The sequence below is a fragment of the Pituophis catenifer genome, unplaced genomic scaffold, assembly GCF_029215685.1.
Source record: "Pituophis catenifer annectens isolate HBS135680 unplaced genomic scaffold, rPitCat1.0.hap2 SCAF_5, whole genome shotgun sequence".
NCBI lineage: Eukaryota > Metazoa > Chordata > Lepidosauria > Squamata > Colubridae > Pituophis > Pituophis catenifer.
In genome coordinates, this window is record NW_027256885.1 from 16,494,354 (window position 1) to 16,555,624 (window position 61,271).

At 48.2% G+C, this 61,271-nt stretch overlaps 2 protein-coding genes and 1 pseudogene across 2 annotated transcripts; 1 reads left to right on the forward strand and 2 right to left on the reverse strand.

Annotated features, from left to right (window-relative positions):
• Positions 1-16,264: 16,264 nt before the first annotated feature.
• On the reverse strand, positions 16,265-22,753 carry LOC139317581 (zinc finger protein 777-like). The gene is made up of 5 exons (XM_070944675.1): positions 22,427-22,753; positions 21,415-21,541; positions 20,606-20,722; positions 19,937-20,050; positions 16,265-17,139 (listed from the first exon to the last, which is right to left on the reverse strand). Exons 1-5 carry the CDS (start codon positions 22,751-22,753, stop codon positions 16,265-16,267), a joined length of 1,560 nt encoding a protein of 519 aa, XP_070800776.1.
• Positions 22,754-34,016: 11,263 nt separating this feature from the next.
• Positions 34,017-37,879, forward strand: LOC139317469 (tigger transposable element-derived protein 3-like). The gene is given in 3 exon segments (XM_070944536.1): positions 34,017-34,068; positions 35,905-36,036; positions 36,039-37,879. Coding segments are annotated over 3 exon segments (2,025 nt in total).
• A 6,066-nt stretch (positions 37,880-43,945) lies between these two features.
• On the reverse strand, positions 43,946-45,069 carry LOC139317582 (gastrula zinc finger protein XlCGF26.1-like; annotated as a pseudogene).
• Positions 45,070-61,271: the final 16,202 nt, after the last annotated feature.

Sequence of the window (61,271 nt, forward strand, 5' to 3'; positions counted from 1 at the left end):
ATTTATTTATTATTTATTTATTTATTTATTTATTTATTTATTTATTTATTTATTTATTTATTTATTTATCAAATTTCTATACCGCCCTACTCCCGAAGGACTCAGGGCGGTGAACAGCCAAGATAAAATACAGATAATACAAATATTAAAAAATCCCTTAAAATTATTAAATATTTCGGCCGAAACACAGATTTCCCTCAACACTTCTCTAACGTTACATTATTTAATGTCTAGATGTTTACTTCTATTCCTAATGCGATCTCCTGTCGCCATTGTTATACATGCAGCATTGTCCTCAAAGACTGGAACAGCATCTTTTACATTTACATTCACATCATCCAATAATTGCACATACATAAATTTCATTTCCTCAGCCATAGCATCCTTCCCTTTATTTTGTTCTACTTTGGGCAATAACATTTCATGGTTAACTTTGAAGTTCATATCTAACACTGTATGCCCTGACTTCACTTGCAGTAAACCTTTCAGGAGGTACACCTTTGTTACTCCTCTCTGATGTCCCTGGCATTATGTGTTCCTGTGTTACTGTTTCAGGCCTCTCCTCTTCTATATCTCTTTCATCTGTGCTTTCCCTTTTTATCATAGATCTATCCTCTTCTACATCTTTATCTGACTCGGTCTAAGCTTCCGATAGATTAGAACTCTGTATTGGCATGAACATCTCATGATTAGCGTGTATCTTGTTCCAGTTCTGCTCTGCAAAACTAGCAGACCTTGAGATTACAACTCGTTTAGTACCATCTGTAAATCTGTACCCCTTCGTTCCTGCCTCATACCCAACAAATAGAAGCTTTCTGGCCTTTGTCTGACCTTTTCTCCTAGTAGCTTTCGGAATATGCACCCAGGCATAACTACCGAATGTTCTTACATGACTTAAAGACGGTTTCCTACCATGCATCAGAAAATATGGTTTTTCCTGTATTGCCTCGCTCCATAACCTATTAACGATATAATTCGCTGTTAATATGGCTTCTCCCCAGAATATCTTACTGATGCCTGCATCAGCAAGCAAAGCATCTTTCATTGTCTGTACCACACCGTTTCTTCTCTCAGCCACACCTTCAGAAGGTGAATATGGGTTTGTTTTTCTATGCCTTATGCCTAGACTGCTTAACCACCTTTGAAACTTCTCAGACATAAACTCTGTCCCGTTTGAAACTGACATACATTACAGCCATGCTGTCGTTCTACAAATGTTACCCATTTCCTGAACTGTTGCAATACCTCAGTCTTATTTTTCAGTAAATAACAATATCCGTATCTACTGTAACCAACTATGACTAATGCACATCTCGCACCTCCTAAAGAGGGTGTCATAGGACCAATCAGATCAGCATGAACTAATTGTAATACCCTGTTTGTAGTTCTAGCACTTTTCTTACTTACAGGATACATTTTAGCTTTTGATTCTTTACATACAGAACAATCCAAATATGCATTACATTTCTTTAATTTCAGCCCCTCAGCTATGTCCGGCATTTTCCTCAACACGTTAAAAGTTGCATGCCCTAATCTTCTATGTAACAGGTGTATACAGTTGTCATGTGTAGAAACATTTTTAAGTACACGTGCACAATCATGCAGACCATCCTTTTTAACACCTTGTGCACATACCTGTCCATTCTTCTTAATTGTATATAGTCCCCCAGCAAATATTTCATACCCCTGCCTGTCTAACATGGATACACTTAATAAATTATGCTCTAAAGCAGGTACATATAACACGTTGTACAATGTAGCATCTATTTCTGGTACATACACATTACCTTCTCCTTTTACAGCAGCTTTCTGTCCATCAGCTATATTAACCCACGTTTTCCTTGCTGGTTTCAAACCAGAAAACACAAGTGGATCATTAACAATATATTGGCTTGCCCCACTGTCCAACAACCACATATTCCTGTTGTGTTCAGTTGTTGACGCTGCCAGGGAAAGCGATGCTGGAGAACCGCTCCACGTTTGCTGATTAATTCTACTCCCTTGTCTCACTGCCCCTCTGTTCCTCCTCCCAGGACAGCGTCTCTGGAGATGTTCAGTAGAACCGCACATGTAGCATCTCTTCGCAAAGTTAACTCTTTCAGCTGCTCTGCCGGCATCCTGGACTGTTGCAGATGCTGGTTTGTGCTGAACCCTCTCTCCTCCTTTTCCAGGTCTCCTCTCCAGCCGTTTCTGCTCCTCCTCCAACAACCGACCAGTCAAGTACGCCATCGTCCTGTTCTTGCATGGACTCAAGACTGTTCACAAGAACATCCCATGAACTGTTCAAGGAACTAAGCACTACATACACCTTGTGTGCCTCCGTATATTTCATTCCCTTTTCTTCCAACTCGAGGAACGTCCGTCTCATGTTCTGCAAATGTGTGGACACACACTCTCCCAGCTTCAGCTGTGCCTTATACAGCCTCCTAGTCAGCAACACTTTACTGCCCGCAGTCTCTCTCACATACACGCTGTGCAACGCCTCCCAGCACTCTTTCGCAGACTGGAGACCCCTCACGTGTATTAGCTGACTATTGTCCAGGGCAAGAATTATGCTGGCTAATGCCTTTTCGTTTTTCCTCTGATCCCCATCATCCAGGACTGCTGGAGAATTAGTAACAATCGTCCACAACTCCTCCAGTGGTGTGTTGCCCCTGGTTCACACTGGTTCTATAGAACCGGTAGTACAACCGGCGGGAGGCTCCACCCATGAACCCCGACATCAAAATGCTTCTGCGCAGAAGAGTGCACACGGCCCCGTTGTGAACCGGTAGTAAAGGTAAGTAGAACCCCTGAACTCCTCCCTCCGCAGGTACATCTCCATCTTCACATTCCAGGAGAGGTAATTAGTCTCATTCAGACACCAGGAAACCTCCTCCCATTACACAGACGGAGGACATGCTGACTGCTAACCACAATTTAAACCATCTACTCTGGTGCAAGCTCACACTGGGATTCTCTTCTCTCTAGGCTCTCTAGTTACTCTGGCCTTCTCTCTGGACTGGGCCCATAACCTGTCAGTGTTTTGCAGTGTGACTAGTATTATGAGATAAACCCAGGAGCAAAACACAGCACACAGAGCCTTTAGATAATTAACAGTGGTTTATATACAACTAAATATATACAGACATATACGTGGTAGATACCTTATCATAAAGTTACAGACACAAGGAGAGCAATGAGATACACGAGAGAGAGAGAGATGCACCCTCTAATGGTCACCTATATATTGACACCTCTTAAAAGGGTAGCAGTCTTGTGTGGACCCCACCAGAGTCTTAACCTGGCGATGCCAGATGCTGCATCATTCCCATTGCATCAGCTTTCAGTTGCCTCAGCTTACAACCTTCCATCAGTTTACAGCTATTAAATCTACATTCCCTGACATTTTTTCTGCTTCTGGTTTCTGGCAAAAAAAGGAGTTCGCTTAATGACCGCTGCGTTCGCTTAACCACCGCTGCCTTTGCTGAAAGACCAACACACAAAAAAAGGTAAAATTCGATCTGCCGGCTGAGGGCCTTGAGTTATGACCGTCAAGACACACGTTGGAAATTCTGGAGGCCATTCCCATTGTTAAGGCGAGGATTACCTGTATTCAAATGGCTTCTTATATGCAGAACATATTAGATTGTTCTCTCGCTCAGGCCAACCTGCACCACAAGGTTGTTGTGATGGTAAAAAACAAACATAGAAAACAATTGTGAAAACCATTTTGAGTTCCTGCACAAAGAAATGGGACTTAAATCAGATAAATCAATATTTTAAAAAGCTGGTTTGCTTTAAGAGGGGTGGGCTTCAACTCCCAGAATCCCCCATCTGGCATGCTTTAAGAGGGGAGGACTTTGACTCCCAGAATTTCCCAGCCAGTGTGCTACATACGGAATTCTGGGAGCTGAAGTCCTTGTATGCTAGCTGGGGAATTCTGGGACTTGAAGTCCACTCATCTTAAAGTTGCCAAGTTAAGAGACATTGATCTAACAAGGCCAGTTGTATACAAGTATCGCAATGCTACATTCACACATTGTATTAACACAATAAGAACACAATTCAGATGTTCTGGCTTCAATCGAGGACTGGGTTTGAAAACCTCCTCACCCCCAACCGTCCCTCCCCCCGATACCCTGATCTGCCCCTGCCCCCAACCCTGCCTAACCTAGTCTGTTTCATTGCCCAAGCCAGGATCAAACCACTATTACGGGTACCGCTAGATGTCTCCATCCCATCCTTCTGACCTGTGGCGTTTCCCCTCCGGCACCTGGCGGGACATTCAGCACCCAGATGTTCTGGTTCTTCAACAGCTCCTCCATCTTCTCCATCCACCAGTGCAGCTGCCCGTAGGCCTGGACCATCATCCCCAGCGCATCCAGATGGGGCATGAAGTCAGTCACCACTTTCTCCATCACGGAGAGCTTGTGCTCCGCCAGATCAGCCCACTGTCGCAGCGTCTGGAGCTGTCCTGTGTGAAAGTCCACCTTCCTCTCCACCGCCTGCATGGCTGCCAGCAACGTCCAGGAGATTTCAGTCGTTTGGCAGTAGACCGCCAGTTTGCATCCCTGCTTCGGGGGCGTCCAGAAAAACCCTGGCGGCGGCGGCAGGACAGCTCCGTTCCACTAAGGGCGGAAATGATCAATAAAGACCACCCAAACCCTCATCCCCTGCTCTCCGAACATGAGCCTCTACAGCAAATCCTAAGAAATATTTGCTTTGCGGCCGTTCGGCACTGAAAAGAGGGAGTCCTCACACTTACGATCATCATGTCTTCCAAATCGGGGTACAGGGAGTCTTTGATGTACAACCGCAACAAGGCCCCCAATTTCCGTTGCTAAGTAAAGAAAGTCGTGAAGTGAGCATTTGCCCATTTTACGACTGTTCCTCCACCGTTGTTCAGCGAATCCCGACGGTTGTAAAGTTGGCAACATGGATATCAATGAAATACAGCTTCCCCCATGACAGTTAAACAAAGCTGTCTGGTTCTTTGCGAATCTGGTGGTCGTTAAGTGAATCTGGCTTGTCCCTTTGACATGGTTTGTCGGAAAGTTGCAAAACAGGGATGGCGTGACCCCGGGACGCTGTGACCGTTATAAACCGGAGTTGGTTGCCAAGCGTCTGAGTTTCGATCACGTGACTGTGGGCTGTGAAAAAGTCATGAGACACTTTTGGTAACTTCAAATGGTCACTAAATGAACTGTTGTAAACTGAGGACATGTATTAGGCAGCCAGCATGAACTTAGACAGTTTCGGCGTCCCGGGGTCACATGATCCTCTTCTGCGACTTTCCGACAAGCAACGTGAAAGAGGCAAGCCAAATTCACTTAACGACCGCTGGATTCGCTTAACTGCACTGATTTGCTTAACAACTGTGCCTTGCTTAGCCACCAAAAGTCTGTTCCCAATTGCGGGGGTACAACCGCCAATGAGCCCAAAATTTACATTGCTAAATGAAACAAACACTTGTTAAGGGAGTTTGCCCTGTTTTATGACTTTTCTTGCCACCGTTGTTAAGTGAATCATTGCAGTTGTTCAGTGGGTGACACGGTCATGAAGTGAATCCAAATTTTCCCATTGACTTTCCTCGTCAGAAGGTCGCAAAAGGGGATTGTGTGACTCCGGGGACCCTGCGACTGTCATAAATACGAACTGGTTGCCAAGTGTCTGAATTTTTATTTATTTATTTATTTATTTGTTTAAATTTCTATACCGCCCTTCTCCAATGTAGGACTCAGGGCGGTGAACAGCCAAAGTAAAAACAAGGCATACATACAAAACATACAAAATCTAAAAAACTGTTTAAAATAATTAAATAATTTTGGCCGTAATTAAAACATTCCAATTTAAAATCCGTTTAAAATTTGACTCAAGCCAGCCCAGCTAGTTGAAATAAATGGGTTTTCAGGGCCCGACGAAAAATCCGGAGGTCTGTTATTGTACGTAGCTCTGGGGGGAGGTTGTTCCAGAGGGCGGGCGCCGCCACAGGGAAGGCTCTCCCCCTGGGGGTCGCCAGCCGACATTGTCTGGCGGACGGCACCCTGAGGAGGCCCACTCTGTGGGAGCGTACTGGCCGGTGGGAGGCTATTGGTGGCAGAAGGCGGTCTCGTAAGTACCCCGGCCCTAAGCCATGGAGCGCTTTAAAGGTGGTCACCAACACCTTGAAGCGCACCCGGAAGACCACCGGGAGCCAGTGCAGCTCGCGCAGGAGAGGTGTCACGTGGGAGCGCCTCGTCGCCCCCAAAATCCCCCGCGCGGCCACGTTCTGGACCAGCTGGAGCCTCCGGGTGCACCCCAGGGGGAGCCCCATGTAGAGAGCGTTGCAGTAGTCCAGGCGGGAAGTGACGAGTGCCTGAGTGACTGTGCGTAGGGAGTCCCGATCTAGAAAGGGGCGCAACTGGCGTATCAGGCGGACCTGATAAAAAGCCCCCCTGGCCACGGCCGCCAAATGATCTTCTAACGACAGCCGTGCGTCCAGGAGGACGCCCAAGTTACGAGCCCTCTCCGTGGGGGCGAGTGATTCGCCCCCAATAGACAGCGATGGCGTCAGCTGGCTATATCGGGACGCCGGAAACCACAGCCACTCGGTCTTGGAGGGGTTGAGTTGGAGCCTGTTTCTCCCCATCCAGGCCCGCACGGCCTCCAGGCACTGGGACATCACTTTAAGGGCATCATTGGGGTGGCTTGGGGTGGAGATGTACAGCTGGGTGTCATCAGCGTACTGATGGAACTCCACCCCGAAGCCACGGATGATCTCACCCAGCGGCTTTACATAAATGTTGAACAGAAGGGGCGAGAGGACCGACCCTTGTGGCACCCCACAAGCAAGGTGCCTCGGGGTCGACCGCTGCCCCCCTGTCAACACAGATTGCGACCGGTCAGAGAGGTAGGAGGAGAACCACCGCAAAACGGTGCCTCCCACCCCCAACCCCGCCAACCGGTGCAACATGATACCATGGTCGATGGTATCAAAAGCCGCTGAGAGGTCTAACAGGACCAGGATAGAGGAGCAACCCCTATCCCGGGCCCTCCAGAGATCATCCACCAATGCGACCAATGCCGTTTCCGTGCTGTGCCCAGGCCGGAAGCCGGACTGGAGCGGGTCTAGATAGACAGCTTCATCCAGGTACCGGGGAAGCTGTTGCGCCACCACACTCTCAACAACCTTCGCAATGAAGCGAAGGTTGGAGACTGGACGATAGTTAGCCAAAACAGCCGGATCCAGAGGCGGCTTCTTGAGGAGGGGCCTCACCACCGCTTCTTTCAAAGCGGCCGGCAGGACCCCCTCACCCAAAGAAGCGTTAACAATCTTCTGGAGCCAGCCTCGTGTCACCTCCCGGGAAGCCAGTACCAACCAGGAGGGACACGGGTCCAATAAACATGTGGTCGCGTTCAGCCGTCCCAGGACCCTGTCCATGTCCTCGGGAGCCACAGGATCGAACTCCCCCCAGATAACACTCTCAAGACCTGTCTCAGTCATCCCGTCTGGACATACCCAGTCAGAGGCCAGCCCTTCCCGAATCTGAGCGATTTTGTCATACAGATACTGCACAAAATCCTCAGCTCGACCCTGCAAGGGGTCATCCCGCACTTCCAGATGGAGGAGGGAGCGGGTCACCCTAAACAGGGCGGCTGGGCGATTATCTGATGACACGATAAGAGCGGCAAAATAGCTAGTTTTCGCCGCTTTTATCGCCACTAGGTAGGTCTTAATATGAGACCTCACCAGTGTTCGGTCAGGTTCGGAGCGGCTGGTCCTCCAACTACTCTCCAGGCGTCTTTTCCGGCGCTTCATCTCCCTAAGCTCCTCGGAAAACCAAGGAGCTAGGTGAGTTCGGTGCCAGGTCAGAGGCCGCAAAGGCACGACTCGGTCCAAGGCCCCGGCAGCCGCACTATCCCAGGCGGCCACCAGGTCTTCAGCCGAGTCATGAGCCAGAATCTCAGGAAATGGCCCAAGCTCCATCTGGAACCTATCAGGGTCCATCAGGCGCCTGGGGCAGAACCACCTGGTCGGTCCCGCCTCCCTGCGGCAGGGTGCAGCGGTTAGAAAGTCCAGTCGAAGGAGCGAGTGGTCAGACCATGACAAGGGTTCGATGGCTATATCCCCTATATCAAGGCCACTCAACCACTGACCAGAGACAAAAACTAAGTCCAGAGTGTGTCCTCCTGTGTGAGTGGGGTCATGAATTAACTGAGTAAGGTCCATGGCCGTCATGGAAGCCATGAACTCTCGAGCCACCTCAGACGTTTCACCGATAGATGGCAGGTTGAAATCCCCCATGATGGCAAGTCTGGGGGTGTCCACCGCCACCTCGGCTATAACGTTAAGGAGCTCGGGCAGGGCCGTTGCCACGTGGCAGGGAGCCAGGTACGTGAATTTTGATGACCACGGGGAGGCGGCAACGATCGTAAGTGTGAAACACAGTCGTCTCTTTTTTCAATGCCATTGTAACATTGAACAGTCGTTAAATGAACTGTTGTAAGTCTTCCACTTACAAACCACGATTCCTGGTTTAGCAGGGGGAAACAGTGATCCCCAAAGTCCCCACCCTGAAACTGTGACAAACCCCACTTCCACTTACAAACCACGATTCCTGGTTTAGCACGGGCTGCAAACTCAAAGTTAAAAAAAACTCGCTTCCCCGGGTTGGGAAAGTTAACAAACCGGAGTTTGTTTAAACAACTCCCCCAAATGTCAAAGTTACTAAGTAGCAAATCCCAAAATCGGACTTATCGGACTTTCCCGTTGACTGCCAGCAGGAGAAAGGGGGGGGAGCTCTTTCTGTTTGCCCCTCCGCCCTCCCAATTTTCCGGGGGGGGGAGTCTTTTCTCTTTGGGAGGGGCAAGAGGGGCGTCCCAGCGAGCCTCTGAGCGTACGCAGGGCGCCCCAAGAGCTTCGGAGGGTGGGCTCACCCTGGAGAGAGAGTGTTGCTGGAGGAACCCGGTCTCTCCGGATCGGGACGAGAACAAGAGATGGTGCGCTCCGGAGCGCGAAATACCTGAAAATTCGGTTCCCACGGTGTTTCCATGTCTTTTCCCGGACTGGGCGGTGGGCTAGGACGAAGCTGGGCCTGCGAAAGGGCGGTGGCGGGGAGTGGGGGCTCCGAAGGAAGAGGAGGAGCCGCGCACCCGCAGCAGCAACCGGGCGTCCCCCCACCTCCATCCCGGCTGCCCGCGGATCGCACCTGGCCGGCGTCTTCAGCCGCACCTGGGAGCGCATTTAAGAGGGGGGGGGATGTCCCCGCTATTAGGGTGGGTGGGCTTGACTAGGATAGATTGGCCGGGTGGGAGGGGGGTCCCTCCCGAGAGCCTGGCGGGGGCGGGAACACGCGTGGAAAGGGGGGCTCGAACGCGAAGCGAGGCGGAGGCGATTCCCGGGTTGGGTTAAGAGCCCCCCCCCGAAGATCAGGAGCCCTGAGGACCCTCCGCTCTACCCCGATGCGCTGGGGGCGGGGCAGGGGGGGGAGTTTCTTGCAGACGTTTCGTGACCCGACTAGCGAACGTCATCAGTGCTGAGAGGGAGGGAGGGTTGCTCTTATGTTTTTTATAAACTGGTGGTGTTCCCTAGTTGGGTCATGAAACGTCTGCAAGAAAACCAAGCTCAGAGAGCACCAAGGACCCCCGCTATCCTCTTTCCCTCCCTCCCTCTTTTTTCTTTTTTCCCTTCTCCTCCACTCCAGAAACCTCCCTCCCTTCTAGCACTGATGATGTTCCCTAGTTGGGTCACAAAACGTCCACAAGAAAAACCCCCAGCTCAGAGACCCTCAAGGACCCTTCATTTTTCAACCCCGAGCTCCAAATATTCTCCTTTATTGGCTCTGCCCCTTTGGGCCCTTCAGGGCCACTGGTTGACACAGGAGGGGGACAATGGGGTGTCCATTCAAAGAAGGGCTATCAAAATTTGTGGTGGGGGGAGTAACCCCCCGAAGGCCAGCAAGAGCTCAAGGAAGCGAGCTCCGAAGTGACATTGGAAGGGATTTGACACCCTCAATGGACACCCCCTGGTGGAAGAGACCGAGGCTTGCAGCAAGCAGGGGCTGGACTAGGTGGTCTCTGGTGTCCCCATTTCAATGTCGATCAACCTCCATTCAGGCTCAGCAGGGGATGCTCCAGGCAGATGACCTGGCCTTTTCAGCCTCCCAAAAGGCCTTTTTTTGAGGTCCGTGGTGGAGGAGGAGAAGCGAGAAAAATCATGGGCCTGAATTCGAATCCCAACCAAGCAAGCTTTGCCAAAGCCACCAGCTCCACTCTTTCAGGCTGCAAATGGCACGTCCTTGCCAAATTGGGGTTGCACGAGAGGGGATGCATTCCCATGAGCCCCTTTCATCCCGAAGCCCAGCCTCATGGATCATGGGGTCCCCAAGCTACTTCAGTTCCCCCCTCCCCAAATGTAGCTGTCTTGGTGAGGCTTCCACACATTTCCCCCCCACCCATGTCCATATTACTTCTGGCTTGGACCCACAGATGATTTATTGGGGTGGGGGGCTCATGGGGAGGGGGGCTTTAAGTGGTTGTCTGGGGGAATCAAATCAAAGATTGAGCCCCTACCTGGAATATAGGTAGTCCTCGACTTACAACCACAATGGAGCCATTGCAAAGACCCTTGTGAGTTTTGTCCCATTTTACGACCAGTCTCGCCACGGTCGTTCAGTGAATCCCAGCCCTGGTTAAGTTCTTAAGTGAGTCGCTGCGATTGTTATGTTACTCGCCATGGTCGTTAAGTGAACCTCGGCCGTTGTTAGGTTAGAAATACTGTTCTTAAGTGAGTCGCTGCGATTGTTAATGTTACTTGCACGGTCGTTAAGTGAATCCGGCTCCCCCCCCAGTGAAGGTTGCAAAAGGGGATTACTTGACCCCAGGACCGTCGTAAAGATGAGTCGTTTCCCAAACCTTTGAATTTTGAACATGTGACCATGGGGATGTGCAACTGTCGCTCAGTGTGAAAACGGTCATAAGTTCCTTTTTTCCAGTGCTGTCATAACTTTGAATGGTCGCAAAGAGAACTTTTGTAAATTGAGACCTATAAATTTATTATTTATTTATTTATTTATCTATCTATTTTATTATACTTATATGCCGCCCTTCTCCCAAAGGACTTGGGGCGGCTCACAGAATTAAACGATAAAAACAATAAAAATAAACTACTAAAAACAATCAATTTAAAATCTCCCAATTAAGAATCACCCATCAGATCAGCAAATTTGTTGGAAAAGCCATGTCTTCAGGTCACGGCGGAAAGAGCGGAGGTTGGGGGCCGTCCGGAGCCCCGTGGGTAACCCATTCCAGAGGGTCGGTGCGCCCACAGAGAACATCCTCATCCTGGGCACCACCAGCCAACATTGTCTGGCCAATGGCACCCGGAGGAGGGCAGTCCTATGTGAGCGCACAGGGCGGTGGGAGGCAGGCAGAAGGTGGTCCTGCAGGTACCCCGGGCCCATGCCATGTAGGGCTTTATAGGTAAGTACCAGCACCTTGAAGCGGATCCAAAGGACCACCGGTAACCAGTGCAGCTCACGCAGGAGAGGTGTAACACGGGAGTAACGGGAAGCTCCCGTAACAACCCGCGTGGCCGCATTCTGGACCAGCTGGAGCCTCCGGGTACACCCCAAGGGCAGCCCCATGTAGAGGGCATTGCAGTAGTCCAAATGAGAGATAACGAGAGCTTGGGTGACTGTACGGAGGGCATCCCTGTCTAGGAAAGGGCGTAACTGGCACACCAGGCGAACCTATGCAAAAGCCCCCCTGGTCACGGCTGTCAGATGGTCCACTAAGGACAGCCGCGAATCCAGGAGGACGCCTAGATTGCGAGCCCTTTCAGAGGGGGTAAGCAACTCCCCTCCCATCAAGAGTGATGGGGCCACTAGACCATGAGATGCCGGCAACCACAGCCACTCCATCTTGGAGGGGTTGAGTCTGAGCCTGTTCCTACCCATCCAGACCCGTACCGCCTCCAGGCACTCAGACATCACGGAAAGGGCATCTCTGGGTTGGTCCGGGGTGGAGATGTACAACTGGGTATCATCAGCATACTGATGATACCTCACACCAAAACTACGAATGATCTCACCCAGCGGCTTCATATAGATGTTAAAGAGCAAGGGGGAGAGAACCGACCCGAGGCACCCCACAAGTGAGGGGCTTCGGGGAGGATCTCTGCCCCCCCGCCCAGACAAACTGCGTGCGACCCGAGAGGTAGGAGAACCACTGCAAAACAGTGCCCCCCACCCACAGCCCCGCCCGAGTCGTCGCAGTAGGATACCATGGTCGATGGTATCGAAAGCCGCTGAGAGGTCAAGTAGGACCAGGATGGAGGAATAACCCCCATCCCGGGCCCGCCAGAGATCATTCACCAGAGCGACCAATGCCGTTTCCGTGCTGTGTCCGCGCCTGAAGCCCGATTGGTACAGGTCTGGATAATCCGTTTCCTCCAGGAATTGTGGAAGTTGGTGTGCCACCACGGGCTCAACAACCTTCGCTATAAAGCGAAGGTTGGAGACGGGACGAAAGTTGTTCACGGAGGCCGGATCCAGGGCAGGCTTCTTGAGAAGGGGTCAAACCACTGCCTCCTTAAGGGTGACGGGGAAGACCCCATCCCTCAGCGAAGCGTTGACAATCGCCTGGATCCAGTCTCTGGTCACCTCTCTGGTTGCCGCAACAAGCCAGGAGGGACACGGGTCCAACAAACACGTGGAGGCCCCCAATCTACCAACAATCCTGTCCACTTCATCTATGGATACAGGGTCAAAGTCAACCCAGATGTTGCCTTCAAGGCTTGCTCCCGTCTCCTCGTCAGACCCCGCCCAGTCAGAGTCTAAACCCATCCGGATCTGAGCGATTTTGTCTTGCAGGAATTGAGCAAAATCCTCAGCACTGCCCTGCAAGGGGTCCTCCCTCGCTCCCTGATTAAGAAGAGAGTGGGTCACTCGGAACAAGGCTGCTGGGCGATTCTCTGCAGATGCAATGAGAGCGGTGAAATAGTCACGTTTCGCCGCTTCCATCGCCACAAGATAAGACCTAATATAGGTTCTTAACTGTGTTCGATCAGACTCAGAATGGGAAGATCTCCAACAGCCCTCTAGGCATCTCTTCTGACGCTTCATCTCCCTGAGCTCCAAGGAGAACCATGGAGCTACCTGGGATCCCTGTCGGAGGAGAGGCCACAAGGGGGCGATTTGATCCAATGCTCCGGCGGCAGCCTGTTCCCAGGCATCCACCAGGACCTCTGGCGAATCGCGGGATAGGGACGTGGGAAATGTCCCAAGCTCCGTCAGGAACCTATCAGGATCCATCAGGCACCTAGGGCAGAACCAACATATTGGTCCCGCCTCCCAGCGGTGGGGGTTAGCAGATAGAAAGTCCAGCTTAAGGAGGTAATGGTCGGTCCATGACAGGGGTTGACTAGATAATTCCCCCCTACCCCGAGCATTTATCCACTGCCCAGAGATAAAAATCAGGTCAAGTGTGTGTCCACCACTGTGAGTTGGATGCAGGCCCAGCACCCAAAATCATATGAACGTGGGAGTTGGAACTTCACAACTGGTTTATAAGTATCTTTTGTGGGGGGGGGTCCATTGTAACTTCGAATAGTTGCAAAGTCGTATGTTGAGGACAACTGTATTGCCTGGGTCCCACACCTTGCCATAAAAGGAGAGAATGTGACAAAAATCTGTGACCTGAGAGCCCACGGTTTACTGATACAGAGGGGAAAAAATTGGAATTAAGAGCTAATCCAGCATTTTGCAATCTGGACAATTTGAAGGTAGGTGGACTTCAACTCCCAGAATCCTCCAACCATCTTGCTTTAAGAGGGGAGGACTTCAACTCCCAGAATTCCCCAGCCAGCATATCCTTGCTACCATGGAAATATGGATGCCCAGGAGGGTCACCAAACCTGAAGAACATGATTGTAATCTTATCTGATCTACTGGATTGAAGGACGATCCACGATATTTGTAACAACAGGATCTTCGCTTACCTGCCACGTAGGGTGGTTCAGCTCCAGTAAACTCCCATTTTCTTGCCCAAAAGACCAATCAGAGGGTGGGATTATCCGGGCTAGAAAAACCACACACCCTCCCCAATTGGATGGAAATAGAGATACCGTCAGTATTGCTATTTCAGAAACTGGCTGCCTAAATTCTAAGAACTGTGTTGTTTGAATGCGTCCCGAAATCCGTGCTTCCTGAATTTGAACCTGGTTTCTGCCCGTGGTAAACTCAACCCCAGATGCTTTTGGGGTCTTCCCACCTGCGAGATCAATTGCGGTCCAGCCTACTAGATTTGGGGAAGCTACATTGGGAAATGGATCCCGTCCCCCGTTTTTACTGGAGGAGAACGTACAGGCAGTCCTTGAGTTACGATGGTAATGGAAACCGGTCCATTATGGTTGTAACTCCTGATGTAGTAGGACATTAACCTGACTGGGCTGATTTTAAGATCTTTTTCTCAAGGTGATCGTTAAGGGACCACCGTGGTTACAAAACAACCGTGATCATAAGACAACCACTCGTTCAGAAAAAACGTCATTAAACAAGGTCACGAGACTGTTGGAAATGATCATAAACATGGCTCAGGTGCTAAAGGCCCAAAGTTTGGTTATGTGATCACGGAGGAAGAGGCCACCATGGAAACTTTGAATACAAGTCATAAGTAACCCTCCGATAGGCCCATCGGAACTTCAAACAGTCACTAAGTGAACGGTTGTAAGTTGAGGATAATGCGTACGACCACAATCGAGCCCAAAATTTCAGCGGCTAAGTGAGACAGTCACTCAATGAATTTTGCCCCATTTTTATGACCTTTCTTGCTGGCATTGTTAAGTGAATCACTGCGGGGGTTAAGCTAGTAACACGGCTGTTGACTGAATCTGGCTTCCTCATTGACTTGGCCTGTCAGGTTGCAAAACGGGTTCACATGACCCTGGGACACTGCAACGGTCATAAATAGGAGTCGTTTGCTAACTTTCATCGCATGACCTTGGAGACGCTACAACGGTCGTAAGCGTGAAAAAGTGATAAGTCACTTTTTCCAGTGCTGTTGCAACAGGTCACTAAACGAACTGTTGTAAGTTGAGGACTACCTGTAATCCTGATAGGTCCATCTGAACTTCAAACGGTCGCTAAGTGAGCAGTCGTTAAGTTGAGGACTATTTCTATAGGATAGGGAGCTTCAGGATAGCTGGTCTGAGACCCAAAATCTCTCACACTCAAGAGTGGTCAAACAACCCAACCCCAAACCCACAGATGACAAAGACGTCAGGAGAAACACACCGCACTGACATGTTTTGCCAAAGAAGGTGATACAAAAACCAACAACCACCCCCAAAACTGTAGCCATAGACAAACACAAACACCGGACGTCACACAAGAAGAAAAGCTGGTTTCTCACAGTCACCTCGGCTGACAATTAAGTTTAACAACAGGGCAATTCATGGCTAACTCAACCGATATTTACAAAGATACCTTGAAAGAAAAATAACCAACACCACCAACAATGATGGAGGGCAGATCTCTGCAATCCCGGAGTGTGCAAGAACTGGGGAGCCAGGCAACACAAAATCCTGCTGGGACATCAAACTGTGAAACCACACAACACAAGAGCTGGGCGTCAAGAGGATACCTGCCAGGACCACTGGCTGAAGTTGTTCTCACTCGAATGCGCGCCCTTGGCAAAGAACCAAACACGGTTTCAAAATTAAAACGGAGAAGACAGACAGACACGCCGACTAAGAACAAGGGCCCGGGAAATGGGTGTGGGTGGGTGTTTCCAGTTCTGCGGACGTGTGGGAGGACTGGGACCCCCATTCTGAGTGGGCAGGATCGAAGGACAACCAATTTGCCAAAATGGCCCATTGCCGTTTTGCCAAACTCCTCAATGCATTGTGCAATCTGGAGTACGTTGATAAGCATGTGTACAGGGTACACATCACAAGGCCGACGACAAGTGGACGTGGCAAAGAAATGAGTGGAATTTGAGGGGGGGCTGGAGAGAGCAACAGGGGGTATTTGCGGGCCCTGTCTTAACTCCCCCTCTCAGGTGTGCAAGGAGGTGCAGGGTGGGTGGGCTACAAGACCTTTGCAGCCCACTCAAGTGCAACAGGCGCCTGACCCCTTGCACAGGAGGACACAGCTTGTGTATCGGCATCCAGCAGGTGTGCCCAGTACAGAATGGAGGAGGCAATCAATGCTCCCCTGCCCCCAAGAGTACATTTCTCCACCACTGGCCCAGTGGGGCACTCCCCAAGGGCCAGCACATCCCTTTCAGCTGGATGCGAGCAATGCTATGGCTGCTCGGGTTTCAGGCCTAACAGCCCTGCCTGCGTTCCCAGCATCAGGTGGCACATGGTGGGGTTGCGGGTGTGGATTTTCTGGTGGCAGTTCAACGACTCCTTGTAGCGGAAGTTCTTCCCGCAGGTGGCACACTGGTAGGGCGTTTCGCCCGTGTGGACGCGCCAGTGTTTCAGCAGATGGTCCCGCCGGATGAAGCTTTTCCCACACTCCGTGCACTGATACGGCCGCTCGCCTGTGTGGATCCGTTGGTGACGCACAGCTTTGGAGAGATCCCGGAAGTCCTTGCCACAGTAGGTGCAGGTCAGTGGCCCGTCGCCCTTCCCTGCATGGAGTTTCTGGTGGTGGAGAAGGCTGACCTCCAGCTTGAAGCTTTCCTTGCACTGTGTGCATGTGTACGGACGCTCCACCATGTGGTTTCTGGGCCATTTCATCACACCAGGTTTTGCGTTTGGGCTCCTCTGCGGCTCAGGGCGCTTGTGCACTTTGGGACAGGCAGGAGTTGGGGCCCTCTGGATAGCGAAGGGGGTGAGCTTAACCACTGGGCTTTCTTTAGGCTCTGGCACAAGGTACGCCCCGCTTCCGCGGTGGGTCTTCTGGTGGCTGGCAAAGAGCTGCCTGTCTACAAATCCTTCTCCGCACTCGCAGCAGATGAAGGGGCCGGTGTGAGCTTCTGCAGCTGATGTGGCTGAATCCTCTTTCTGTGTCTCAGGCAGGCCCTGCACGGACTGCTGGAGGGGCTTCTTGGGCAGGGTGATGGAGACAGACTGGCTCTCGCACAGCAGCTCCTCTCTGGAACCCTGGAAAACTTCCGTCCACTTGTGGGGGAAGAGGTTGTCCACATTGTCCTCCAGCAGCTGAGGAGCGCCTGTTGAAAGAAAGGACACAGGTGACAGTGGATGGAGGTGCTCAGCAGGCCTGTCTATAGAGGTAAGGTCTCCTTTCCCTACTTCTGCACTCTACATGCTGCTGTCTCCTGCTCGGATCCTTGTCATACGAACCGAGAGATCAGGGGGGAGGGGGGAGGGGATGGTTCCACGCGAGAACACCACTTATGCAAATGGAGCACGCGTGCATGTGTTCTCCTGCTGCTCATGCAGGTAGGGAGGAGTTTGATCCTGTGGCTCCCGAGGATGTGGACAGGGTTCTGGGTAGGATTAGTGCCGCCACGTATTTATTGGACCCGTGTCCCTCCTGGTTGGTACTGGCCTCCCGGGAGGTTACACAAGGCTGGCTCCAGGGGATTATAAATGCTTCTCTGAGCGAGGGTGCCTTTCCCGCTGCCTTGAAAGAGGCGGTGGTGAGGCCCCTCCTCAAGAAGCCTTCCCTGGACCCGGCTGAATTAGCCAACTACCGTCCGGTCTCCAACCTTCGTTTTGTGGCGAAGGTTGTTGAGAGTGTGGTGGCACAACAACTGCCCAGGCACCTGGATGAAGCTATCTATCTGGACCCGTACCAGTCGGGCTTCAGGCAGGGGTACAGCACGGAAACGGCATTGGTCGCGTTGGTGGATGATCTCTGGAGGGCTCGGGACAGGTGTTGCTCCTCTGTCCTGGTCCTGTTAGATCTCTCAGCGGCTTTTGATACCATCGACCATGGTATCATGCTGCAGCGGTTGAGGGGGTTAGGAATAGGGGGCACCGTTTTGCGGTGGTTCTCCTCCTACCTCTCTGACCACTCGCAGTTTGTGTTGACAGGGGGACAGAGGTCGACTTCGAGGCGCCTTGCATGGGGAGTGCCGCAGGGGTCGGTCCTCTCGCCCCTTCTGTTCAACATTTATGTGAAGTTGCTGGGTGAGATCATCCGTGGTTTTGGGTTGAGAGTCCATCTGTACCCTGATGATACTCAGCTGTACATCTCCACCCCAGACCACCCCAATGATGCCCTTGATGTGATGTCTCGCTGCCTGGAGGCCGTGCGGGTTTGGATGGGGAGAAATAGGCTCCGACTCAACCCCTCCAAGACCGAGTGGCTGTGGTTTCCGGCGCCGCAATATAGTCAGCTGGTACCATCGCTGACTATTGGGGGTGAGTCTTTACCCCCCACAGAGAGGGCCCGCAATCTGGGCGTCCTCCTGGACGCACGGCTGTCTTTAGAAGAACATATGACGGCCGTGGCCAGGGGGGCTTTGCGCACAGTCAGTCACGCCCTTGTCACCTCCCAACTGGACTATTGTAATGCTCTCTACATGGGGCTCCCCTTGAAAAGCACCCGGAGGCTCCAGCTGGTCCAGAATGCGGCCGCGCGGGTGGTTATGGGCGCAACTCGTTGTGCCCACGTGACACCCCTCCTGCGCGAGCTGCACTGGCTCCCAGTGGTCTTCCGGGTGCGATTCAAGGTGTTGGTCACCACCTTTAAAGCGCTCCATGGCATTGGACCTGGGTACCTTCGAGACCGTCTTCTGCCACCAGTAGCCTCCCACCGGCCAGTTTGCTCCCACAGAGAGGGTCTCCTCAGGGTGCCATCGGCCAAATTATGTCGGCTGGCGACACCCAGGGGGAGGACCTTCTCTGTGGGAGCCCCAGCCCTTTGGAATGATCTGCCCCCGGAAATTCGTAAAATCTCTGATCTCCGTGTGTTTTGCTGTGCCCTCAAAACCATGTTGTTCCGCCAGGCTGGGCTATCAATGTAAAGATTTTAATTGGTTTTAAATGGGATTTTAAATTTGGGGTTTTATAAATTGGGCCTATTATTTAATAATTTTAATTATTTTTAAATTTTGTCTGTCTTTGTGTTTTTAATTAGGCTGTACACTGCCCTGAGTCCTTCGGGAGAAGGGCGGTATAGAAATAAAATTAATAAATAAAATAATAAATAAATAAATAAATCTGTGTGTACCTATTGCTTCTGCGGCCTGGTTGCAAACACCTCACCATGGCTCAGAGGTTGGGGACCCCTGGGGGCCTTCCTTCCTGACCCCCGTGGTGTGCCCTTCACACATTTTCCCAGATGGGACAAGTCACATCTAACAAGACACAGAAAAAGGCCATCTTGCCCGGTGAAAGAGAGTGCCGGGCGAGGACTGGCGAACTACTCATTCCAAATTTCTCCTCTCACTAAACTCATTGTCACAACGGCCACCTCACGCCTGTGCTTTGCATTCGTTTAGTGCCAGTCTGCCACGGACCCAGGATGGGGGTGTGTGACAGGGAGGGGGAAGCTTGGGGAAAGTGAAACACGTGCCTCTCAGAGACCCTACACACTGTTTTGGACGATGGAGGGGACCAGCTATGGGAAGTGTCTGGGAGGGAAAAGTTACACATAGGGATTTGGCGTGCGAACCTCAGTTCTGGCTTTGCTTCATTGTATTTCACTTGACCTTCAGTAAACTATACCTTTCTCAAAAAATGGGACTCAAGGATTGTTCTTGCTTAAAGGTTCAAGTTGAGGCAGGACTGACACTCATGGGCACCTAGAGCCACCTGGGACCTCTCTGACTAACCCCCTTGAGTTGTCCCACCTTCCCTCTATGTCCCTGTAGCTTCACAAGCAAACCATCCCATTGGACGATTGAACAAATAGGAGCTGAGGCCAATCCAGCGTTCCTGATTCCCGAAGATAGCTGGACACCACCCTTCCCTGGGTGCATTCCCAAGTGGTTTTCCAAATGCTTAAGTGGTCACCTACCCCGCCTTCCTTCCCCAGTGCCCTGTCTCGTCACTTACCCATGGTGCACTCCCCGGGAATTTCTCTGTCCTCTAAGGCCCCCATGCTTTTGACAAGAGACAGATCTTCTTCCTCAATCCAGGAACTCCCATGGAGAGCTGAAATTGGCGATCCTGTTCAAGGGAGAGAAGATGAGGATCATCACCCCCAGATCCCCACATTCAAAAGGGGAGGCAGACTTTCTGCCACTTCCCCTCTCCATGTTGCATTAGCTAAATCAGTTTTTGAAACTCGGAGAATGCAAAGTGGGTGGACTTCAGCTCCCAGAATTCCCCAGCCAGCATGCTTTAAGAGGATTGGACTTCAATTGCCAGAATCCTGCAGCCGGCATGCTTTAAGAAGGGTGGACTTCAACTCCCAGAATTCCCAGCTGGCATGCTTAAAGAGGGGTGGATTCAACTCCCAGAATCCCCCAGCCAGCATATTTTAATACAGATGGACTAATTCCCAGAATTCCCCAAACACCATCCTCTCAGTTGCATGGACTTCATGCTGGCTCGGGAATTCTGGGAGTCAAAGTCCACCAGACTCAGAAAGGCTAAGCTTAGAATGAACATCAAAATTCATCACGCACAAAATGAGCAATTTTTTTAAGCTTCTGGAAAGTTTTTGATAAAATTCCCAAAACTGGAAGGAGGGGAAAACCAAGAATAAGTGGCGCCACCCACCTGGCCGGTCCCCCAATCCGGACTCTTCACGGGGGTACTCTTCCCTGCCGTCGGTCTGCTCCAAAGCCTGTCCTTGCTCAATCCGGGTGAGGAGTTCCGGTTTGGAGACAGCCGCCTCTGCAGAGGAAACAACAGCATCACAGTTCAGGTAGTCCTGGACTTACAACAGTTCGTTTAATGACCATTCATAGTGACGTCAGTGAAGAAAGTGACTTATGACCGTTTTTCACACTTACGACCCTTGTAGCATCCCTGTGATCACGTGATCCAAAATTCAAACGCTTGGCAAACTGACTCATATTTATGACGGTTGCAGTGTCCCAGGGTCATGTGATCCCCTTTGGCGACCTTCTGACAAGCATAGTCAATGGGGAAGCCAGATTCACTTAACGATGCTGTTACTAACTTAACAACTGTAGCGATTCACTTAACCAACGTGGCAAGGAAGGTCATAAAAACAGGACAAAATTGACTTAACAACCATCTCACTTAACAATGGAAATTTGGGGCACAATTGTGATTGTACGTTGAGGACTAACTTTCGCTTTGGATTTGGAAGACATAAGAATGGGAAATGGACCCTAGGGTCCCTAGGTGGACCCTTCCTTCTCTGGACGCAGCCCGGACACTCACTGCCCCTGCCCGGTTGAAGCTACACAACCGTTCTGCGATGCGAGAACCCAGCCACAACACCACCGAGCCGCCATGGATCCGTGCTCGGATCCGCAAGCAGCTGCCTGGCAAGTCTGTCTCCGAGATTCCCGCGGCTGATCTCTGTGGGCCCAGGCCTGACGCCAGCCTGCTCTTACCAACAGAGACCACCGCCTGGTAGTTGTGCATCATGATGTGGCGATAAAGGTCCTTCTGGCTTTCGTTGAGACCTCTCCACTCTTGCTCCGAGAAACTGCAGGCGGCGTCATCAAACAGCAACGGGACCTGCAACAGGGTGAGAATGTGGATTCATCAACAATTTTGATCAGAGTTTGGCAACGTTTGCGGCTTTGTGGCGGGGAGGAGAGAGATGGTTCTACGCGAGCGGCCGACAAATTTGCACGCAGCTCATTTGCACAAGTGGCATGCGAATTGCTCAATTAAATGGAGTGTGCAAGCGCTCGCCCGCTGCTCATGCAACTGAGGCCGCAAGGGTAAGGCTGTGAGGGTGTGGTCGCGCAGTTGCCAGACATTTCTGCAGCCCAGTTGTAAACCGTTTGCAGCCCACGGGTTGGGGACCTCTGATTTAGATGAAGAGATAGAAGTGGAACTCATCAAATTTGCAGACGACACCAAATGGACCAGAATAGCTCACAATCCAAAAAGGTCTCAAAAGACTTGAACCCAGGACCCTATCCAACAAAATGGAGCTCAGCGATGAGAAAAGTACGGTTTTACAGTTCGACAACAAAAACCAAATGTGCAGGTACACATGAAGTGAAACCTGGATCAACAGTAGTAACTGCCAGAGGGATCTAGGAGTCCTAGTAGACAATCACTTAAATAATAGTCAGCATTGTGTGGCAGTTAAAGTCCACCCCTCTTAAAGCATGGCAGCTGCAGAATTCTGGGATTTGAAGTCCATCCTGCTTAAAACATGATATCAGAGGAATTCAGTGCATTGAAGTCCACCCCTCTTAAATTTGCCAAGGTTACCAAGACAAACCCTATTGAACACCCATGTTGGCTTCATTCGCACAACATCCTAAACTCCTGTCAAGGGCCAGCACGGCAAAAAAAACCACCAGTGGTTGACCTGCACCTCCCATCATCCCTGACCAATCGTCAGGCTCCCTAACCCCCACAGGACCCAACCCCCGCCCCCCTCACCTTAGGGGCCTCCCCCTTGGCGCCTGGTGGGAAACGTAGGATCCAGAAATTGCGGTTCTTCAACAGGTTCTCCATGTTGTCCAGGCGCCGCTGAAGCTGCCCGTACTCCTGGATCAGTGTACCCAACGCGGCCCACTTGCTCTCCAGCTGATTGCCGAACTCCACTGCCGTCTTCTCGCAGCCGTCCAGCTTGGTCTCGGCCATGCCCATCCGGCCTTCCAGGCTCATGAGCTGGGCGGCGTAGGCGTCCACCTTGCTCTCCACCGCTTGGATTTCCGTCACCACCGTGAGGGACAGCTCGGTCGTCTCTGAGAGGACGTCTGTCATGGGGTTTTGCTTGGGGAGGCTGAGGGGCTGGGTGGCTGCCGGGGAGTGGGAGTCCATGTCCCACTGAAGGCCCTGTTGGCAAACTGGTAGGGGTCACCAACCCGGAAAGGATACAGCCGGTCCTTGACTTACGACCTATTTATTTAGTGGCCAAAGTTTATATATCCATTTATTCGATTTTGATCCCATTTGCATTAGTTTGGAAGTCATTCTAGGTGGCGAACATCCCGACTAATCCTTCCACTGCTAATTTTCACCGTAACAACCCTGTGAGGTGGGTTAGGTGGGACTAGAACTCACCGTCTCCTGGTGATTGGCCCAAAGTCACCTAGCTGGCTTTCATGCCTAAGGTGGGACCCTCTCCCTGCTTCTAGCCCCTCCACCAAACAGCTTCTCTATTACAAGGGACGCAAAAGCCAGACTTTTCCAGCAAAAGCAGAACTTTTGAAGCACCCGCAATCCTCTTCTGGCACCGGGTTCGAATTCCGCCCCCCAGGAGAAGTAGGGGCAATTTTCTAGGGGTGCCCCAGGAGCCCATCTCCTGTCCAGCCCAGCCCAGGCCCCAAACCCAGATGCAAGGCTGAAGGATGCCAGACCTTGCAGCCCCCCCCACAAACCACCACTATTGGGCAGGTGGAAAGGGTACCACGAGGAGATTGCTTCCCATAAACTGAGCAATGCAAGGGGGCAATCCAAGCTTGGGAGGGGTCCAGATCTCTTCCAGGCCAGCCACCAAACCCAACATCCACACCTTGAGGTCGGCAGACCCTGCAGGATTCCCCCCACATCACCAACACTAGGCAGGTGGAAAGGGCACCACGAGGAGATCCCTTCCCAGGAAGTAAGCCTCACAAAGGGGGCAATCCCAGCTTGGTAGGGGTCCAGACCCCCTACCCAAGAGCCAAACCTTCGGGTGGGCAGACCTTGCAGGACCTCCCCCCAGTCACCACCACTGGGCAGTGGAAAGGACACCACGAGGAGATCCCTTCCCAGCAAGTGAGCCGCCATCCAAGCTTGGGAGGGGTCCAGACCCCCCGAAACGCACCCAGGATGGGGAACTCATACCCCCTCCCGGCTTGAAGACCCCCTCCCCTCCCTGGGGGTGGTGATGGGGGGTTCAGATCCAGTGGTGAAATCCAAATTTGTTTACTACAGGTTCTGTGGGCGTGGCTTGGTGGGCGTGGGCGTGGCAAGGGAAGGATACTGCGAAATCCCCATTCCCTCCCCACTCTGGGGCCAGACAGAGGTGATATTTGTCGGTTCTCCAAGCTACTCAAATTTTCTGCTACCGGTTTTCCAGAACCTGTTAGAACCTGCTGGATTTCACCCCTGGTCAGTTCCCCCCCCCCCCACGCCCACGCAAAAGGGCCCATCCTCACCCCTCCAGCCCCGCCCGGACTGCGGCAAGCCCTCCCCCTCCCCCTCCCTGCTGACCTGGGCGGGGCTCCACTCGGCCATGGCCCAGCGGCAACGGTCAGCAAGCGAAGCGAGGGAGGACGGGGCGAGGCGTGGAAAGGAGCGATGAGCTTATCGGGGCTGCAGGTCGGCTGGGCGATTGGGGCGCAGGTCCAGTCCAGGAAGCCGGGGGGGCCGCAGGAGTAGCGGCGCCGCTTTCCCTACAGGGACACCAGACGGCCGGAGGTCGGTACTGCAGCCTCTGCGAAGTGCTGCCCTGGCTCCGGCGGGAGGGAGAGAGGAGGGGGGCGCCGTGGCTCCCCACTTTTGGGGTCTCCACTTCTGAGTGTTGAAAGAAATATCCATCTGGGTTCAATTCCAAGTAGGGAAGAAAAACACTGGAAACATGGAGACTGCTTGGAAAGATGGTTTTTAATGGTGGACAGGACCACATGGCTTGAACTCCTGGGGGGAAAAATGCTGAGAGTGCCCTGGTTTTATGCCCTTTCTGGGCTTTTGAATTTGAGGTTGTATTCTGATTGGTTGTCAGACTCCCATGGGGCCATGCAGGGGCAACTCTGTAGGCTGTCCTGAGTCCCAAGCTTGGTTGAGCCTTGCTGGGTGATGTAATCTTCCCAGGTGCCCTGTGGTGAGATGGGTAGTGGGCTAATCGTATCATGTCCTGAGGGCCATGTCTTAATCCCATCACCCTGGAGCTAAGGGGGGGGGAGTGCGGGGGGCAGGGAGCTGCAAGAGCTTTGCCTTTAAAAACATGTTTCTCCTTTTCTCATCCAGGGAAATATAACATTCTGCCTTTTTAATATTTCCCAGAATATTTCATTCTTCTAGGAGGGGGGTGGCTGGTAACTTCCTACATGAGTCTCCACTTTTGGGGTCTCTCTTGGAGTCCCCACTTTTGGGGTCCCCACTTTGGGGTCCCCACTTCTGAGTCTCCCTGAGGGGGTAGTTGGCTTGAGGTTCGGCTTCCCCTGAGGGGGGCGAATTTGGGACCCAGAGACTCTCCAGAGGAGAGGGAGGGGGGAAGGAAAGAGGAGGGGCAGGGAGGGGAGAAGGTAGGAGGGGGGCAGTTGGCTTGTCCTGGTGTTGTGGATTTAATAAGACCAACACAACTTTTGGATTAATCAGAGACAATTTGTATATTGCACAATAGGTTCAAAGCTCTGTACATGAAGCGTTGAACAAAGACAGAAATTAGGTACAATGGTTTTATACCCTTCTAGACAAAGGATTCTGTTAACTCAGCAATTCATATGGTCATATACATTTGTCATTTTTAATTGACATTTCCTAATTACAGAGTTTCTTTGCAAAACAGTTATAATTCTTTTTGTAGATTACTGAAGCATAGATTCAAATCATCTTTTGACGATAGACAACTTTTAACTCATGTGGATCCCCTTGACCTAACCAACCTTTAAGCTGTATGTCATTAGAATGTTCCTTTCTTCTGACAACTTAGAGGCCTCCTAGAGGAACCAAAAGGATTTTGGCTGAGTTTGTACTTTTTCCAACCGGATGCATTGCTTTTTAGAATAGAGTGAATAGAAAGTTATTCAGTGGTCATCTATCAGAGCCCGCTTCATTTACATTACTGGGGGGGGCGAATTTGGGACCCTGAGACCCTCCAAAGAGGAGCGTAGGGTTGCCAGGTGTCCACTATTTGAGCGGACAGTCCACTTTTTTCACATTATGTTCACTATTTTTTTTCACAAAATATTTTTTTATTCAAAAGCTTTATGATGAAATGGTACGTAATCTAAAGCTGTACAGTCTAAGACCGTGATGGCGAACCTATGGCACGCGTGCCACAGGTGGCACGCGGAGCCATATTGGTGAGCACGCGAGTGTTGCCCTAGCTCAGCTTCAGCATGCATGCACGTGCCAGCCAGCTGATTTTCAGGCCTTCCAGGCCCGCCAGAAGTTGGGAAATAGGCTGTTTCCAGCCTCTGGGGGCGTGGGGAAGGCTGTTTTTGTCCTCCCTAGGCTCCAAGAAAGCCTCTGGAAAAAAGGCCTACCGAGCCCACTGGGCCATTACATGTTAAAACTGGGGGGAGTGCCGAGGGGTCACGTGCGTGGGGGCAGGGCACATTGAATTATGGGTGTGGGCACGCACGTACACAACCCCTCCGTGCTCCCCCCACTTTTGGCACACGACGGCAAAAAGGTTAGCCATCACTGGTCTAAGAGAATAAGGATAGGAGAATCGTGTGTTGTCTTTTTTTTCATAAGCTAGAATGAGACAAAGATCGAATGCTCATTGCAATAATCACATTTTACACAACAGCGCAAAAAATGCATTAAAGCAGTTATCTTTTGATATCGAAAATGTAGTGCTGAAGGTTTTTGCCGAATTTTCAAATTCTGCGAAGAAACGAGAAGAGTTGAAATCATTTTTTGAGTTTTGCGAGTCAGAATTCCATGAAGTTTTGCGCCATGTTCCAACACGTTGGTTAAGTTTGTTTAAAACGGTCGAAAGACTTCTTTTAAACTGGATACCTCTAAAATCGTATTTTATTTCTCTTGGATCTGATGAGTGCCATAAGGTTATCTGGAACCTTATTTCGGATCAGGAAAATGAACTCGCAAAGGACGATGAACCAACAATTTCAGAATTGTATTTATATTTCACGCACTTCTTCATGTCAATAATGCAAGACACCCTACTGAAGCTGGAAAGCAAGAAAATTCTTGCATGTGATCTTCACATTATCATGTGTAAGCTGCATGATTCTTTGCAAAAAAAAATACGATGAGCAGTTTTTTGGAATGAAAGTTTTATTTGCCTTACGTAAAAAACATTTGCCTGAGAATGCCGTGCAAAAGTTCAAGAAAGAAGCCATCAACGTGTATCAAAGAGCCATTGCGTACCTAGAAAAGTGGTATAATTTCACCGATTCAGTATATGAGACGCTAAGTTGTTTCAATCTAATTGATCGCAATAATCCTCCAACTTTAGAAGAAATGACGAACATCTGGTTATTATCACCATGGCGAGAAGAACTTCCACCCAACACTCTTCGATGAAATTTCTGCCTTAGAAGAAGTTTATGTTCATCTGCAGGGCGATTCATCCCTTGATAAGTGGACGTACTTTTTCAAGAAAGAGCCAGCTCCTAGTTTACTGAAACTGTTCCAGTATTGTGCATCAATTCCGGTATCAAATGCAAACGTTGAACGAATTTTCAGCGTCATGGGAAATTTGTGGACTGATGAACGTAACCGACTGCTTGTATCAGTTTGAAGTGAACTTTGTATATTTTTTAATATTTCTCAACGTTGTACTGAAATTAAAGAATTATTCCTTAAACACAAAGAATTGATCAAAGCTGCGCAGTCAAATAAAAAATACACACCACAGCAAAGTAAAATGTAATTTAATATTTTACATATTATTATAATATATTTGATGTTTTGAATTTTAAGTAAAGTTTTGAAGTGATTATTTTAATACGTGTTAAAATGTTTGCAAGAAAATATATAATTTAATTGTAATTTTTTTTTTTTTTTTTTACTACTTAACCCACCCCCGCTTGTCCGCTATTTTTTGGAAGCAGACCTGGCAACCCTAAGAGGAGGGAGGGGGCTCTCCTCCCCTCCCCACTCCCTGTTCCATCTCCATTCCAGCCTCCGCCCTCGCCCCCCCTCCCGCAGGAGAACCAGTTGCGTCGGCGTCGGTTGTAGCTGCGGGAGACAGAACGACGCCCCCTAATAGCCAGAACAGCTCCAGGTTCCCTTGGCCCCCTGGTCTCCCCCCTCCGGAGCCCAGACTCCTCAGGCGTGGCAGATTTGGGGGTCTTTAAGGGCTGTTGGAAGAAATGTCCATCTGGGTTCAGTTCCAAGTGGGGAGAAAGACACTGGAAACATGGAGACTGCTTGGAAAGATGGTTTAATGCCAGAACCACATGGTTTGAGGTCCTGGGCAAAAAGAGCACATTTATACCCTCTTGGGCTTTGAATTTGAGCTTCCTGTTCCTGTGGCAAGCTATTGGCTGCTGTAGGGGTCATAGCTAACCTTGTACGTTTTCTGAGTCATGCTTGGTTGAGTCTTGCTGGGTGATGATATAAAGAATGGGTTTTGGGCAATTTCTATTATGGCTTAATGGCTTTGTCCTGGTTTGGATCTTGAGTGAGGGCTAATCCTATCATGTCCTGAGGGCCATGTCTTTTGTGTTGTAGATAAACTGGCCCAGCCTTTGTCTTGTAGATAGGTTGGCACCAAAATATCTGCTGGGGGGGGCAGGGAGCTGAGGCTCCAAGTTTATGTCTTTAGAAACACGATTCTCCTTTAGGGAAAATACAATATTCTGCCTTTTTAATATTTCCTAGAATATTTCATTTTTCTAGGAGAGGGCTGGGTGCTAACTTCCTACAGGGCTGAATTGTCCCCCCTTTATGACCCCTCCCAGGTTTGAAAAGGGGGAGCGGGGGATCCCCAAGGGACTGGATCAGACCACCTCCCCAGGAGTTGGGGAAGGGGCTTATCTGACTCCCCTCCCCCCAAATTCAGAAGGTGAGTATGAGGAGGGGGTCGTCTGGTTCCCTCAAGGCTTTCCTCCACCCAGAGAGACCCCCACTCCATTTCCCCAGCTTTGAAATTTTAAGAGGGCAGGACTTCAACTCCCAGAATTCCCCAGCCAGCCATTCATCTTAAAACTTCATCTTAAAGCATCCCAGCTGGGAGATTCTGGGAGTTGAAGCCCACCCCTTTTAAAGCATGCTGGCTGGGGGATCCTGGGAGTTGAAGCCCGCCCCTCTTAAACCGCAACCCTTTTCTTTCTTTCCATGTTCAGTGCTTCAGCCTCCGAACAACCGCACAAGCCCACCCACCCCCTTTTCGAGAAAAACAGGCAGGAGGGTCTCTTTCCCCCCTCCCTCCCACCCACCCACCCACCCAAAGCTGGGAAGGCATTGCTGGTTCCTGAATGAACCATTGTTTGCTTGCCCCGCCTTTCGGCGGGTACCCCATCCAATCCCAGGCATGGAGAGATGCTCAAGAGATGGGCAGGACCAATCGATGGGAATGTAGCCTGGTAGAGGTTGGGCAGGGTGAGGGGAGGGGTCCCGGGGGCAGGCCGGGCGAAGGGGGGCGAGCCTCCCCATGGCTTGTCTGCCCTGATCTTCTGGCAACCGAGCCAGGCCAGAGGGGTATCTTTGGGGTCTCCCTGCCCGCCAGGTGATGTTCGGCTTCCAGCATCCTTTCTCCGCCTGTATCCCTCCTGCATCCTTGGATGGAGCTGGAGAGGTGGGAGCAACCAGGCCAGGCCAAGCCAGCTACCACCAGACCCCTCGTCCCCAGCCACAGAGACTTGGTCAGGTGAGGTTGCATCACATCCACCTGGGGAAACGTCAGGGATATATGGAGCTGGGCCCCAGTTGGGGAGAAGGATGGAGCATGTGCAGAGTGCCTTCCTGCCACCCCCCCTCCATCCTGGCATCCAGCCCAGGGATGGGGAAGGGGAAGTGGAAGTGGTACGGCTTGGCTCGGGAAGTTGGGGGTGCTCCAACAATGGAGGTTTTTGTGGAGAGATCAGACAGCCGTCTGTCTGGAATAGTTAGAGGGTCTCCTGCTTGAGCAGAAGGTGGGACTAGAAGACCTCTAAAGATCCCTTCCAACTCTAATCTCTCAATTTATAATGGTATAGAGAGAAAAGAGAAAAACCTCTTTAAAAAAACAAACAAAAGGAAGTCTTGTAGATGGGTGTTCAAACAACGCAACAGAAAGAGACCAAAGGCACCCAGAAGGGAAAGATTAGTAGACACAAAAAAATCAAAAAGAGATACAAGATTCCAAGAGAGAGAGATAAAAGGCTGACCAAAAAATCAATAAATGATGGAATTTTAGAAAGATCAAGAGATGATGGATAATGAGAAAATATATTAATAAAATGGGAAAATACCATAACCCCAATAAGTTTAGTTTAGTAGATGGTAAATTAAGAGTAGGCAATTTAACTATAGTATTAATGTTAACAGTGTTAAAATTATTGTGAATTTAAAATATTAAGGATTAGAAATGGTGGGGATTTTGAGATATACTCCTGTGATGGATTGAATATTGTTAATAATTGGTGTTATTAGTAATCTATATACAGTATGTGGAATATTGATGCTATGGTGGAATAATGAGTGATTTTTAAAATATCGAACGATAACATTTACTAAGGGATAACAAACACAGGGTGCAAAAAAAAGTTGTTGTTAGTTGCGAAATCGTGTCCGACCCATCGCGACCCCATGGATAAAGTTCCTCCAGGCTTTCCTGTCCTCTACATCCTCTGGAGACCATTTAAGCTCACGCCAACTGCTTCAGTGACTCCATCCAGCCACCTCGTTCTCTGCCGTCCCCTTCTTCTTTTGCCCTCAATCTTTCCCAGCATTAGGCTCTTCTCCAGTGAGTCCTTCCTTCTCATTAGGTGACTAAATATTTGAGTTTCATCTTCAGGACCTGGCCTTCTAAAGAGCAGTCAGGGTTGATCTCCTCTAGTACAGACCGGTTGGATCGCCTTGCAGTCCAAGGGACTCACAGGAGTCTTCTCCAGCACCAGAGTTCAAAGGCCTCCATTCTTTGGCACCCAGCCTTTCTTATGGTCCAACTTTCGCAGCCATACATTGCAACTGGGAAAACCATAGCCTTGACTATACGCACTTTTGTTGGCAGGGTGATGTCTCTGCTTTTTAGTATGCTGTCTAGATTTGCCATCGCTTTCCTCCCCAGGAGCAAGCGTCTTTTAATTTCTTGGCTGCAGTCCCCACCTGCGGAGATCTTGGAGCCCAGGAAAATAAAATCGTGATCTTAGTTTTCTTAATGTTGAGTTTCAAGCCAACTTTTGCACTCTCCTTCTTCACCCGCATCAAGAGGCTCTTTAGTTCCTCTTCACTTTCTGCCATTAAAGTGGTATCATCTGCATATCTGAAGTTGTTGATATTTCTCCCGGCAATCTTAATTCCAGCTTTTGATTCATCTAGCCCCGCCTTTCTCATGATGTGCTCTGCATATAAGTTAAATAGGCAGGGCAACAGTATACAGCCTTGCCGGACTCCTTTCCCAATTTTGAACCAATCGGTGGTTCTGTGTCCAGTTCTCACTGTTGCTTCTTGACCCGCATATAGATTTCTCAAGAGACAAATAAGATGGTCTGGTACTCCCATCTCTTTAAGAACTTGCCACAATTTGTTGTGATCCACACAATCAAAGGCTTTAGCATAGTCAATGAAGCAGAAGTAGATGTTTTTTTGGAACTCCCTAGCTTTCTCCGTGATCCAGCGTATGTTGGCAATTTGATCTCTAGTTCCTCTGCCTCTTCTAAATCCTGCCTGTACTTCTGGTAGTTCTCGATCCACATACTGCTGGAGCCTAGCTTGTAGGATTTTAAGCATAACCTTACTAGCATGAGAAATGAGTGCAATGGTGTGATAGTTTGAACATTCTTTGGCATTGCCCTTCTTTGGAACTGGAATGTAAACTGACCTTTTCCAATCCTGTGGCCACTGTTGACTTTTCCAAATTTGCTGGCAAATTGAGTGTAGCACTTTTACTGCTTCGTCTTTTAAGATTTTGAATAGCTCAGCTGGAATACTGTCACCTCCACTAGCTTTGTTGTTGCTCAGATTTCCTAAAGCCCGTTTGACTTCACATTCTAGGATGTCTGGCTCGAGGTCAGTGACCACCCCATCGTGGTTATCAGGGACGTTAAGCTCATTCTTGTATAGTTCTTCTGTGTAATTTTGCCACCTCTTCCTAATCTCTTCTGCCTCTGTTAGGTCCCTGCCATTTTGGTCCTTTCTCATGCCCATCTTTGCATGAAACGTTTCCTTCCTTTCTCCAATTTTCTTGAAGAGATCTCTGGTCCTTCCTATTCTATTGTTTTCTTCTATTTCTTTGCACTGTTCATTTAAGAAGGCATTCTTATCTCTTCTAGCTATTCTCTGGAATTCTGCATTCAATTTATTTATTTATTTATTTATTTATTTATTTATTTATTTATTTATTTATTTGCAAATATTTATATGCCGCCCTTCTCCGAAAGGACTCAGGGCGGCGAACACAAGTTAAAAAACATACAATAATAAAGGAAAATCCTAATTAAAAACCAATTAAAACAGGGACAAATAAATAATAAAACCCAAGAATCAGAATCAGCCCATTTGTTTTTTTATTGCAAAAGTTTTACAATTACATTTTCACCCCTTTTTCCCCCCCCACCCCCCCCCCAAACTTCCCAACCTCCCTAACCCTCCCTAACCCTCCCCTCCCCCAATCAGCCCATTTGTTGAAACAGCCAAGTCTTTAGGCCTCGATAGAAGGAGCGGAGATCAGGGGCCATCCGGAGCTCGGTGGGTAACTCATTCCAGAGGGCAGGAGCGCCCACAGAGAACGCTCTACCCCTGGACGTCGCCAGCCGACATTGTCTGGTCGACGGTACCCTGAGGAGGGCAGCCCTGTGTGAGCGGACAGGATGGTGGGAGGCGGGTAGGAGATGGTCCTGAGCATCTTCCAGCGTCATATCTTTTTGCCTTTTGGTACTGTTTATGGGGTTTTCATGGGAAAGATACTGGAGTGGGTAAATGTTCATTTAAGCATAAATAACATAAATGTTATTTATGCTTAAATGAATCAATGGGAAAATGTAAAAGGAATATGAAATGAGACTAGTATTGTTTGAAGTTGGAAGATTAGAACTCCACGTATTATTTGTATTATTATTGTTAACATTGTATAAAAAGGACTTGACCCAATCATTTCACTGTCCATAAAATATGTATGTTTATATTGGAAAAGATAAAAAAATTATTAAAAAAAAAAAGATCCCTTCCAACTCTGTTATTCCGAAGGTAGAAGGGGGCTTCTGGAAGGGCCAGGCTACAGTGCCTATCATCCGCAGCCAGTCCAGTGGGATGAATGGAAATTGACCCTCATCCTGCCCCGATAACATCTGCTAATTTAAATTCTCCAGCCAGCATGATTTAAGAGGGGTGGACTCCCAACTCCCAGAATCCCCCAGCCAGAAAGCTTTAAGAAGGGAGGACTTCAACTCCCAGAATTCCCCCAACCAGCATACTTTAAGAGGGGTGGACTTCAATTCCCAGAATTCCATGCTTGTCCGGGAAATCTGGGAGTTGCAGTCCATTCATCTTAAAATTTGCTAAGCTTTTTCATAATAAGCCGAGGACTACATGTGTATTTTTTTTTCATGCCTATTTGTGCATTGCCCAGTCACTCAGTGAGTCTGGGCAGTCCCTCAACATGACCAACCAAGAAATAAATGCAGGCAGTCCTGGACTTACGATGGTTCGTTTAGTGAAGTTACAACCGCCTTGAAAAAAAAGTGACTTGGGACCGTTTTCCAAACTGACGACCGTAGTGGCATCCCCACAGTCACCTGACTCAAAATTCAGACACTCGGCAATCAACTCGTAGTTATGACGGTTGCAGCCTCCCCGGGTGTGTGTGTGTGTGTCACGTGATCCCCTTTTGCGACTTTCCAACCAGCAAAGTCGGCAGGGAAGCTGGATTTGTTTCACAACTGTGTTACTCGCTAAACAACTGCAGTGATTTGCTTAACGACAGTGGTCATAAAATGGTCGTAAAATGAGACAAAAGTACACGAAACGAACACCTCACTGAACGACCGAAATTGTAGGCCGCCATCATGGTCATAAGGACGTAGAGAGACATTGGGGGATGCAACCGGTGTGACTTGTCCCTTCTTCCAATATGCAGGTCCAAACCTGAGGGTGTCCTACTTCGGTTCCTCACAGATCCATCAGGCTTCGGAGGACTCCTGGCATTCTGGCCGAGGACCCTGCCATAGAAGATTTTGGTGATACCTCTGACGAGGCAGTGAGGATGATGAAGGAGGTGGAACGGGACCCAGACAACTGCGGCTACCAAGGAGTTGGTGGGTCTCCAAGCTGATTTGACTCTTCAAATGTGTTTTTTGTTTTTTTTGTCACTTCGCAAAAATTGTTCGCAGACAGACCATGGCCTCTTTGAAAAGATATGTGCTGGGTGGAGAAACATGGTTTAATTTGGAGAGAGGAGAGGATTTGTAGCTCGGGGTTGAACCATGGGGTCCTTGATGCTCTCTGAGCTGGGTGGGTTTCTTGCGAACGTTTTGTGACCCAACTATCTTACATCATCAGTGTTAGGAGGAGGAGGACTGTGGGGTCCTTGGTGCTCTCTGAGCTTGGTGGTATTCTTGCAAATGTTTGATAACCCAACTAGGTAATATCATCAGTGTTAGAAGGGAGGGGGGTTTGTGGAGAGAGGAGGAGGAAGAGGAGGAGAAGGAGGAGGAAGGACTGTGAGGTCCTTGGAGCTCTCTGAGCTTGTTGGTTTCTTCGTAGACATTTCATGACCCAACTAGGTAATATCATCAGTGCTAGGAGGGTGGTTTGCAGAGGTGAGAGGAGGAGGAGGGGGGGGAGCTTGGTGGGTTTCTTGCAGATGTCTCGTGACCCAACTAGGGAGCATCATCAGTGCTAGAAGGGATGGAGGTGGGTGGAGAGGAGGAGGAGAGAATGGGAGGAGGAGGAATGTGGTGTCCTCAGTGCTCTCTGGGCTTGGTGGTTTTCTTACAGATGTCTCGTGACCCAATTAGGGAACGTCATCAGTGCTGGAAGGTAGTGGGGCTTACAAGGAGTAGGAGAAGGAGGGGAAAGAGAAAAAGAGGATGGAAGGAAAGGAAAGGTGTGGAGAGGAGGAGGAGGAGGAGGAAGAAGAGGAAGAGGAAGAACAAGTACTGTGAGGTCCTTGGCAGTCTCTGAGCATGGTGGATTTCTTACGGACGTTTCATGACCCAACTAGGGAACATCATCAGTGCTAGAAGGGAGGAGGAAGAGGAAGGACTGTGGGGGCCTTGGGGGTCTCTCTGAGCTTGGTGGGTTTCTTGTGGACGCCTCATGACCCAACTAGGGAGCTTCATCAGTGCTAGAAGGGATGGAGGCAGGGGTGAAATGTTACCGGTTCGGACCGGTTCTCCCAAACCGGTAGTAAAAAATGCTACTGATTCAGGTGAACCGGTATTTCCGACGATCAGCTGGATGACGATCAGCTGTGATGTGCGATTTATATTAACTAGAATAGTTGGATTTCCTGATTTTTAGCTAATTGAATCGCGTGGCACAGTGGATCCCCCCCCTCGCTGTTCTACTGACCTTTGCAGACTCGGAAGGCTTCAAAACGTTCCTTTTTTAGCGCTGTGCGGGCGTACCTTAGGTGCGCATAACTGGTAGCAGACTTCAGAGGATTTCACCGCTGGATGGAGGTGTGTGAAGAGGAGGAGGAGGATGGAGAGGAGGAGAAGGAGGAGGAGGAAAAGGACTGGGGGGGTTTCTTGGGGGTCTGTCTGAGCTTGGTGGGTTTCTTACAGATTTCTTGTGACCCAACTAGGTAACATTATCAGTGCTAGAAGGGAGGGTGGTTTGCAGAGGCAGAAGGTGGAGGGGGGAATACTGTGGGGTCCTCGTGGTCTCGGAGTTTGGTGGTTTCTTTGTAAACGTTTCATGACCCAACTAGGTAACATCAACAGTGCTAGAAGGGAGGGTGGTTTCCAGAAGTGAGAGGAGGAGGAGAGGGAAGAGGAGGAGATGACTGTGAGGCCCTCGTCCTCTCTGAGCTTGGTGGTTTCCTTGCAGACGTTTCATTACCAAACTAGGTAACATCATCAGGCTCTGCACCTCACCAACTCTCAGAAGAACAGGAAATTCACTTTCTTCTGCTTTTCCTTCCCCAGAAGAGAGCTGGCAGCCAAAAATTATTAAGCAGGAAGAGGAGGAAGACGATGGGTTGGAGATTCAGCTTAACCGGCTGGAGGTTGCCGCCACCACGCAATGTGCCACCAACGGACTCCACCAGGTCGCACAAAAATGAACAGTCCTGAGCCCGTTCTGCTGGGCTCCGGGGCCGCCAATGAGGAGATCCTATTGGTGGACTACCGAGTTAGTCCTTTCGTTCGAGGGTGCAGACCCCAACTGGTGGAGCTGCCCCACTGGTGCCTGGAATGCGGCAAAAGCTTCGGCTTGAAGTCTGAGCTGGAAATGCACCAGTCCAAGCATGCAGGGCAGAATTCCTACATCTGCGGCAACTGCAGCCGGAGCTTCATGGAGCACATGGTGCTGTCGGGGCAGGGCGCCTGTGCCACAGGACACCCCTTCAACCTTTCCAGGAGCCGGAGAAAGGGACCGTTCCTACCCAGCGAAGCCGGGGTGCAACGCAAGGAGCGTAAGGAACTGTCTCTGCAGGAGAAAGTCCGTGTTCTGGAGATGCTCGAAGGGCCCAAGGTCTCGCAGAGCGAACTGGCCAAGCGGTTCGGGGTGTCTCAACCCCAAATTTGCCGTATCATCAAGAACAAAGAACGCATCCTGGCTGAATGGGGGAAAAACACCAACCCGGGTCGCAAACGGAAGCTGGAGGACAAAGGTCCGGCTGGCGGCGACCGAGCATTCTTGCAGTGGTTCGAACACAGCTGCGGACACCCATTCCCTGCCGAGGGGAAACTTTGGCAAGAGAAAGTCACCTTCAGAGGCAGAGAACCAGGCTTGGAGTCCACCCTCCAGTGGCCAAAGAGCTCCCCGGCCAAGCCAAAAACGGGCCCCAGGAGGTCCCTCCCAGAGAAATGGAGCCGGGAACTTCTTGAGGAGGACGGCGATGAAGACGAGAATCGCTGGGGAAGTACGACGCTGCCCTGTATCCTCAGCCACTACGACCTTCCCAACGTCTATGCTTGTGGGGAGACGGGGATGCTGTTTAGAGCGACCCCCGAGCACCTGGTGTCCCGGAGAGGTGGCAAAGCCCACGACCAGCTGACCGTCTTGCTCTGTGCCAACATGGACGGCTTGGATAAAAAGGACGTGTTGATTGTGGGCAAGGCTGCGCAGCCGTTTGGTGGCCTTCAGGGATTGTCTTCTGCAACCTACAAGACGAACAATAGGGCCTGGATGACCCCCACCATCTTTTCCGAGTGGCTTCAGAAGTTCAACGAGGAGATGAAACAGCAGGAGAGGCGGGTGGTGCTCTTCGTCACGCAGTGCGGCATCCATCCCTATGCAGAGCTCTCCAACGTCCAGATGGTCTTCATGCCTCCTCACCTTGCCTGGTTGCCTCCTCTGGAGCAAGGAGTCATCCAGAATTTTAAGTGTCACTACCGGAGAAGGATGCTGACTCATCTCTTGGTCAAGGACCATGGCAAAGTCTCCAGCCCCACCAGTAAACTATCCAGGTTCCTTACCTTTCTGGATGCTGTCCACCTGGTGGTCCAAGCGTGGTCGGAGGTGTGTCCTCAAACCATAGCAAACTCTTTCAAAGCGGCCGGCTTCAGCATGAATCCCCGTCTACTGACCCCTCCGTTGGAAGTGGTCCGAGCTCTGGGCTGCAAGGATCAAGACCAGTTTGAGCAGTTCGTTTTGATGGACGAAGGGTTGGAGTGTTTTGGAGACCAGGAGAGTGTGGACCCAACGAAGGAAGTCCCTCAACCCCAAGAACCCATCTCAGCGAGAGCAGAAGAGGAGGAGGAGAAGGAGGAACCAGCCCTCTTCCTCTGTCCCTCCAAAACCGACGTTGTGGACAGCTTGGCGAAGCTGCGGCGCTACCTGGAGTGCCATGCAGTGTCGCCCAACACCTTCCAGACGTTCTACCAACTGGAGGACCTGATCCACACCCTGGCTCTGTCCGACATTCAGTTAGTCAGAGCCAAACCCTGCGAAGACTGACTCCCAACGTAGACCTTGAATGGACAAAGTGCTCCGGATCCTGAAATGGGTGTCCAGAAATCCATCAAGGCATGCTTTTGGGCTTCTGGACACCCTGTAGAGTCTCCAAGTAGTTTTTGGCATGTAGTGTTGAGTGAGAATCCTGCCATTTTCCTCCTGAGAGTTAGCGGCATGCAGAGAAGAACTGCAGAGTAGCAGGTTTCTAGCGAGAAACGAGGGGGAGAAAACTCACCCACCCGCTTCTTGCAGAGAATCTGGGGAGGGGGTGGTGGACAGCAGGGGTCTTTCATTTGGCCCATCCTGGCTTCTGCTTACACATCAAAGGCGAGTTTGTTCTCGATGTCGAATTGTGGTTTCTAGACCATAGTTCAGACTGGGTACCCCTCTCTGATAGTGGTTAACGGCAGGTTTGCAAATGTAGAAATGCAGCCATGTGTAAATAACAGAAAGGCCTGGGAGTTCCCAGGGAGGGGCCAAACCATGACACCCCCCCCCCACATGCAAATGATGGGAGTCGGTCCCCTCCAATGGATGCAAAGGACAGCCTCTGCACCCCTCGTACAAGGGGCTCAGGGCCTCTTCCTGACTTGTACGGGACACCGTACGTCGAAGAGGTGACATCAGTCCCTCGGCCTGTACGGGCAACGTACCCCTGTAGAGAAGGAGTAGCATGATCAACGATGTTGGGGGGACTTAAGGCTTAACGGTTGGGGAAAGGGGATGTTAGGGGTCACGGGGCCCGAACGGAAGGTCTTCTGACATCCTGAAGGACACGGTGACCAGGCTTAGGAGGACGCCACAGCATATCAGGCTGACGGAGGTTGCTTAGTGCCAGGATGGCAGCAACCGAAGATGACCCACTTCTCTGGGGAGCTTCTGTGGGACCTCAACCTTGGGGTAGCGTTCCATTTCAAGCCCTGCTTGGCCACCAGCAGTGGAACAGACCACCCCGTGAAAAAGTTCTCCTTGGAGAAGACTGCTGGATAAAGCCCAGAAGCTACATTAGGGCAACAGCGGCGCTGAGAGAGAACAACTTTGGAGTTTCCCAGAATTCCCCTGCTTTTGGAGAATAAGAGGGAGGGGCAGAGAAGGATGCTTAGAGCCCCTGGGCACCCAAAGGGACTCTGACTTCACGAGTAGAAATGGTCTTCTGACTGGATGCCAATAAAGTGTTGAAAGGCTGATTTCTGTAGTGGGTGTCTATGTATGTCAGTGTGTTGCTTTGCACACAGACACAAGGGCAGCCCCATTCTGCATCACAGTAATAATTGCACAACTTCGTTGGCACACTCAGGTTTGCTTTGTTCTCTTCACAGCCTCACAACCACAACACAAATTTTTTTTATCTCTCATCTATACCCTGTTTCCCCCAAAATAAGACAACCCCTGATAATAAGCCCAATCGGGCTTTTGAGCGCATGGCAATAAGGCCAAGCAGTTATTTCAGGGTTCAAAAAAATATAAAACAGGGTCTTATTTTCGGGAAAACACTATATATCATCTATCTTATCTTATCTATCATCTATCTATCTTGTCTCTCTATCCATCCATTATCTCTACCTAACTAATCTACTATCGATGCATCCATCCAATTCATCCCTCCTTCCATCTCCTGTGTTTGTCTTTATCTATCAATCTATCTGTATCTATCCATCCATCATCTCTCTACCTACCGTAACTAATCTGTCAATCCATCCATCAACCCAATTCATCCCTCCTTCGTGTATGTCTTATCTATCATCTATCTATAGCTACCTATCTCTTTATCTATCTATCATCTATCATGTCTCTCTCTATCCATCTCTCTACCTAACTAAACTACTGTCAATCCATCCATCCAATTAATCCCTCCTTCCATCTCTGTCTGTCTTTGTCTTATTTCTCTCTCTCTCTCTACCTCTATCCATCCATTATCTATCTACTGTTCATCCATCCATCCATCCATCCACCCAATTCATCCCTCCTTCCATCTCTCCTTTGTTGTTCTCTCTCTTGTTCTCTCTCTCCCTCTACCTACCTACCTACGTATCTTATCATCTCTTACCTCTCTATCCTATCAATCTATCATCTATTCTATATAAATCCATATATCATATGTTTATCCATCTATCCAACCATCCACCCACGTACATATATACGTGTCTATATCTATTTATACCTATTATCTATCCATTCCATCATCCATCCATCTGTTCCTCCATCAATTTCTCTTATCTATCTAGCCATCCAATCGTCCCTCCCTCTATCCATCCAATCATCTATTATCTACCTACATCCATTCATCATCTCTACATCTATACACAACTGTCTGACTCCCTTCACAAATGTGGCGATTCACTTAACAACAGTGGCAAGAAAGACCGTCAAATGGGACCAAAACCTCCTTTTGCAACTGTCTCGCTCAGTGGCAGAAATTTGCAGCTCAGTTGTGGTTGTTATGTCCAGGACTACCTATATTATAATTGTCAATTAGTGTGAGAAGCTGTTTTTTTTTTAATTTAATTTTTGAATGTTTTAATTAAAAAAATTAGTTCCAAACAGAATATAAGATTTATTGTCTCCGAATTCTGAACTTTTTTTCTTTTTTAAATCAAACAAGACTTTTGCAATATGCTTTGTGTGTGTTCTAATGGCATTTGCAAACGTTTTAACAATCCCAATGCAACACCTTTCTAGCAGGGGTGAAATGCTGCGAACTGGTACTAATAAAAGCTACCGGTTCAGGCGAATCGGTAGTAAAAAGTTACCGGTTTGTCCGAACTGGTATTTCCGACGATCAACTGTGCCGTTCGATTTATATTTGCTAGAAAGCAGGAAATCCTGTTTTCTAGCTAATCTAAATCGTGCGGCACAGCTGTTCCCCCCCGCTGTTTTACTTACCTTCAAAAGACTCCTTTTTCCGCGTGAACTGTGTGTTTGGTGCACACTGTGCATGCAAGCACGCATGTGCGTTTGGCGTGCACTGCACATGTGCACGCAGCGAACCGGTGGCAACTCACTGAGGATTTCACCACTGCTTTCTAGACAATGTTTCTCAACCTTGGAAACTTTTAAGGCAGATGGACTTCAGTTCCCAGAATTCCTCAGTCAGCATGTGTTAAATTGTGTAGACTTCAATTCCCAGAATTCCCCAGCCAGCACAGCTGTCTAGGGAATCCTTGGAGTTGAAGTCCACCCGTCTTAAAAGTTGCCAAGCTTGAGAAACATTGTTCCGGAGCACTGTGGGTAATGAACACTTACAAAATCCCAACTATTATTCATATATGCAGATTTTAAAAAAATGAATATTCATTAGCTCGTGCCCAAATCAAATAAATCTTTTTTCCCAGTGAAAGCAGCTGATAGAACATTGTGAGTTCCCAAAAAACGGATTCCCATTGCAAATTCTGAGCTTGTTCATGCCTGGCACCAAGGACTTAATATGGAACCCAGAGGTGGAAGGAACCCAGAGGTCATCTAGTCCAACCCCAGCCCTGGTGAAAGATTCCACCGCCATTTCTACACCCGATGCATCAGTTGTTGTTGTTGGTTGTTTAATGACCCCGTAATCCCTTGCGGGGTGTAGTCGGGGCAACTGAATGGAGCTGCGTGTTTACTGGCCGGATGACCTTCCTGTCACCAATGCGGAGTTTTTGCAGCAGATATATATTGCTCAAAAAAATAAAGGGAACACAAGCAGAAGACATCCGAGATCTGAATGAATGAAATAGCCTTATTAAATACTTCGTTCTTTACATACAGTAGTTTATACACTGCTCAAACAACTAAAGGGAACACAAAACTACTGTATGTAACGAACAAACTATTTAATAAGGCTATTTCATTCATGTCTTCTGCTTGTGTTCCCTTTATTTTTTTGAGCAGTGTATTTTCATTGTGCCCAGAGAAATATCAGCCTCTACCTAGGATTGAACTCGCAGTCTCCTGATTGTGAGGCGAGAGCTCCACCTCTAGGCCACTGCACCACTCTACCCGATGCATCAGTGAAGCTTTGAAATCTGCCAACGGCTGTTGACTCAGACAGTTTGAGGCCGTGTTTCTCCACCGTTGCCCCTTTAAGACGTGTGGACTTCAACTCCCAGAATTCCATGCTGGCTGGGGAATTCTGGGAGTCGAAGTCCACACAGCTTCGGAGTAGAGAAGTGCTTCCTGAAAGGGAGAAATCGAGAAGACAGATGGACTGTCTAGCATTCCCAGTGTCTATGGCCTTTTGCGATCAGGATCACCCCTCAATGGTGATGGGACCCAGGAACCAGAGCAGCGATGGGCTCAGGAGTAGCCAGGTTGCAGACGGGCTGCTGTCCTGATCTCTCCTGACTATGTCAGACCTGGTTAAGGGTTGTGACTCGGGACAGAACCTGGGTTTTACATCCCTGCAGCTCCTCATTCTGTGTAGAGGTCATCCGATGCTGAACATAAATTGAGTTTTTCTCTTAAGACAGGGGTCCATAACCCCCGGGGCTGCAGTCCACTACCGGGCCTTGAGCCATTCAGAACTGGGCCATAGAAGTGATGGGTGAGCGTGTGCGAAATCCGGACTAATACCGGATTGTGCACTTGCGCAAGCAGCAGCCGAAAGCATGCACACTCGCTTTTTCAACGAGCATGCTGGCCTGTTGTGACCCCGACTCCCGAGCCTGTCCTAACAGAGGAAGAGGACTCAGAAGGTGATGGGGAGGAACTGACAAGGCCTCCCTCTCCAGGACCCTCCTTTCTGGGAATGCCTCAGGTTCCATCCGAAGGCCAGGAGGAACAGCCTGGGATGTGCCAGGAGGAAGGCATATCGGAGCACCAATTGATAGGGAGCGAGGAGGATGAATCCTGGCTTGATCCCAGGCAGCGTTGGAGGGAGAAGCGTGCGCAGCAACGGAAGAGGCGTGGGAGGGCCAGAGATTGAGCTGAGTCACGGAGCCACGTCCCACCAGGAATAAAAGTGGGTGGGATTGCTCTTTAGGCTTTGTGACAGACAAAGTCTCGGCCAGTCCACCCAACTGCACTGGAAACAAGCCAACACCAGACTGGAATAAAGCAGTTGCAATCCTTTAATTAGGTTCAGCACAGCAAACACAGGCAGGAGAAAGGCACAAGCCGGAAACAAGGTTTAAAGTTAGCGCTACACGCAATCGCAGTGTAGCGCCTTTTATATACACAGCAATAAATCAAGTGGCAATTAAACAGTTAACATCACCCCTCCTTCCTCTAGCAGGCCTGTAGGAGGAGCGTGCCTCTGTTACATCACAAGGCAGCGTCATCTGCAAACTCCATGCCCCCCTATCTCCGATGAAAGAGTTTGCTTCGTTTTGTGCGCGAGTGGTAAAGACTTCTCAAACAGCTGATGACACGCCCCCGGAGAGTTCAGCAGCTTGCCCCCTCCTCGTCGTCCTCCCCAGTGATGGCGAGACCCAACCGAGGCTCGACACAAAGTTAAACCCTGAAAGTCACATCGTGATCTCTGAAATTCGGCTTGGATATATTTTGGACTGAACATTGACTAAACTCTTGTCTCGTGGATAATTTGTTGCTCCTGGAACGGACTGAAGATAAGTCCTCTTCTGCGTTATGGGAGTGAAAACGGTCTTGGCAGGCATTCAGCAGTTCGCTGCCAAAACCTTGGTCTGCCAAGAATTCTAATCTGTTTACCTAATAAAATATTGGCAGGCGTGCTTGGTATTACGTTTGCCTGTGTGAGGAAGGGGGACAGAACATGGCCACTCACACAAATGGAGCCACATGCGTGCACTTGCCCAACTCTTGTGCAGAACCATACCCTCTACCCTCCCCCAGCCACGTCACAATGCAGGAAACTTTGGGGAACTCAAAGTTTAGAGAACTTAAGACAAAGTTCTCCTTCGCCATGTCCTCTGGCCACAGAAAGGTGGAAGAATGAGAAACACACTTGTACAGCCCACCTTCTTCAAACTGCAAAACTTAGTGCCAGCAAGGCCCTTCCCACCGCCCCTCTCTGCAAATCTGCTCTTCGTCCCACCCATATCAAAGATGGTGGCCCCTAAAAGCTCCCGCCTGTGCTTTCAAACTCGCGTCTCTTTCTGTATGGAAGTGCCATCCTCATCGGTGTCTCCTCCGATGTAAGGCGAGATATTTGGCCTGCGTAAATGTCCTGCTACAGTCGGTGCACACAAAGGGTCTCCTTGGTACAAGGGTGGGGGGCTTCTGGTTTGCTCCTGCCGCTTTGTCAACAGGCTCGGAGACTAGCAGGGTCTCTTTTGGCTGGATGGGAAGCAATGGACTTGGCCCCCCGTACCCAAGACCCTTCCTCTCCTTCTGGGTCCGGAGGTGAGCCTGCATGATGTTTTCTTCCCGAAAGCGCTTCTCACATTCAGGGCACCAATACGGCTAGTCCTGCATATCACACACCTTCCTGAGGGCCAGGGCTTCACCGTCGCTCTCCGTGAACAGGTGCTGCTCTCTGCGGTAACTTGTTGGTGGCTCTTGAGGTGCTGCAACTGGCTGCAGGTCTTCCTGCACAGCAGGCAATGGTAGGGGCATTCACCCGTGTGTATCCGGTGGTGGATGGTCAGCATGGTCTGGTTACAGAAGGTCTTCCCAAATTTGTGGAAGCTGTACGGCTGCTCACCAGTGTGCACCCACAGGTGGTTGATCAGTGGCTGCTTCTGGGCGTACTGCTTGCCACAGGTGGTGCACGCGAAGCACTTCTTTCCTGTGTGCACCCGCCGGTGAGTCTTGACGTGTTGGCTTTGGCCGAAACACTTCCCACACTGTGTGCAGGAGAAGGGTCATTCTCCGTCATGGACCTTCAGGTGGGACAACAGGGTATGTTTGAGCCAGAAGGTGTGCCTGCAAACCGGACAGGTGAACGGCCGCTACGTCAAGTGTGTTGCTTGGTGCTTGTGCAGGTTCTGCTGCCGGTTGAAGCTCTTCCCACACTGCGCGTAGCCGTGCATCCTCAGTTGGTGCAGCACCTGGAGCTTGGTGGTGAGAAATTCCGTGGCCTTAGGGACGGAACCCAGGTCAGCAGGGTCCTTCCTGCACAGATGGGTTTTGAGGTGACGCCTGAGGTCGCTCTGGGTGGGGAAGGCTTTGGGGCAGAGGAGACACTCGAACGGGCGCTCCCTGGTATGCGTCCGGATGTGGATGGTCATGGCCACATTTGTCAGGAAGGTCTTATCACACTCGGGGCACTTCGGTGGGTTCATCTTAGTTGTCACCCATGGGAGTCACCCAGTGTTGGCCTCGGACGCTGTGGGTCTAGTCTGCCTTCCTGGAGTCTCTGCTCACGGATGCGGGGTCTTTCACCTCCTCTTGACCTGGGACACCCACTGCCGGATTGGCCTCTCCTCCCTCCACATCTTTGGCCATCGGGATCCCATTGCCTGCTGGGAGGACAGAAGAGACAAACCCACCATCAAGGCAGCGCTGCGATTCCCAGCATCCGTCGTGTGGGACGAGAGCACAATTCTAGGAAAGCTGGTCCACTCCTAACCTTCGTTTCCTGTTGGCTAACAAAGAAGAAAAAGGACAGGGAGACGGACAAGCAATTGAACCCGGGACCAGGAGACACCCCCCCCCCAGTAACAGGAACCCACCCGCTAAGAGACCACCCCTCAACAATTTTAGAAGCGTGTGCATTTGGTGGGGAGGAGCATGGGTGTCAGTGGCTGCGGGTCCCAACGACTGTTGATCAGCCTGAAATCCTAGTCCAATGATGGTGAACAGTAATGCTATTCAGACGGTTCTATCTGGTTCGGTTGAACCAGTAGCGGCGGCTGCGGGAGGCTCCGCCCGCCCACCCGGATGTCAGCATGTCCCGTATTTGATGCTCTGCGCATGCGCGTACTCCCATTTGTGAACCAGTAGTGAAGGTAAGTGAATACCACCCCTGATGGTGAACCTATGACACGTGTGTCGAAGGTGACACGCCATGACATTTTGTGTGACATGCCAGAGTTCGCCAAGACCTACAACAACACCTACAGTTTGCCCGTGACTTACAACAGTTCATTTAATGACCGTTCAAAGTTCAATGGCACTGAAAGAAGTGACGTATGACCAGTTTTCTCATTTACGACCGTTGCAGCATCCTCATGGTCATGTGATCAAAATTCAAAATTCAGACATTTACAACTGACTCATATTTATGACAGTTGCTGTGTCCTGGGGTCATGTGATCCCCTTTTGCGACCTTCTGACCAGCAAAGTCAATGGGGGAGCCATATTCACTTAACCTTGTGACTAACTTAACCGCTGCAAGGATTCACTTAACAATGGTGGCAAGAAAGGTTGTAAAATGAGACAACAAAATTCACGTCACAAATGTCTCGCTTACCAACAGAAACGTTGGGCTCAATTGCGGTTTTAAGTCAAGGACTACCTCCGTAGATCAACAGTGTTCTTCCATTTCTCTACATGTAAACCTTGAGTTACAACCACAGCCAGCCGCGGGGGAAAGGTGAGCAGTAGGAGTCGGAGAATGCACCATTCCTCAACTCCGGCCTTGCCGCAGAGCCGCTGCCTGCTTGCCCTTCACCACGCGGCTCCGCCCACCTGCCCCATTCCTCGGAGTCGGGGAATACACCATTCCCGGACTCCTACTGCTCACCTTTCTCCCGTGGCTGGCTGTCAGCGCCCGAAAGGTACCAGAGTCGCTCACTCTCCTTCTTGAATGGGCCGCTCTGGTCCACGCGCCGGCTGCGCAAGCGCACATCCAACCTGCCGCTGAATTAAATAAACTGTGTGCTTGTGCAGCCGGCGCATGGACCAGAGCGGCTCATTCAAGAAGGAGAGTGAGTGACTCTGGTACCTTTCGAGCGCTTGCCTTCCCTGACAGCCAGCCACGGGAGAAAGGTGAGCAGTAGGAGTCCGGGAATGGTGCATTCCCCGAGTTCGGGGAATGGGGCGGGTGGGCGGATCCTCCAGCTGCCATTGCTACCGGTTCTCTGAACCACTGGCCATCATCGCTACCTACTTGCCCGAGCCGGTCCGAACCAGGAGCATTTCACCCCTGGGATTATTCCTGTAAAGAGTATACCCTGAGCTATGCCATTTTAAGTACCTTATTTTACCTTGTATAACCTGATTATATAACTGAGCAATAAGAACATGAGAAGAGGAATTGTTTTGCTTCTGTGATGCTTATTTTGCAGGATATGTGATGCATATTTTTGAGGAAATGGATGTTCTGGTAAAATTCCGAAATGAGTCTGTTTGGGGCCTGCCCATTCCAGAAGGGGAAGTCCACAAATAACGATACCATGTAGCATGGAAACATCTGTGTAGGGTATTTTCGAAGAGTATTGTTGGATGGGAATTTCCAGGGTGGAACATGTGCCAAATATGTTATATAAGACCTGAAACCAATTCCCTGGTGGACCGTTTGTATCCGTTTGTATCGGGCTTCTGTATCCTGAAAACTGTATTTAAACCGTGTAATCGAAGTGGTCAGACGTCCTCTCTTTCATGGAAGGACCCTTTTGCAAAAGCTTGAAATATATATATATAGCTTTATATATTTTTTTAAAATAAATCTGCTGTTTTTTCTTGTTCATGCTCTCTGTGTCACTTATTATAAGGTAATGCTGATTTTCTGCATTCAACAATTGGCGCCCGAATGGGACTTGAAGACGTCCTTCTGGAGTGGAATTTTTACCTGAGGACCGGTGGGTACCCACGCTGATTTTAGCGATCCGGACCGGGTGATTCTTTTCCAGAGGGAATTGCTCTTCTTTAACCTGATGTGACATAGACCTGAACAACTGAGCAGGGAAGTCTGAGCCGTGCGGGACCAGGAATACAGTGCACTGACCCAGAGTGAGTATAAGTACGGGGTACTTATGGGGTGTCTCACTGGGGTGGTCTGACTCCTTGAATGTCTGGTGCTGTGTGGATGTTGAGATGCATTAGACGTGATTAGTACTCACGTTGAACATGCTAACCTGAGCTTTCCTCTGCGGTTCCATTTTCTGGGCGACGAGTGGTCAGAGGCTAAGCGTGTTGAGTGGCTTTTTAAGGGAAAAGGAGTTCAAGGAGGGAAGTGTCGGCTTTAGCTATAAATAGATAAGTAACTATGGGGCCCCGATATGGAATATTTGTTAAGGATCCTGAGAAATTTACTGAATGAAAGATAAGGAATCTATGTCTCTTCTATCCCTTTTACTATGTTGATGCTGTTATGGGTGGAAGGAGTAGAAATACTGTAGTGGTATACAGATCTTTCAGATCTTTCTCATTCTTGAATGAGGCAGAAACCTCTGAAAGAATGAGGGTAAAGAAGGAAAGGTTTATTGTTCTTCCTACCTGAGGTTAAATGTGATGTGATATGATTTCTGTCGTGATAGTGATATGTGTGTGCCGGTAAATTAAGTGAACTTCTTGGCTTGAGCTTGGAGCTGTGGAAAACAGGTGGTGGTTAGGGCCTGAAATCATGTTTTTGATTAGAAACCACATCCTAAAGTTTTCCACTGCTTGTTACGAGTAAATGCCTAACTGTGTATACACCATTGCATAGACTGACCCACTGACCCCTCCTCCCTCACTTAGCCCTTCCCATAACCCCTCCTTACCTTGACTCCACCTCCTCCATATATAAGGCTGTGCACAGAAGTCCAGGACCAGTTCCAAATGAGTACCTAATAAGAAAGAAATGGAGTAAATAAATACATTGAACTCAAAGCCTATCGTGTCTGTGATTATTGGGCAAGATCCTTGGAAAACTTACTTCTCAATATGGTAGCAGAGGATGGTTATGCCCAATAAACAGAACCAAAATCGGAAATGGAAGGAAGGATGAACACAAGGTCCACCACCAGGCTGATGGCAGAGCTGGGGGAACCTGAAGGTGCCACCGCCAGAATCCCAACTGCCTTGGAGATGGAGGAACTGGACCAAACAAACAGAAGCGTGAGGCCAAAAGAAAGTGCAGCCAGGCACACCAGAGACAGATCACCCGACAGAGATGAACTAAAGGACATCATACAGAAAATGATAGACGCCTCCATAAGCAAGGATGAACTCATCGCGAAGCTCCGGGACCTTCTAGATGACCAGGGAGCAGCGATGAGCCCCCAGGAGCAAGACCACGAGGCTGCCAGACCGGTAAGACAGAGATACCCCCTGGCAGAGACCCAAGACCCAAGCGGTTCCAGTTTCGCGCCATGCTCCCGGCGGCCATCTTGGGATGGCCACCAACCAATAGGGAGCCAGGATTCAAATCCAATGGCGCGAAATGAAAGAAACCCCAGAACAAATGGGGGAACAGCCAAAGGCACCCCAGAAGGGACACACCAAGGCATCTGGAGCTCGCCTCCCGAGGCGGCTACGGGGGGGCCATCGATGATAGCACCCCCCCAGATACTCCACCCGATGACCAACCCCCACGAAGACAACCGCAGGGCACCAACTACGCTTGAATCATGCAGATGTCAGGACTCGAACCCAGCACCCGCAGCACCAAGCATAAGAGGCCCGAGGGGAAGAGGCCACACCAGCTACTCAACCCCCATGCGGCCTCCGCCTGGCCTACTCACGTGCCCAGGGACCAGCAATCAAGGATCGGGACCCACCGCAGCCGCCACGCCGCAGAACCCCAGAAGTCCTCGACTTACGACCGCCTCGCCTCCTCGACTCTCTCCAGCCTCCTGCATGGATCCGGATGCCCAGCGATGGATGCCTGCCTCCAGAGATGAAGCCAGACACCCCAGGAGTGAGATGGGACCCCCAACTGGAGGCCTAGGCCGAGGCCTAAGAGCAGCAACAGCCAGCTACTCTCCCATCGGCTACAGACGCGAAATGGCCTTCGCACATGCTCAGTCAGCTCCTGCAAGAAGAGAAGGAGAGAACATAAATCCAAGTCTGTACAGAGCTGCAAACTGCATACCCAAGCCATATTGTGAGTTCCCTCACCTGAGACACCATGGGCAGCAACAGACTGTGAGTAATTCATCACACAACTCAGGGAATTTACCAGCTAACTTTCCCACTCTTAAATTAGATGGATCAAACCTCATGCAGTGGAATCATCAACTCCAGGTTTTATTTTTAAAAGAGGATCTACTGTTTTTAGTTGATGACCCCCCCCACAAAACCTTGGACTTTAGAAACAGATTGCTTGCATCACAGGGCTTACTATTTAATTATAGCAAGTATCCCACCAGGTGTATACCCCAGCCTAAGCCATTATCTGACTGTGTCTGAGATACAGCAGAGAATATTTAATCTGTTCTATAGTAAAAGCGCTGCCACCACAGCAAGGATATCCAGGGAATTCCACTCTGCCAGGCATAAAGCAGGGACTCCCATGGGTGAACATATACTGAACCTGAATGCCACAAGAACTGAACTGATACAAAGGGGGGAGAATATATCCGAAGAGAGCATGAAGAGCATTGTCATCAACTCCCTGGACTCCAGCTGGGACAATTTTATAATGCAGCTGGATAGCATAGGCTTAGGCCACCTCACACTTGAGTCACTGACAAATAGGATAATAGCAGAAGATAGCTTAAGGAGGGACCGCTCCATCAGCCGCAGGGACAGCAGGCCAACTAAGAAAGTTGAGTTCCAAACCAGGAACCTAGACTACCCAGAATGCTTCACTTGTGGCTCAAAGAACCACTACAAACGGGATTGCCCAAAAAACTCAAGGGGAAGGGACCACACCTACCAAAGGGAAAGGGAAGGCAGGAAGCCGGGGCTCCCCGATAGATCCCCATCAGACAACAGATACAGGCGCAGAGACTCCCCCGACCCAAGGAACAGAAGGGAAAGTAGGGACAGCTCTAGGGAGAGCCGATCAGGGTCCATGTATGGGATCGGGGAGAACACACACACACACTCACAAACCAGAGAAGGAGAAGCATGGCTCATCGACTCGGGAGCCACCAACCACACAACTCATGACATAAAGATACTGACCTCATTCACAGAGGAAAACTACCACATTAAGGTGGCCAATCAAAACAAGGTCCTAGTGACAGGGAGAGGAAACACGTTCATAAGCGGAATAGGCAAAGTAGAGGGGGTATTACTCATACCCGAAATACCCCACAACATTTTAGCACCGCTTAAACTGAGCAAGGACATGGGCATAGAGACCACCTTCAAAGAGGGAGAAGCCTACCTGACCAGAGACAGGGAAAGCATCGGCAAAATAGTCATTAATGGAGGGCTAACATACCTCCACCCTAAAAAGAATAACCAGACCCAAGTTATCGCCCAACTAGAAAACACTGAGAATAAAGTCAACACACATGTTGAGGCAGAGGGGGGCAGGGAAGACGACCCCACCGAAGGCAACACGACACACAGAGGGAAATTGTTAATAGGCAAACCCATTCACAATGACTGCGCCCATTTGCTACATAGAAAATTGGGCCATACCAGCTTCCCAGTCATCCAAAAAATGACAGAATGTACCAGTGATTTGAAAATAAAAAACTGCAAAAACTACTTAGAGTGTTCTGTATGTAAATCATCTAAGTTAAAAACCAAACCCAGACCTAGAAAAGCCACCTGTACCACCAATTCTATCTTCCACCTGGTACATATGGACATTGTGGGCCCCATGAAGCCCTCTATAAAATACAAAAGGAGATATTTTCTGACAATAGTAGACGACTACAGCCGCTATGGCTTTGTGTATACCATTAATCATAAAGACGAGGTATTCCAAAAATGTAAAGAGTTTTATAAGAGAGTGGAAACGCAACACAACACAAAGATAAGGCAAATAATGACAGATAGGGGGTCTGAGTTCTTATCGAGGGAATTCTCGAACTGGTCAAAGATGCACGGGATAATACACTACAAGACTTCTCCCTTTTCCGCGTTCCAAAATGGAGTCATAGAGAAGAGGAATGGAGTCCTACAAACCATGATGAGATGTGCCCTAGAGGATGCGGGGTTAGGACAGCCATTCTGGGCGGAAGCTCTCAACTACTCAAATTATACGCTGAACAGACTCTGGTCTAGCGTAATAGGGAAAACACCTTATGAGGTGATGTACGACCGAAAACCAAAGATTGCGCACCTGCACATATTTGGAGTCACGGCAGATGTGCACATCCCCAGGCAACTGAGGCGAAAAGGAGACAAGGTCTCCAGGAGATTAAGGTTCATGGGGTGTGAACCAGGCACAAAAGGCTATAGATTCATTGACAGGGACAACAGGTTCATCGTATCCAGAACAGCGGTGTTCCACGAGAACGCCAACTGGTCTAAGATACACCTCAACGAGACACTCATCAGACAGGAAGACACAAACGAATCAAGGGACAAAAGCAAACCCATCACATTAGAAGCAAATACACAAGACAGACAAAGACCAAGACACCATGAGGTAGCCACCAAGGGGTGGAAGGAAGACCACCCCATCATCAAGGTAGACACGGTCACAGAGAAGGAGGCCAAATACATGCACGACACCGACACAAGACCCATGAGACCTATCAGACCCAACAGAAACAAAATGCCCAAGAGATTTGAAGATTATGTCATGTCCATTCACCCAAATAGAACAACACCCAACTCATACGAAGAAATCATTAGCCTGCCGCAGGTAGAGAGAGATAGGTGGGAGCAAGCTATGGAAAGGGAGATGGCTAGCCTGCGCGAACTGAATGTGTACACCCCCCTCTAAGGTCCCAGCCGATAAGACACCCATAGGCACGAAGTGGGTTTTCAAAATCAAGGAACTCGAAGACAACAAGGCCCTCTACAAGGCTAGACTCGTAGCTCAGGGGTTCGCCCAAAGGTATCCAGACGACTACACGGATACCTACTCACCCACAGTTAGGGCAGAAAGTGTCAAAAGCGCCCTAGTAGTTGCATCTATCTTAGGCCTAGAAGTCTACCAATTTGACGTTCAAACCGCATACCTCCATGCGAAGTTAGACAAAGAAATATATGTCAGGGCACCCCCAGGGAAAGGCGCGAAAGAGGGAGTCACTTGGCTACTAAACAAAAGTTTGTACGGTTTAAGACAGTCCGGGAAAAGATGGTATGAATGCCTAGCCAAAACACTCAGGTACATGGGTTTTACCGCCACATCAGCAGACCTCTGCCTCTTCGCCAAGAGGGAGGGCACATCGGTCGAATACGCACTCGTTTACGTAGACGACATCCTGTACATGGGGCAGCACAAGCAAAATTGCGATAAATTCGCCAGAGAACTGGGGAAACAATTCACACTCAAGACCCTAGGGAAAGTCAATAAGTATCTAGGAGTACAAATCGAGAAAACAGAGAACGGGTTCAAGGTTTCTCAAAAGGAGAAAATATTAGAACTTATACATAGATGCAACATGAGGGACGCTAAGCCATGCGAAACCCCCATGCAAACAGACTTCTTGAAACATATGCACGAAGAGGGGGAGTCATTTAAGGACAACACCTTGTATAGATCTGTCATTGGATCCCTCCTGTATATTGCCAATTGGACAAGGCCCGATATCAGCTTAGTTGTTAATTTATTATCCAGACATGTCAGTGAACCCAAGGTATACCGCTGGGAAGGGGTGAAGCGAGTAATCAGGTACCTGAAACATAGCATAGACACGTACCTATGCCTGGAACCATCCAAATCCAAAGAACCGGCGCTGACCTGCTATGCGGACGCTGACTGGGCAGGTGATACCAAGAGCAGGAAAAGCACATCAGGTTACGTGTTCCTCATCAATAACTGCCCGGTACACTGGTATACCGGCAAACAGAACCTGGTTGCCACATCCACGGCAGAAGCAGAGTACATCTGCCTATCAAAGGCAGCTAACAATTTAGTGTGGTTTGATGACCTGCTCTCTGAAATATGGACCGAACCGGCTTACCCTATAACTATCCACGAGGACAATAAAGCAGCCATAGACATCTCCAACGCAGAAGCAGTGGGTCAGAGGTCCAGACATATCGACATCAAGCATAAGCATGTCAGGCAGTTATCAAATGTAGGTTTCATTAGGGTCGTACATTGTGAAACCTCTGAGCAAGTCGTGGACATTCTAACGAAACCATTACCAAACAAGCAACACACATATCTCACATCAAAACTAGGGGTGACCATGCCGGGTACAGAATCAACCCTGAATGTTAGGCATTTAGAGGGGGATTTGTTACGAGTAAATGCCTAACTGTGTATACACCATTGCATAGACTGACCCACTGACCCCTCCTCCCTCACTTAGCCCTTCCCATAACCCCTCCTTACCTTGACTCCACCTCCTCCATATATAAGGCTGTGCACAGAAGTCCAGGACCAGTTCCAAATGAGTACCTAATAAGAAAGAAATGGAGTAAATAAATACATTGAACTCAAAGCCTATCGTGTCTGTGATTATTGGGCAAGATCCTTGGAAAACTTACTTCTCACTGCTTGAGGAATAAGCTACAAGATGTCAAGGATGGAAACAAAATGGGAATCTGAAGGGATAAAACCTTCCCAGGTTTTATTCCAGGTTTGCAACTGTTGTTAAATGGTATGTATGTGTGAAGGCGTCTGTGTGTAATGAGAGTTGTTTAGGCAATAGACCTCATTGGCTTGTAAAAATAATAATAATAATAAGACTAATAATAAAGCTCCCCGAAATAATTATGCTGAATAGATGGCAGGGAGAAAGCATGTGTGTATGTTAGTGTACACTAAAAGGTCTGATTGTAGTACAAATGTGAGTGTGTGTGGAAAGCCCTCACACAGGAGTGGTAAGGTGAGCCTGACACTTGTGAATGCCTGTGCGCTGAACCCCCGAGAGATCTCCTTTTGTATAATGAAATAGTAAGTGGCAAGGGTTTGTTGTTGTTGTTATGACGGTAATAGCAAGTGTTCGAATGAGTAAGAGAGAGATAAGAGAGATCCTACAGAGAAGTGGGATTAGAAAGAGGTATTTGCGATATTAAATGGAGACAGGAGTAGTATTTTTCCTCCCTATATTTCCCCTTTCTTTTTGTTTTGAACAAGTGAAGTAGGAAAGGGGGGGATGCGGTTTGTTTTCCCTTTTACACATTTTTTTTTCCTTTGCTGAGTTTGTCTGAGAGAAAGGAGGGGCGAATGGGTGACTTAATCCTGCAGCATTGTTTCTGACTGCATATGGAGGCTATGCAGATATATTTTGTCAGATGTAAATGCCTTATTCTCCAATGTGTAAATAGTATATGAACGGGGTATCAGGGGTTAATTTATTCTTCACTCCTTAATGTATTCATAATTCACCACTCCCACATCTAGCTCCTCCCATTGTATATATAAGGAGCTGTCTACATCTTTTTCCTTGCTTCTATCTGAGAATATTCAGTGAATATAGAATGCCTGCTGTAAATAAAAGAAAATATATTCAAACCTCTAACTCTCACTAATCTTATTGAGTCTGATCCTGAAAATATTGCAACAAGCTGGTAGCAGAGGATGGTTAATTGACTCAATAAAAACTTAAAAATGTCTAAGAAAGATAGGCCCAACACCAGGGCATACAGCAAAGAAATGGAAACAGAACAAGAAATATTCAACGAATCCACAAACGCAATTTCGAGAGAATCCGAAGAATACACCACTGAAGACGAAGAAATTATAGATGAAAATGATGACCAGGAGGAAATCGAAATAGAGAATAACGAACTCAGGTCAGAAATATTAAAACTATTAAAGAGCCAGAAGAATGATGAAAGCCTCATCGCGAACCTCCAAGATATGCTGAAGAACAGCGGAGCAGCGAGAGAGAAAAACATCACTAATGAAAAGTCTAAAGACCCAAAAACAGTGAGTGATATGACTGCAGAAAAAAATATTGTGAAGAAGAAAAACGGTGATCCAGCGCGAAATTTTGAATGGCAGCCATCTTGGTTTCAACAAGCCTCCAAGGTGAGCGAAGCAGAGCCAATCAAAAAGCTCAATTCAAAATTTCTGGCGCGAAAAACGTTATCAGACAACGAAAATGAAAAAGAAGATTCAAACTCCTCAGAAGAATCAGAATCAGAAAGTGAAGGTGATTCAACAAACTACCAAATAAAATCAGCAATGAAAACGCTTTTTGCTGCATTTGGGCCAAAACTAAAAATTACTAAAAAGCTAACGAAGAAACGAGCGAGCAAGCCAATGCCTCAAGACCTGCCCGCTCCCATCCTGACTACGAGAGCGCCGACGCCCGAACCCAGAGAGCCCTGCCGATACCGCCCCACGCCACAGACCGAAGCAAGCACCAACGCCCTCAGAAGAAAAGGAAGAACAGCCGCCGCCGTCAGGACTCCCAAAATCGAACCAGAGACCGATTCATCTGAGGAGGAGCAGAACGAGCGAGCCGCGGTGAGGAGAACCTTTCACGACGACTTCAAGGAAGAAATGGACAACGCGCATGCGCAAGACTACGCAGACGGCCCGGGAAGACATGAACTGGCGAGGAGACCGTGCAGGCTCGTTGCGAGCATCCCCATGCCGTTTTGTAACTTTCTGCATTTACGAGACCACGGACTGCCTCAGGTTGTAAGTAATGGACCTAATAATGTCGGAAATTTACCCAGTGACTTCCCAAAGCTAAGGGTAGATGGCATTAATTTGCAAGAATGGTATCAACAGCTCCAGGTTGTCTTTATGAAGGAAAACTTACTATTTTTTATCACTAGTCCCCCAAAAAGACCTTGGACTCTAAAAATAGATTGTTTACACCATAGAGCATTTTTCTTATTAATATCTAGTGTGTCTCCTGCAATGTATCACAGCATTAAGCCAAATCTGACTGTTTCAGAAATTATTCAATGCATGTTTAATTTGTTTCACAGTGACAGTGTAGCTACCACCACAAGGATGTCTAAAGATTTCTTTTCATCTAGGATAAAACCAGGGGTTTCCATAAGTGAGCACTTAATATCTTTAAACAAAATAAGAGCTGAGCTGCATTTAAGGGGGGAGGTGATTTCAGACCAAACAATGAAAAGTGTTATTATCAACTCACTTGATCCATCATGGGACAATTATATAACACATTTAGACACAATCAATCTAGGATACTTATCCATAGAAAGTCTATCCAATAAATTAATAGCAGAAGACAATTCAAGAAGGAATCGTTCTAACAATCACATAGAACACAAACCATATAGGAAAGTAGCTTTCCAAGAAAAATATAATGAAACATTTAAATGTCATAACTGTGGATCCAGGGAACACAATAGGAGAGATTGCCCCAAAATTTCAAAAGAAAGACATAGGTCAGAATATAGAAACAAATACAATTATAGACAGTCTTCCATAGATAGACATAGATATAGAAGCCCACCAAATTACAAAGAGAATAGAGGGGGCAGAGATAATTCAAAGGATAGAAAATCTGGTTCACTAAATGGATTAAATAAACAAGACAACACTAACATACAGCAAAATGAGAACAACAATTGGCTTATTGATTCTGGAGCAACTAATCACACCACTAATAACAAAAATATATTGTCTTCATTTATAGAAGATAAATTTGTAATAAAGGTAGCTAACCAAGAAAAGGTTCAAGTATTAGGTAGAGGGAATGTAACCCTGCCTGGTCTAGGAAAAATAGAGGGGGTATTGTTAATACCTGAAATACCTCATAACATCCTAAGTGCCATAAAACTAAGTAGAGATTCTGACATTAACATTGTTTTTTCTAAAGGAAAAGCGACTTTGGAGAAGAATAAAATAAATATAGGCACTGTGATGATTAAAGGAGGCCTACCTTATCTGATAACAAAGGAAAAATGGTTGCATAACATTGATTCAAATATGGAAGATTGTATTGAAGTAGATAATGAAAATATTAGCAACAGTGACAATGATGAATGTAAAATATCTCATGATCACGTAGATACACACAATGAAAAAAAACCAAAAATAGGTAAGCCAATTCATGATGAGTGTGCTCACATCTTACATAGGAAGTTAGGACATGCCAGTTTTCCTGTAGTACAAAAAATGACTGAACACGCAGAAGGTGTTAAAATAAAAAATTGTGAAAACTATTTGGAATGCTCAGTATGTAAATCTACAAAATTAAAAACTAGTCCCAGACCAAGAAAATCTACTAGATCAACCAACAAAATTTTTGATTTAGTACACATGGACTTAGTTGGTCCATTAACTCCATCAATCACTTATAGAAAACGTTACTTCTTGACAATAGTAGACGATTATAGTCGCTATGGATTTGTTTATACATTAAAACACAAAGATGAAACCTTTCAAAAATTTAAAGAATTTTATAAACGCATAGAAACACAACACAATATCAAAATAAAACAAATTATGACAGATAGGGGATGTGAATTCATGTCTAAAGAATTCTCCCAATGGTTAAAAGACAAAGGAATGTTACATTACACATCTAGCCCATTTTCTGCGTTCCAGAACGGGATTGCGGAGAGGAAGAACTCAACATTACAAACCATGATTAGATGCACATTGGAAGATGCTGGCTTAAGCAAACAATTCTGGTCAGAAGCCTTACATTATTCAAATTACACACAAAATAGAACCTGGTCCAGCATTGTAAATAAGACACCATATGAAGTGATGTATAATAGGAAACCAAAATTAGCACACATGCACATATTTGGAGTCACTGCAGACGTACACATACCTAAGCAATTAAGAAGAAAGGGAGAAAACGTATCCAGAAGACTCAGATTTATGGGTTACGAGACAGGCACTAAAGGATACAGATTCATTGATAATAATAACAAATTTATAGTCTCCAGAACAGCTGTATTCCACGAACAGGCCAACTGGTCTAAAATACATCTTAATGAAATATTTCCAAATAACAACAAAGATACAAAATCTCATGAGAAAGAGACTATAGAAAAGCAAGATATCAACAAATATAAAAACAAAACCAAAACATGGACAAATAGCCAACACAAAATAAAAACAGATACACTAACAAAAAAGGAAGCAAGATATTTGCATGATAACGATAGTAAACCTAAAAGAACTATTAGAAACACCAGAAATCAAATACCAAATAAATACAAGGATTATATAATGCATATGGATGGTGAGCCAACAACACCTAATACATATGAGGAAGTGTTAAAACTCCCTAGTAAAGAAAAAGAAAAATGGGAATTAGCGATGAAAAAAGAGATGGAAAGTTTACAGGGACTAAATGTATTTACACCTGCAGTTGCACCTAAAGATAAAACAATTATTGGTACCAGGTGGATATATAAAATTAAGAACTTAGAGGGAGGCAATACCCTATACAAGGCTAGACTAGTTGCACAAGGTTATGCACAGAAATATCCGGAGGACTATACTGACACGTATTCCCCCACAGTAAGAACAGAGAGTGTCAAAACAGCTCTAGTGGTAGCATCAGCACTCAATCTTGATGTATTCCAATATGACATACAGACTGCGTATCTACACGCAAAACTAGATAAGGAAATATATGTAAGAGCACCTCACAGTCAATACACAAACAAAAATGAGATTTGGTTGTTAAACAAGAGTTTATACGGGTTAAAACAATCTGGTAAACAATGGTATGATTGTTTAGTAAAAGTACTTAAAACCATGGACTTCAATGCTACCACTGCTGATAACTGTTTCTTTGTAAAAAAGGGTGATGATTACATAGAATTTGTATTGATTTATGTGGATGACATTTTATACATAGGAAAACATAAAGAGAGAAGATAAACTTTTGTAACTAAGCTAAATGAACATTTCTCGTTAAAATCTCTAGGCAAAGTAAACAAATATCTTGGTGTTCAAATTAATAAGACTAAAAGAGGATTCAAACTTACTCAGAGAGATAAGATCATAGAACTTTTAAATAAATGCAATCTAAATAATGCCAAACCTTGTGATACTCCTATGCAAACTGACTTTCTAAGAAATACTGATGAATCTTCTCCCGAATTCAAAGATAACACATTTTATAGATCAATCATAGGTTCACTTCTTTATATATCTAATTGGACAAGACCAGATATCGCTTTACCACTCAATTTATTATCCAGACATGTCAGCAAGCCAACAATGTATCACTGGGAAGCTGTTAAAAGAATTTTAAGATATCTGAAAAGTACACTAGACTTTTGTTTAATGTTAGAACCTAACGATAATAAAGAACCAAAGCTTACATGCTACGCAGATGCGGACTGGGCTGGAGATACCTCATGTAGAAAAAGCACATCTGGCTATATATTCCTCTTTTTTTTTTTTTTTTTTTTTTTTTTAATTTGATTTATATGCCGCCCTTCTCCGGAGACTCAGGGCGGCTTACAATGTGCTCAGCAATAGCCTTCATACTTTTTGTATATTTTATACAAAGTCAGCTTATTGCCCCCACAAACTGGGTCCTCATTTAACCTACCTTAGAAAGGATGGAAGGCTGAGTCAACCTTGAGCCTTGGAGAGATTCGAACCAGCAGAAATTGCAGGCAGCTGTGTTAATAACAGGGTGCTTTAAACCACTGTAGTACCAAGGCTCTTAAATGACTGTCCAGTTTACTGGTACACTGGTAAACAAGAACTAGTGGCCACTTCAACGACAGAAGCAGAATATGTTTGTTTATCCAAAGCTGCAAATAACCTTGTATGGTTTAATGATTTAATTTCAGATGTTTGGAAAAAACCTGCTTTGCCTTTTGTTATGCATGAAGACAACAAAGCAGCCATTGAAATATCTAGATCTGACGCCATTGGACAAAGGTCCAGACACATAGATATAAAATTTAAACATGTGAGACAATTATCTCAGGATGGATTTATTAAAGCAGTGCATTGTGATACTTCAGAACAATTAGCTGACATATTGACAAAGCCTTTACCTTCTAAGCAGCACAAATATTTAACTTCTAAATTGTATGTTTTGTATTGTCCTGAATCTGAATGTAATTGGTGTTGCATAACGAATCGGCATTTAGAGGGGGATTTGTCAGATGTAAATGCCTTATTCTCCAATGTGTAAATAGTATATGAACGGGGTATCAGGGGTTAATTTATTCTTCACTCCTTAATGTATTCATAATTCACCACTCCCACATCTAGCTCCTCCCATTGTATATATAAGGAGCTGTCTACATCTTTTTCCTTGCTTCTATCTGAGAATATTCAGTGAATATAGAATGCCTGCTGTAAATAAAAGAAAATATATTCAAACCTCTAACTCTCACTAATCTTATTGAGTCTGATCCTGAAAATATTGCAACATATTTCCTGTCCTGCTCTGAGTTGTGATTATGATTTTATTGTTTGAGGTGTTTAAATAAATCTATATAATAGAGAAGTGACATTAAAAGTTTGAAACACATATTTTTTTTTGGAGTAGAGACCTGGAGTACCTCTATTAGGTGATTTTTTTACACTTTTTTTAAGGTGTTCTTTTTATCACCCTCTTTTATGTCTTTATGTCTGTGCATTTTGAATGATTTTGAATGCTGAGAAGTTAAGGAGATTTCTAGG

Excerpts from the sequence above, each read along its gene's own strand:
- LOC139317581 (XM_070944675.1), bottom strand. The coding sequence starts at position 22,753 with ATGACAGACGTCCTCTCAGAGACGACCGAGCTGTCCCTCACGGTGGTG. Across the intron at positions 21,542-22,426 it reads CCAAGGGGGAGGCCCCTAAG|GTCCCGTTGCTGTTTGATGA; the intron begins GTGAGGGGGGCG and ends ACCCTGTTGCAG. Across the intron at positions 20,723-21,414 it reads CCAGGCGGTGGTCTCTGTTG|AGGCGGCTGTCTCCAAACCG; the intron begins GTAAGAGCAGGC and ends TTTCCTCTGCAG.